At 35.5% G+C, this 72,089-nt stretch overlaps 2 protein-coding genes across 4 annotated transcripts; one reads left to right on the forward strand and one right to left on the reverse strand.

Moving 5' to 3' along the window:
- The first annotated feature begins 24,524 nt into the window (after positions 1 to 24,524).
- Positions 24,525 to 45,275, forward strand: LOC147396548 (uncharacterized). The gene is made up of 9 exons (XM_086451346.1): positions 24,525 to 24,838; positions 25,257 to 25,338; positions 28,576 to 28,655; positions 29,864 to 29,966; positions 30,086 to 30,242; positions 42,640 to 42,768; positions 43,132 to 43,218; positions 44,474 to 44,518; positions 44,761 to 45,275. Exons 1-9 carry the CDS (start codon positions 24,751 to 24,753, stop codon positions 44,899 to 44,901), a joined length of 912 nt encoding a protein of 303 aa, XP_086307472.1. The 5' UTR covers positions 24,525 to 24,750; the 3' UTR covers positions 44,902 to 45,275.
- Positions 45,276 to 46,007: 732 nt separating this feature from the next.
- LOC147396549 (uncharacterized) lies at positions 46,008 to 56,358 on the reverse strand. Of its 3 annotated transcripts, XM_086451349.1 has the most exons (7): positions 56,223 to 56,358; positions 55,986 to 56,078; positions 55,785 to 55,877; positions 54,396 to 54,633; positions 53,693 to 53,784; positions 47,102 to 47,212; positions 46,025 to 46,588 (listed from the first exon to the last, which is right to left on the reverse strand). In XM_086451349.1, exons 2-7 carry the CDS (start codon positions 56,046 to 56,048, stop codon positions 46,427 to 46,429), a joined length of 759 nt encoding a protein of 252 aa, XP_086307475.1. In that variant the 5' UTR covers positions 56,049 to 56,078; positions 56,223 to 56,358; the 3' UTR covers positions 46,025 to 46,426. The 3 variants fall into 3 exon arrangements, with proteins under 3 accessions (XP_086307476.1, XP_086307475.1, XP_086307474.1); XM_086451348.1 differs by having other exon boundaries at positions 46,026 to 46,588; positions 55,986 to 56,280; XM_086451350.1 differs by lacking the exon at positions 47,102 to 47,212 and having other exon boundaries at positions 46,008 to 46,588; positions 55,986 to 56,286.
- Between the last annotated feature and the right edge of the window lie 15,731 nt (positions 56,359 to 72,089).

Raw genomic sequence — 72,089 nt, forward strand, 5'->3', positions numbered from 1 at the left:
ATTGATACACATTGATTTATTCTAAACATTAATACTGTTATCCAAACTCTGTTAGAAACAAGCAATTTTTGTTAGAAATTGCATCTATTTGGAAAAATAACTTGGTTTTACTTATTTTAATTCTGGCGATGAGAGTTATATAAATTTTTTATTTTTCAAAACTAATCTAAAGGGGGTTAAGAGATCATTTTCAAACTATGGCCACTAGTTATACCCAAAAATAAGCTTACTTTCTGGATTGAAGAGCAAGAAGCTTTACTAGTGTAATCAGCAAAATCCTAATATGGATTGAGAATTTCTCAAGTATATATCTTTCTCCTTCAATATGTTAAAAAATAAAAATTATGATTGATTGTACATGTTTAATTTGAGTGCGAGTTGTTCTAAGTTCTCCTTCTTTAAATTTTAGATTTTCTTACATTTATTGTATGTATCGTTCATGCACTAGTAGAGCTAGACCAATTCCCTGTGTATTGGATCCAAACCACAAGTGGGTTTTCCTTATAATATATATGTCTTCTCTAGAGTCCAACGTTGTTGGATAATGTTGAAGTATCTTTTACACTTCATATCATGTATGTTTTGTTATTACAGATCTTGAATCGTGAGGTATTTCTAATATGTTCCCTCAAGTTTGACTCCCCAGTACTGACAATGTTGAGCTTGTCATGCAAAGGAATCAAACAGAAGTCCATACTGAGAACTTGGTTGAATCCTTTTATAATAAGGTTGGTTTTGTTATAGAAGGATGAGCTTTTCCAACCCCCAAAGGATAAGGCATAGATGATGTATGAACTCTTCTAACCCCTTGGGATAAGGCTTTGAATCTGTTATTTGAATCTTGTATTGATACACATTGATTTGTTCTTTGGAATATGAATCTGTTATATGAACATAGAAGTGGTGCCACTTCTAACAAGAACTCGGGGTTTATTCTTGTAAATGATCATGAATCTGGGATGTAGTACAAGGTCATAATAGTACTAAAATTGATATGAACTTCTTATTGGAACTAAATATTATAATGTGTGTAATTGAAATGAGTAGTCCTAGGTCAATGACTACCGTGAGACTGAGAACACACACACACACAACACACATACAACAATTACTGTATTTTGTACAGTCAAAGATTAAGAACACAGGGCTCCCTCACCGTGGGACTGAGAACTGTGCATTCTTCCGGCTATCTATATGATAACCTGACATTGCCTCCTGGTTTCTCTCTTTGATTATACACTGTGCAAAAATTGTAGATTGAGATGGTGTAAGTAATCAAATAATTTACATGATTAATTGAAATAGACCATTTAATATTCTGTTCTACTGTCGTCTCTTGTTATTACCATTGGCAGATGGAAGATAACAATTCAAAGAATGCAAAAGCAGATTGGACACCCAAACAACATGAAGTTTGGGTCGAGATTTGCTATGAATTAGTTAAGAAGGGGAGGAGACCGCATAAAGTGCTTGATAAGACCGGTTATGATTTCTTAGTTAAGGAGTTTAATAAGAGAACTAATGTTTATTACGATAGAGGACAAATAAAGAACAAGTGGGATAGACAAAAAGGCATTTGGGGACGTTAGAATAAGATTTGCACAAATACTGACGTCTCTTATGATGTTGATAATGGCATATTAGATGCAAGTGATGAGTGGTGGGATGGGTGGTTAGAGGTACATTTCTTGTTAATTTTTCATTTTATTTATTTTAAGATTTTTGTCTATCCCACTTGTAAAATAGGGTTTTTTATTTTTTATAGCATCATCCAAAAGATATAATATTTCGAAAGCAACCTCTGAAGTTTGCGAAACAATTGGATTTCATCTTTGGAAGCACATATGCCACTGGTAGCCGGATGTGGTCACCTGCATCTGATTCAATGCCATCTACATCAATACCTCAGGATGAGAATCTTGATGAGGATGATCTAGATGATGTCATGCCGACCCAGCATCCAGAGTCTCAGACACATCTAGACTTTACTCCTGATGATGCTGATGAGTTTGAGGATGATGCTACTCCTATTGTACCCTCACCCACAGCCTACATTCGACGCAGAAGTGGAAATACTCTACCACCTCAAAGTCGTAGGCAGAAGACGACCACTGCTATGCAAATTAGCCAGTCATTGGAGAAGCTCGCAAATGCAGTCCACAGTCAGATATCCGCTTCTACCAATCCCATTGTAATTAAGAAAGGTAGTATTCAAGAGTCGATCGAGCTCTTAGACCAGCTACCAGATGTACCTACCAATAATGATCTCTATCGTTATGCGTTGAAGATGTTTATAAAGAACAAACAATTCAGAGAGGTTTTTTGTGCATCACGATCAGCAGATGTTCGTCTTAAGTGGTTGGAGGGCGAGATGTCTGATTTTATGACTGGAAAAGGCATTTAGACTTATTTTCTATGTTACTAAAATATTTTTGTGGGTTTTATGATGCAATTATAGAATGCAATATACATTGGTTATTTTTGGCTGTTGGATGGATATTGTACATATTATATTTTTTGTTAGATGGATATTTTATTTACTGTTAGATGGATATTGTGATTAATATTTTCTATTAGATGGATATTTTATTTGTTAGATAGATAAATACCACTAATATGGATTTATAAGCAGGTCATGGATTCAGATGTTGATACAATGAATACTATCGATTCAGCTGATAAGGCTGATACTATCGATTCAAATGATGATTCCACCAATACTGTCGACTCAAGTATTTTAAGTATGGCCACTACAGTCCTAGGTTCTTCATTTTATTGCGAGAATTTCTTACATAGGGAGCCACATAATAATAGTCAGTTAAAGGGGATTGATTTTGTGTGGGAAACACTAGATGATAATCGTGCGACGTGTCATTCATTATTTAGAATGGAACGACACGTATTTCTGAATCTGTGTAGTCTTTTGGAAGTTCGAGTTCTATTGAAGATGGAACGCTACATTACTATTCAAGAACAACTAGCAATGTTTTTATTGATAGTAGGACATAATCAAGGACAAAGATTAGTTGCAAATAGTTTTGATCACTCAGATCATTCAGTTAGTAAGTATTTCAACAAAGTTCATTTGGCTATGGTGAACTTACCAATGTCCTTAATTGTACCTCCCGACCTCAATGAAGTCTCTTCGCACATCCGTAACAATCCTCGTTTTTTTCCATATTTTAAGATAATATATATATATATTTGGAAAATACTTATTTCACTAATGTTTATATATTAATATACCTTAAAAATATGTAGGATTGTATTGGAGCGATAGACGGGACGCATGTTAGTGCATTTGTACCAATAGCAGAACAAATACGATATCGAGGACATAAGGGACTCACACAAAATGTAATGGCAACATGTTCGTTTGACATTTTGTTCACTCATGTGGTGGTTGATTGAGAAGGGTTAGTTAATGATTCATGTGTCTTCCTTGAAACATTGAATACTCCCAGTTTAAATTTTTCATATCCTCCACCAGGTCTATATTTAAAAGTTTTTCAATTATATATGTTTATATTCAATCTTAGAAATTAATATATATTTTGGATAATATGTAAATATTATTTAGTAGATGTTGGGTACCCACTCATGGATGGTTATCTCGCACCTTATCGAGGTGTTCGATATCATCTACAAGACTATAGGAGATCACGGGCAAATGATTGAAATGAATTATTCAATCATTTACATTCTTCACTTCGGAACGTAATTGAACGAACCTTTGGGGTTTTGAAAGTAAAATGGCCAATCTTGAAGTTGATGCGTTCATATAATTTGGACAAACAACGAAACATTGTTATTACATGCATAACATTGCACAATTTTATCAGAAAACATGCTATCATCGATGAAGAATTTGCTCGATTCGAAGAAGAAGGATCAACGGGAGTAGAAGAAGAGGGCATCACTAATCAAGAGTATCCAGTTCCCCCATTAGTAGATCGTCAGAGTCAACAAACAATGAAAATACATAGGGATTTAATAGGTGATGCCATTTTTACTAGCAATCATTGATGTATTTTCATATTCTATTTTTTAATTTTGTATTGTAATTATAAATACTGTTAAACAATGTTGGAATAAAGATTATAATGTTTTTAAGTATATTTCGAAGATTTTATACTTATTTATTGTCTTTGTGTATGATGAATATCATTGATGGAAAATTATACGTATCCACCATGTTGTTCATGTGGTCGAGTGATGACATTAGTCACAGCTAAAACAAAAGAAAATTATGGGAGGATATTTTATAGGTGTCCATCTTAGCAGGTAATATAGTATTGATATTAATGTTGGGTGCGTATTTATATTTGGTGACATTGATATTAATTCATGTGTTATTTTACTTTATAGAGACATGCAGGGTCTTTTCTGTGGGTAGATGAAGTTGACATTATCAATGATAATGTTCCTCGAGATAAAGTAACATAGTCAAATAAGAAGAATGAAAAATATATTTTGTATGCATTTGTTGGATGTATATTTTTTATGTTTTTATTTATTTCAGTTTTACTTATTATATTAACTATGATTATTATGTTTAAATAATGTCAGAATCTAAATGTGGTGGTTGTGGATGTGTTATGTATATACGATGTAATGTGGATGTGTTATGTAAAATGTGAAATTTGGATTGAATATTATGCAGGTATTTTGTTTATCAGGAAAATTTCATATGTTCAATTTCAAGAGGAGATGATGTCGAAATTTTTATAGAATTTTATTATATTTATCTATATTTAGTGTAATTATATATTTATAGGGGTATTTTAGTAATTTTTGATGCATTCTGCGTACATTATGTTGGATTGTGTATTATGCAGGTATTTTGTTTATTAAAAAAATTTTATATGTCTATTTTTAAGAGGAGATGCTGCCGAAATTTCTATAGAATTATAAATTTTTCTATAATTTTTTATAGATTTATAAACATTTTAAAATTAAAATAATTATTTTTTTAATTTTTTATATAATTTTATTATATTTATATATATTTAGTGTAATTATATATGTATAGGGGTATTCTGGTAATTTTTATGCATTCTGGTTGCATTATCAACCTTAAGGGCATTCTGGTCATTTTACCCTACTACAGCAGATTTTAGAAGCTGTATCAAACAGTCCACAGTCAGATTCTAGTCAACAGCACAGCAGTTTTAAAAAGCTCTATCAAACATGTTTTTCAACTTTTCAGATTCTGACAGCAGATTCAGACAGCAGTTTTAAGAAGCTGAATCAATCAGCACCTTATTTATTCCATCACCACAAACTTAGTGTTAAAAAAAATATCTTTTATAATTTAGAATTGACAAATTTTAAGAAAATCAATATATTTTATCAAATAAATTCGTGGGGTCGGATGGAGGGGCATAATTACATGTGATGGTGTGGACCAAAAAGACGTCTCCATGTGGCCACTAAGGCAAGGCAAAGTTGAATCCAAAGGGACATATATCTCATCCTTAAAGTAAGTGAGACCTTTCGACTGGATAGTAATTCAACCAAGATATCCATTCCTCACCTTGATGACTCCTTGAGGTGACTCAATCAAAGTAACATGTGTAGGAATTCATAACACTCGACTTAACATGGCTGAGGGAATAAGAATGGACCCTAAACAAAAGGTTTCCTAGGACCTACGGGTTACTACTTAAAATGGGATTGTTACACCAATTTAGAAAGAGGTTGATAGAGAAAATAATTATGATTCATCACAAAATCAATAGGATAATGATGGAAATAACATAATCTAAGGAGGATTGAGAGACACGCGTAAGATTTTCAAAGAGCGAAGTTACCCATGTGAGAAGAACTCCAATTTGCACGAGCCCACCCAAAATAGTTCAAACTTTCAAAAGCCTTTAGTTTAGTTGCAAATAAAAGTCTAAATGCCTTTAATGAACCGTGAGCGCCACTTGGCAATTTTCTCATGCATGCATGCGTACATCATTCACTTATTTGCTCATTTTCACTAAGTCCTAGCCCACTTCCCTAAGTCCAATCTTATCCAAGTCCATTGTTAATATAAATCCATACATTCAACATAAATCCAAAACCTAGCTCATTATAAACCTATAACCTAAATTCATTTTCTAAACCTATAACTTAAATTCATTTTCTAAACCTATAACCTTAATTCAAACCCCTAAGGCCATTCTAAACCCATAACCTAAATCCAAACCTTAAGTCTAAACTCATTTTTATTTTAAACCCATAACTTAAGTCTCAAATACCTAGCCCATTATAGACCCATTATTCATGTTCAACTATAAAAGTCCATGGTCTTACACACCTCCCCAAAAGAAGACACACAGTGGTCACTCATAAACCCCAATACCCAATAAGGTTTTTTATTAGTGGGCCTATCCTCCAAGCCCATTGGAGAATCAACTCTCTTGAGAAATATCAAGAATGACCCCTTCAAAAAATCAAGGTTAACTCAAAGTGCCTATGAATTTTGATAAATATCTCTAAAGTTGTGAGAAGTTCCAACCCTACCCTTAAAAGGTAAAAACTTTAAAATGCATACGTAGAACTCTCCCATAGATTCATTTTAAAAATATATATTTAGCATCACTTTAGTAGATATTTCCAAAATGCCCAACCCAACCACCTTTACACATGACACTGCCTCATTTATCCTCTAAAAGTATTTATATTTTCTACCTTTGTTCCAACTCTTTGAGATATTTACATGACACCCAACCTACCACCTTTCCTAGTACTTTCCATCATGCATCCTCCAAATTTCACTTTACATCTATTATTTAATTACGACAAAAATTATGCAACATAACCTAGAACACATGGCTTAGCCAAATGGCTTGATTTTGAAGGTTTCATGTTAAATTTCATCACTTGCCTTCCAGAAAATTGAAAATCAAATGGGTTTCCCAGACAATTCTCAAAATCCATAGGGCTAGAACATTTTACCCATAAAACTTTCTCAAAATCTCTATAAATAACCTCATTTTCCATGAGAAAGGCATGCTCTCAAGCCCCCTCTCTCAACCATAAACTTTACAAAAACCTCCAACATTTTCTCAACCCAAATCTCTACTCAAAAAAATCTTAACTTTTTTTCAACCTCAAACTCTTTACAAACCTTCAACCATCTTCAAATCGTAAACCACATACTAAAACCCTCAACCTATTATCCCTTTCATTCAAAACTCAAGTTCATTCAAGAACTCAAGAAAAAACTTCAAGCATTTGCATTCACTTCCCATTTCTATCTCTACCCATCTTTTTACTATATGTTTTAGAAAGTTTTTAAGATGTAATGGATACCCTCTTACACAACTGATAAGTTGGGCTTTGACTCAGTTGAAAGGGTGTGAGTTGAAGCCTTATTAACCCACTAGTATCTACCATGCATCATAATGTACATAATACATACACTACCACCCATACATGACAATGATGAAGAGTTGTGTCCTCCATTTTAGGGGTTGAAACACTAAGTTCTAGTCATAACATGCATGCATTAAGGTTATGGCTCTAAGAAAATTTCAGTGTAGAATCTCCCTAAAATCCTAAAGCAACATTTCAAATCATGGAATCGGGGTCCTTTTCCATAGGATATCCCTTCGTGTCACACATTAATATCATGTTCCCTCCTTAAGGGTACATTTTAACTTATTGCACACACAACTCCTAATATGTATTTCACCCATGCATTTTTGTCTTACACTTAAAAGTATTTTCAAAAGTGTCCAAGTTCCAAAAGTAACCACTTTAGGGTGGAGAGAATGAGGTGCCTAAGACCTTCCCCATTCTCTAATCAGATCTCCTTACCTAGATTTAGGTGGACTACTCATTTTTCATAAATGAGAGTTGCTACAATGAAATCCATTTTTCTAAAAATTATTTTGGATGCCCATTCACACGCATTTCTAAAAAGAATGGTGACGACTCCAAACCATCCTAGTATTGAGGTTATTATGACAAAAATCTCATGTCTAGAAACACACAGGTAATAGACTTTTGTCTTGTGATCTAATTTAACCCTTATTATTTTTTATGATAACTTGATTGTCGGATGCTTTTAATTAGTGAAACCTTACATATTAGAGATTTTTGGCAAGGAACGGAAAGGAGATTGTCCTCGATATATGGGTCTGGGGGTGAGGTAATTTCTTTTTTACTTATAATTTTGTATTGAAAAATACAATCATAGATCCAGTGTTGTCCCTAGCTATTATGTTAATGGATTGATTGTATTTATGTATACTATTTATATAGGGTCCCATTCCCCACCCTAAGCTTTACCCTACACTTTAACAAATGTGTTTTGTCCTACATGGGTTAGAAGTTTTGGAATGGGCTGATTTTTTGTGAGGACGATCTCTATGGCGAGGAGATCATCCTCACCAAAAATCAACTCATTCCAAAACTTCTAACCCCATCAAAAATGGTTTACAAAAAATGGATGGTCCACGATTTTTCAACTTGTAAACATGGGGCTAAAAATTTCAGAATGAGCTGATTTTTGGTGATGATGATCTTCTAATCATAGAGATTATCCTCACCAAAAATCAGCTCATTCCAAAACTTTAACCCATGTAGGACAAAACACGTTTGTTAAAGTGTAGGGTAAAGCTTAGGGTGTTGAACATTTCCCATTTATATAACTTGACTAGTATCACCAATGTTATTTGTTATTCCCCAATTAGTTATTGTAAAAAAATTTCCGACCACCACCTTGAGATTCATGGACAATGCCACAAAAAGAAACCTATAAGAAGAATCTTCAAAAGTATCTATGTGGTACCTAACAAAGAGCCTACAATGCTTAAGTCAGAATCACAATAGTCAATTAGCTAAAATTCAATTCATCCTAATAAACATATTTACCTTATATTTACACCTTTAGGGTTTCGTTTTTGTTTGGGACTTATTCTCTTTTTTGGTATTTGTTTCCAATTTAACTTTTTATTATTATAATAAGATCACATCTAATCCCTATATCTTTTCTGAGATCCTAGGGATTTAAGCTCAATTGACAATCTTACTACAATTTTTTAGCGTACAAAAGGAAGGGGAATGGCATCCCAACCATTGGGTCCTTCAATCGAAACCATAGCATTGACATGGGGTCTTCCCTTTGGTATCATTTCCTAGCATATCCCCCAAGTGTTGTTTTCCTTCACTTTGATGCGAATATCCCGAGCGCTCCTATCCGGATATTCTTAATTCCTTCCATCCTAAGTGATTTGCGCATATCTAGGATGACCTTATGGTCTCATGCGAATGTCAAATAATGCCTACACAATTATAACAATAAAAAATTGATTAATGTTATTTTTTTAGTGATTCAATAATTAATGTATGTTAATATTTTTCCATATTTTTTAAGGTTATCTTGATTTTTTAAAAAGGGGGTCCTTCATCGTATGGTTGTGTTTTGTGGGAGTATTTTTTGGTTGCTCGGATCAATAAATCTTCAAATATTTCAAATTTTTGAACAAGTAAAGAGATAAATTCTCTAAATTGATGAAGTTTTGAAGTTACTGTGATAAGATCTCATTATAATTTGAATGTAGACACCCCAATTTGAAAGGGCCCCACTTAAAAAGACTCAAAAGAATCATTTTTCTAATAAAAATCCATCAACGAGACTAAGGGGCCAAATAGTCGAAATTTAATATTTTGATTAAATCAAAAGATCCTAAGACCTTTAAAAGTCTCATGAACTCACAATAAGGCTTCTAAACCCACCACCTTCTCAAACCCTCACAACTCTAACCCCAAACTTGCCGCCAAATCTCGAATCCATTTTTAAGCCCACCAATCCTCAACCACCCTAAGTCCCACTTTAGCCCTTGTAGACACCCCAATTTGCACGAACCCGTTAGGAAAATTTAAATTTTCTCGAATTGATTTCAATTTAGAACTCAAGATTTTCGACGGACCCGCATTGCTATTTGGCATCATTTTCATGCATACATGCGTACATGCATCATGTCATATAATTTTGTATGCTCAACCTTGTCCCTAATCCACTCTAATTTCCTACCTCCTATCATGAATCAACCCGGATCCATATCCCTTCCTCATTAACCAATCCATCACCCATACCCTAACCATAGTTCACTTCTTAACCAAATTCATTTCCTAGCCCAATACCAAGCCCATTATCTAAGTCCCATACCAAGCCATTCTTTCACACTCCCTCAAAAGATGACACATGTTGATCTCCCATAAGCCCTCAATACCCAATGCATTATCTAATTGGAGGGTAAATTCCCCTTTGTGAAAATCCAAGAAAGCCCTTCCCAAAAAGGTTGTACAAATCAAAAAGGTTCTTGGGTATTTGGTAATAATCCATAAAGGTGAGGAAACTTCCCATTATGCCCTCAAAAGATGAGAATCTTCAAGTACATATATGGAGTCCTTCCATTAGTCCATTTCAAAATTATACTTTCACCCATTGTTTTATACATTATTTACAAATGAACCAAGGTCTACTTTTCACCTACCACTCCACCTTTACACATGTCACTCCCTTATTCATTCTCCCAAAAGTACTTTTTGTTCTCTCACCTCTATTTACCAAAAAACTAAAGATTAAAGAATGTTTTTAGGGTTTCTTCACAAATGTCATCTTTTCCCCGAGAAAAATGAAAAATCCAAAAAGAAATAGCCTAAATTTCATGTCCATTTTCTTTATTTTTATGTTGGACCGCTTTATCCCCAAAAGTTCTTCAAAAACTCTATAAATACCCTAATTTTCTAAGAATAATTCATGTTCTGAAGCCCCCATCTTTCAACCTAAAACTCTACCAAAATTTCTACTCATCTCTCATCTCTCAACCTTCAACTCTCTTAACCCCTAACTACATCCTTCAACTCTCAAGTTCATCTCTTAAGTTCAAGTTCATTCAAGACTTCCAAGGAGACAAGGTGGGATAATACTTTTTTTTTTCTAACTAGCATCTTCTTCTTCTATCCCTCTCTTTTTTCTTTTTAGAAACCTTTAGGATGTAATGGAGAACCTTTCTTCATGCCGAATAGATTGAACGTCAACCTTGGGCATGGAATGCTTGAGGTAGTTTGGTTGAAAGGATGGAGGTTGAAGCCCGTTTTAACTCATTCTCATATCATGCATCATAATGTACACCATGCACACACATCACACATGTTTTACTATGATGAAGAAATGTGTAACTCTCTTGATGGGACTAAAACACTAAGTTTCTAGCTAAGCATGCATACATTAAGGCTATAGATCTAAGAGAACTCCATTCATAGAAATTCTCTAAAATCATAAACCAACATCTCAACTCATGTGAAGGTGTGTTGACTCCATAGAATATCTTCTCCCATAAGATATTTCTTATGTCAACACCAACATCAAATCATCTTTCAAAGGGGTACATACACACTATGTGCACCCACCCACTTCATGCATCTCATGCATTTTACTTGTTATGTTAATCTTTTTCAAAAAATGGTCAAATCTAAAGGTAACCACCTTAGGTGGAGAGAATGGGGTGCTTAACACCTTCCCCATTCTCTAACCGAATCCCCTTACCTAGATCTAGGTAGACCTTGCCCTTTCCAATACATGAGAGTCACTACAATGCCATGAAAAAATGGTTTTCAAAAGAATTAATTCGGGTGTCCATTCACACCCATTTCCAAAAAAGAATGGTAGCGACTCCAAACAATGTAGCATTGAGGTTCAAAGATGAACATTTTCATGTTTACAACCCCATCTTAAAACAAACCCAACCCTAGACTTAAACTAATTCTAAAATCTAAGCCCTCACCAAGTCCTAAGCCCAACATCTAAAATCCCACTCTAATCAAATCTACTCAAGCCCAAACCCAAATCCATGTCCATATCCCTATCCATATCCATCATCATGGCCAATCAAGATCTATGCAACCCTTGATCATTAAGGGGATACTTGTCACCACCACCACTCACCTCCTAAATCCATATACCCAACCTCATCATCATTCTCAAAAAGTTAACCAACCACTACCCATGTCATAATCTATCCCCATCATTCTCTCTAAAACAAGTCAACCCACACTCATTTTCCTTAATCAATTCACCTAACACATACCCCCATATTCCCTTTGGACATTTGTCACCATCTCCTCTACCCTCCCAAAATATCTACAACTACCCTTCTTACAGAATCATTCTTCTAACCAACACTTACACCCCTTAACCCCACCCAACACTCAACCCATATGGGTTGAAAGATCCAACCCACTTGGCTAAAAACTAACTCATTTACACCATTTTTCACATATACCCTCTCCAACATCAAAATAACAAATCCCCATGCCTACATCTCATGCCATTATCCTTTAACTATCTACTTTTGACATTTCTAACCCTAAAAGCAATCCAAAAAACTTATAAAAAAAACCCTTTCCCCAACAAAATCTCATGTTCTCAAGCCCTTAAGAAAATTTTAAATTTTCTCAATTTCACTATACTTAACTTTCCATCTCTGTCTTATTAACTTTTTCTTCTCTAAAAAAACTCATAACAACTCCATTAAGGACTTAAGAAGAAGAAAAAAGAATAAAAAGAATAAGGAAAGTTCAAGAATCAAGGTGGGTTAGAAACAAAAATATTGCATTCCCTCTCTCCCCTCTCCATCGTCTTCTTCTAGCTTCTTCCTTTTCACTTATTTAATTTTGATTTAGAAGACCTCTAAGATATAATGTTCACCCTCCTCTACTTCCGACAGATCAAACTTTGGTTCGGTCGAAAGTGCAGAGGTTGTAATCATTTTCTAAAGAAAATTATTTTAAACCCTCAAAAATAATTTGCACACATCACTCAACGTGTTTTGAGGCTATTGGTAGTTGGGCCCTTCTCAACCCATAAGAGTGGGCCCATAGTCATAAGCCAACACTTTTCGAAACAATGTCCCCAAGGTGACACTTTTCGAAATAATATCCCTAAGGTGAGACTTGTATGAGGATCATCTCTTTCAATGAAATGATCCTTTCGATCTAAGTCAATACTAAACCCCTTACGTTTAAGGGTACAAATTGTTGTGTATTTGATTTTTTCTTTTTTTCTTTTCTATTCTAAAATAGTCATTTTTTAAAATTACCACCTTTTAGTGAAGAGAAATGAGTGCCTAACACATTTTTTTTTCTCTAACTGAATCCTTACCTATATCTTAGGTGGATTGGTGTCCTAATCCGTATGAAAGTCACTACGATGCCAAAACTATGACTTTTTTCTAAAAAATACCTTTCGGGTGACCATTCACACCCTTTTATAAAAACAATGGTGACGACTCCAAATCCATGTAAAAGTCATCTTCAGATTCAAAAATTACGTATCTATAGTTGGCGACTCCATTGGAGAAGCTAGGTTCAACCTTTTTGTCAACATGGCCATTTTTTAAAAATGAATATTTCACTTGCTTTCCAACCTTGTGTGTTGTGTTATGTTTCTTATTTATTCTTTTTGTGCAAATGTTATAATATTTTTTTTTGTTAATCAAACACTTGTAAGGAGGTCAATAAAAAATGAATGAAATATACATATGCATAAGTACTTACGGTTCATAACCCATTGCACAAACCACCCCACCCTACAAAATATCAAACCCCGATGCTTAGTAGTTTTACGACTTGAGATTGATTATTTTAAGTGTCAAGGATGAACACATCAAATCTAATCACCAACTCATGACATGTGTACTCCGATATGCATTGAGGTTTGAAGATTGGGTAATAGTAATCTAAGTATTAGTCACATGCATATGCTCGACTAGATGTTCTAGGACACAAGTTCCAAAGGAATATATCAACCCCCGATATCAAGTTGAATTTTTTTATTTTTAAGGCCTTGAAGCCCAAGAGAGCACACTTGTATAAAACGTAGGTTTTCATTTTTGTTTTCCCCCCTTAGGTAAAAGGGGAAAAACCCTTTTTTTAATTACATCATGTTCACAAAAAAAAATTAAATAGAGAATGACATGGAAACTAGTGACTAATAGGAAAATATCCAAAATAGGGTAAAGAAACCAATTTCTACCGATTATAGAAATCTGGATTTCTTACTGATCCGTGTTCATAACATGATTAAGCCAAAAAAGTGTAAATCCATGTTCATAACACTGATAAAACAGTATGTGTTTTATCCGTGTTTCAAGTACGATTGAAATAATGTTTGTTTCATCCTTGCTTCCAAAATAGATCAGCATTGATCCCAGAATATAAATGTGGCACAGATCAGATTCCTTAACCTCTTAGCCATTATTTTGAAGCCCGATACCATTTTGGGAAGCCCAATAACACAACCCTCGAAGACTTCAAGAAAATCCTTAGTTTTAAAAATTAAACAAAATGGTATCTTGGCCCATGATTTCTAAAAGAATCAACATTCTTCCAATTAGCCAAATCGAGATCGACTAAGACGTTACTCGCCATTGGGCCTCAAGCGGGCCCATTGCAACTTACGAGACCAAAATAAATTCCTCAACCAACCAAACCCCACTACCCGAGTATAAATGGGGTTTATCCTACTTAAGTCTTGACTCCCAAACGGAGGTCCACCAACCATGCTCAAAATTTTATTTTATCAATCTTGAAGCAAATCGTGTCAATTCCCCAACTTAACTCGAATTTGGGGTCTAGGTGTTTCTACACAATTTGTATCAACCCCTTTGCGAACCCCAATTGGATCTACTACCTATGTAGACCCCTTAGGAACTCAACTTCGTTTCATGGACCCCAAAGGAATTTCAATCGGATATACTACCTTCCCCGAACCAAACAAGGTCAACAAGCTACAATGAACCCCAATCAAGTCCATAACCTTTCATCAAAACGATAAAAAGTCATCATCTTTTTTACCAAATCGGGCCCCATGCCCCATTCTTATACAAAGTTTTTTTCCAAAATTACATTGATCATATCTCAACCCTTTTAAAACCAATTAAGGGACACGAGCGCCCGAATGCAAAGAATCACATTCAATCCCAGGTGGACAAAATCCCTTTTTACAAAATGTTTTTCAAAAGTCTTTTTTCAACTTTGTACTAATGAAGCCTTTAACAAAAATGAAAAGTTTTTTTTTGGCTCTGTGTTGATGCCAGCCCTATGTTGATAAAGTCTTTTACCAAACCTCTAAGAGAACTTTTTTGACTCTATGTCGATGCCATCTCCGTGCTGATGAAATATTTCAAATCTTAAGAAGTAGCATTCTAGTCCCGTGTTGATGTCAGTCTCACGCCAATGAAATATATCGTAGGAAAATATCCAACTCCACCTAATATAACGCCTTATTACAACCCAACCCCATGTTGATGCCAACTCCGTGCTGATGTACCTAACCTAGTTCCATGCTGATGCCAACTCCATGTTGATGTACCTATCCTAGTCCCATGGTGATGCCGGCCTTGTGCCAAATAACATTTTCTTTAAAATTCACTTACTTAAAAAAGTAGATAACTTAACTCGGTCTAATAAAGCATCATGGGTCTTACCTTTTTGTAAACGGTACACCGACCCTTGATCTTTTATATCCACAGATGACCAAACGAAAGAAGTACAAACATCTCAAAAAGCCTCCGTATTTCCTCATATCTTCAGCTACAATAAGTACTTTTGAGGTACTATAACCAGCAGTAATAGAGATAGCAAACACTGATGCAAAAATAATTGCATTGTTAAAAACCACTGAGAAGCATAAGAATATGTTAAGTACCATGTTGACTAATGCCAGCTTTATAAAAGTCCAAGCCGTGCAACATGAAGCATCAAGATCAAACCTCGACCCCTTAAAACAACAACAGACTACTCTGCTCCCTACGATCCTAGGGTACAAAAGACCTCCCCTCTATATGCCACAAAATACCACCTTCTCTAATCATCCCTGATGAAAAATGCAATTTCAAGGCAACAAAAGTCAAAATCACAACGGATGAAAAAATCACTTAACGGATTGAGTCACTGCAAGAGAAGATAATGAGGAAATGGGACAAACACACTAGGAGGGACGAAGTTCAAATATCTGTGTTTCTACCCCAGCGTGCAATTGTTGGCCAAGTTCAAGTGTCTGAAATTCAAAAAATACAATGGTGTGGGATGTCCTCTATCCCATCTGAAATTATATTACAGGTCGATGTGCCAATTTGGTGTAAACGACAGGTTATTGGTGTAGATATTCCAAAGAAGTTTAATCGGGCCAGTCCTTAAGCGGTTTTTAAGACTAAATCTTTCTCTCATCAAATGATGGCAAGAGTTGGTTAAGATGTTTTGGCACAACTATAGGTTCAACACGAATGTTGTACTGGATCGAAATGACACAGAAACCAAGGGAAATGGTGAAGGAGTACGCAAGATATTAATTTTTGAAAATTTGTTGAAAACGTCAAAATTTACATTTTGTTCTTGAAACAAAAATTCAAATTTTGATTCTTTGAGATTTGGATCTTGAAACCATTTCCATTATTCCAAAATGGGGGGTAAAACCTTAATTTTATTAAAGAACTTAATTTCATTAAAGACATTTACTTAAATATTTTTAATGAAATAAAGGGTGAGAAATAATGTATAAGCTGTGGGGAAACTAAAGTAAAAATCAGAAATCTAGTTGGGCAAGTTTTTGGGTCTGACGGCGACGCCGTCAGCAAGTTTCAGCTTGCTCGAACTTTTGCTCTTTCGATCATTTTTTTTGGATTTTTCTTTCGTTCTTCAAATCCTTTGACCCGCCCACAAATTTGTTGTTAAAACTTGATAAAAACATATCAAATCTCTAATTCTAACATGAATTTAAAATCAAACAAAAGACTTTTACGATTTATAACTACAACTCATTTTCGATAAAAATTCTTAAATACATATTTCGAAAACTACGGTTACCAATAGCAAGTGAGAGTCTCCTATCAAAGTTTGTGGACACCAAAAGTGATGAGCTAGCACGAAACTCAAGGTTAAATGGTACGAGAGTCGAGATTGGACTGAGTTGGATGCAAAATGAGCTAGGATTTGCAAAGCATTTGACAATGACGCTCTCTTTCTCTTTTACAATGAAAGATAGATCTAACTCCTAACTCGATGAAGCCTTCGGATGGAGTGTGTTGAGGTTCACTCAAAGTACACGACTGATTTTTTATGGAGGATGGGAAAGACGAATGCGAATGGACAAACAAAGATGGTGAGGTTGTAGCTCTTGTCGTAGTCGACAACTTTACCTTCTTCGTCGAGGTTCAACTCAGTCTCGTTCTCAACGGTTCTTGAAGATAATGAGTCGAAACCCTTGGGTTGGAAAGAATTGGTTCTTTAGAGAATAAGCGAATGACTTAAAAAAGAAAGTCAGCTTTCTTTTATAACAAGGCTGAGGGTATCCTTGTAATTCTTTATTTATTTTGATGGTCGATGATATCTTGACTTTCCGGACTCGGAATTCGACGAATGAATGCTTTATTTTGAATAATTTTTCATTATGAACCTAATGGTGTAGTCGAATTATTTTGGTTCTCACTCTAACAAAAATTTCTTCTTTTTGATCCCACTCAACATGAAATTCGAGAATTTCATAACTCTTTTATCCAAACTCAAATTTGAGCTTGCTTACATGCTAAAGTATATATTTCGACCATTTTTTAATCCAATGGCAAAGTCGATTTTCCTTAAAAGTGAACATAACAAAATCCAAATATTTTACTCTAAGTTTTTCTTTTAGAATTATTCCAAAATTTTTCTTATCAGATCCCCTCGAGATACGAGTTAAAAACTCAAGGTATTACATTCTCCCCTCTTAATAAAAATTTTGTCCTCGAAATTGAAATTATACCTTATCAAACGTTGTTGTCATTCCACTAATATGACATATATAACCAACAACACCTATATGCGATTATCATTTATTCTTGGTCTCAAGCCAATTTCATTTATGACTCATAAACTTCATGTAATTTATTTTTCATTAACCCTATATATCCATCTATTGATCACTCCAATTCAAGCTCATACTCCAACTAATCCATTATTTGTATAACCTTAAGACAACAATCAACTCATACTATACCAATTCCCCACCAATCTCTATCAATAATCCTTTCACATCTTCTCTATCCTTTATCTTTGTTTTCCTTACCCACTACATTGCCTATTATGCGTACTTGTACTTACAATGAAAATTACTCCTTAATACGCAGTCTTACTACAAACACACCACTCCTATAATGGAAGTATTTACTAATACTAACTTCACAAATCGCATCAAAACCTTTATTCCCCATATATTGATATCTCCTCAGCATGGGTATGTGGGACGTGTCGTGAATCTGTTCGAGTTGCAGTGATAGAATCAATCTGTAAGTGAATAGGCCTATCCGTTCAACTACCGCAAACAGTTCCATAAGCTACAAGCCACACGCTTTCTTACTCTACTCCTAAAATCACATCATTGATTAAATTACTGCTTCAATATCATTGTAACATCAATTAATCCCTATTCATGTAATTTTATTTTGCCTAAATCATACATATTTTTACTTATCATCCAATATTGATATTACTACAATTAACTTTAAAAATCTCACAACTATCTCTCATGAATTTCAATTCATAAGCAATATTGTTATCTTACATTCTTCATCTATTTTCTCACAATTCTATTAAGTCACCACTAATGCAATCTTGTAACAAAATTATTCTTTCTTGCATCTTACATTGACCCACCTTGCTTTCAAAACTACCTTTTCTATCTAACTCTTCCCTACTGTAATTTTAATTTTTTAACAATATTTTTAACTTATACAATCTCAAATCCAACATGCTCTACTATTCATAAATTTATTTCTTACCTCTCTTAATGAAATGTCTCTTTCACATGTCGAGTTTACTTTCAAGTACTCTTTCATTTTTGTCACATACAAAATTTCAAATTTTGATTGCACACCTTTATTTTGCAGGTGCCCACTTAATCTTTCAAACCTCATTATTTCCTCACAAGGCATCACAAGAAAATAAAATCTTTTCTCCCAATCTTTCCTAACCAAAAGGTCTAAGTTATCCTCATTCAAAACGTTACTATCATTACCCTTTTCATATTGCCTATACCCCCTAATATTTACCATCACCATGCACTGCCTTATTTTCATCACTAGACACCATATCATTCTAAACATCACTTACCGACAAATACTTTTAGCCTTTACTCACACCACTCAACACCATATCATTATCATGTTAGAAATACACTCATCCCCACCACACACATTTCCACTCACAATATTCCTTTCTACCTTACCTTATTGTGCCTATCTCACCAACATTCTTTGCCCCACAATATTACAACTATTTCACAATCATAATCTATCAGTGGTGTAGATTGTTTTATTACTCGACCCGTCTCGAAAATTTATAGCTCTAGCAAGTGTGCAAAATCTTAACAGAAGTATATGATCTAAAGGAGTCAGTATTTAATAAAATTCAAATTTCTAACATTATAATTAGAAACCGTACCTTCCAAAACTTCGTAGGAGACATGTGCTTTATCTTGGGTCACAACCCCAGCTTGCGATTGTGATAGATGACACTCTCTACATGGGAGTTGTAGGAGATTTTTTTTAATATAATTTAACTTATCTTATTAGTTTTTGAATAATTTTTGGAGTTTAATTTATTGAATTATGAACAATTCTATGAGTTGTATGAGACTTTTAGTTGAATGATTTAATTTATCTTTCAATTTATTTTAAAATGATATAGAACCATGTGTTAATTATTATTTAACTTAAATTTTTTTTTTAAGAATTATTTATTTATTTATTTTTATTTTTTTGTGTTTGCAGAATAATCAAGCAAATGTAAAATTTTACATTAGACACAACCAAACACCATAATCGTAAAATTACATAAAATTCAGTAAACGTAAGTCTCTACAAATACAAAATTTTGTATTTGCAACGGTTTGCGGTGTAAACAAGCAGGGCCATTGATAAAATCTTATACGTTGGACCAAGTTTTTTTTTTGTCCTCAAAATTTGAATTGAGAAGCCAACCTACAGTTACATCTTCTGATGATGATTCTTCATTGAAGAATCAAAGAAACTAGAGAGGGAGAAAGAAAAGATATAAAAAATAAGATAACTTATAGTGAGAAACTGTACAATTTCTTGGTGGGGAAGAGTTTCAAAAGGTATAAGTTTCAAATTCGATTCACTTTTTTATTTTATTTTTGTGTGTGTGTTTATGTGTGTTTTTAATATTTCGTGTGTTGGCAAATCATTTTTTAAGAGAGTGTAAGGAAAAGGATTTTCCATTAAACGTGATAAATCTCGAGTACAAGTAAATTATTTTTCATGCAAATTTCCTTGATTTAATGCTTCAAACACATGCACATAGCAATTTTCCACCTAATTTTCCTCACAATCAAATGTACCCTAATTCTTTTTCTTATTCCCATGCACTGTATATATATATATATATATATATATATATATATAATTTGTGTCATGTGTTTTTTTAAATGCAATCAAATGGTGGAATCACTTTTAAGGATTTTTATTTTTCATGGATTTTTTTTTACATGCAATCAAATTGACCTTAACAACATCTTTGTAACTTGGAATTGTAGCGAACTATGAAATTATTGGTAGAAAAACAATAGTCCCTCTAAATTCTAAATTTGGTTAGATTTCACATTTTTCTATGTTAAAACAGACACTTTGAAGGATTTGTTTGATAACCCATGGAAAATTAGAGGGAAATTGATTTTTTCATGGAAAATCACAATTTCCTTTGTTTGATTCAATTTTTTCCATGGAAAATGATTTTTCACCCTCATAAAAAATTCAACAAATACTGAATCTCATTTTTCCACCTATACCTATAGAAAATTAGCATCATCACCATTCTCAGCTTTCATTGTCGTTCTCAATAGTCGCCATCACTACTTTACTTTTTTTTCTTCTTCTTCACTTCTGTGGCATCTCGAGAACACTAACACAAAATCCCATGTCAAATTTCGAGGTACTAGATAGCGTCTCAAGGCTTCAACATGATTTCCTCTGTTTCTGTTAGCATTCTAAGGCACACGACAACCTAATAAATTATATATAACATATATATATATATACCTATACGCTAAAAATACACAAGTAGTAAAATACTGTAAGTATTGAACAATGTAAAGATAGATCAAAGTGTGGAAGGAGTAAAAATATATAGAATTACAAAAATGTCCTATCGCTTAAAAAAGTCCTAACTTTCGACTCCAAAATCTATATACAACCTGTAGGGACTGATGCGACTAGATAAAGCCCCAATACTCACTAGGTAGCAGACTCTGGTCGTCTATATGACTAACCAGATTCTCCTCACTCACCGGTTTTACGCCCGCCTCGACAATAGGAGGCTCTGAAACTAAAAAAAATAGGAAGGAAAATGTGAGTAACAATGGTTACTTAGTAGGTGAACAAATAATTCCTACTAATAACCTCTCCTAACATGAACGAGTAAGTATTCTCAATCATTTCAATACATGCATAGTTTTTCAAGACAAACTATGATTAATTGGTACATATAGATAGAGATGAACAACTAAACAGTTAAAATTCACATTACAATGAGCAATAGTACTTATAATATAACATTTTCTTTTTATACCATTCTAATTGATAATATTGAAATAGTAAATATGCTTTTCAGTTTATAATTCAGACTAGAATAACATATACATAATACATAGTGGTGGAGTAGTGGAATTAGGGAGTTGGGATTCTATGACTAGATCACTTTAAGTCGGGACATGATGTTCCAATCATTTACTAATTTTAGTTCTTGATTTTCTAGCTGGTAGCTGCATTACCACAGTTGGTTGATCATTTATTCGGCTCAAACTGGCTGTTTGACGTGACCATAAGTAATGGGTCTCTTTTTGACGTGTCAAGATGTTTGACTATTATAGACTGTTAGTAATCATTAACCAATCATTTTCGTTTATGACTATCAAGCGTACATGATATTCCCATTATACATTCTCATTCATGTACGACCACCTTTACATTGCAAGTTCATTAGTAAAGATATAAAAGAATAAACCTGAATTCCAGTTGTGACTTTACTTTCATATGCGTCTCATACCACGTATGAGCTTGGTTTTCCCTATCGTACATCCTAAGATAACACGTCACTTCAAACGATATGACGGACTATTCTTTTAGGTATTCACAAGCTTTTTAACAATTCACAAAATAGCTATATATATATATGTCATTTTTCTTTGAAAACAAATGAGAAATTAACATTACAGAGTTGAAAATGGATATTCAATTCCCTACCATGCAATTGTGGTCCCCCAATCTAAATTAAATAATAATGCAAAAATTAAATTAGTGCCTTGCGCTAATAGAAAGTAAATAAACATGTATTAGAAAGTAAATTACCTTGGATATTCGTTCATCAATCCACACATAACATAACATTATAAAATGCCGACATCACCACTCGGGTGTGATTCAGACATTTTACCGTTTAATCCATTTTCCTTTCTTTCTGGTGTGTAAACTTTTTGGTTTTTCGAATACCATTTTCTTTTTCTAAAATCCATCAAACAACATAAATTCCTTTAATACTAATCATTTTCAAAATTTAAAATTCATTTTTGACAATTTAACTTAAAACTATAGTAAAGTTAGTCAAAACGGGATTCTAGAAATGTGCAAAAATCGAATTGTCAAAATCAGTTATGATGACAATTGGCGGTGGTAGAAATATGTTTTTGGTGGTGGCATCGCCAGTCCTCCAGACAGAATTGGCAGATTGTGCGAAAATTGGAATTTCGACCAATTTTTTGGGTTTTTTCATTGTTTCTTTGTTTCATTATCACACCCACATATCAATTATTAAAATACAATTAAAACGCATCAAATATGTAGGTCTTGTATGAATTTGAAATAACAATAAATAATTTTACGATTTAAAACATATTACAATTTTTGTTAAAAACCTAAATGCAATCTTCGAAATCTACGATTACTAATAGGAATTGAGAGTCCCCTACCAAAGATTGTGGTTGTTAGAAATGATGAGCTAGCATGGAAGTCGAAGTTGGATGTGCAAAAATCGAGGTTGGGTGGACTTTGGTGCAAAACAATCGGGTAACTGCGAAGTTCTAAATGACGGCACCCCCTTCCCTTCTACGATGGAGAACGAGTCTTCATCTAAGTAGATGAAACCCCGAGTGGGATGTGTCGAAACCTACTCACTGATTTTTTATGAGAGCTAGAGAGGAATAATAAAAAATGAAAATCAACGATGGTGAGATTGTAAAACTTGTTGACGTTGATAACTTTTCCTTCTTCGTCGAGACTCAACTATGTTTCATTCGCGACGGATCTTGATGGGAAGAGGGTTGAAACCTTGATTGTTTTAGTTAGCTGGGTTTTGGGTTCGTTGGAGAGAAGATAATGAAATAAAAGAACTTTAAGTTCTTTTATTTATAAGGGTTTGAAGGCAAAATGAGTATTTTCTTATTTATTTTTATTGTTGGTGGTATCTTGACTTTTCGAACTAGGAAATTGGTGAATGAGTACTCCATTCTTTATAATTTTTTGTTGCGGACATAATGGTACGATTGAATTTTACTAATTCTCGCTCTAACGAAAATTTATCTTTTTAGATCCCGTCCGACACAAAAATCGAGGATTTTGTAACTTCTCCGTCCGAACTTGAATTTGAGCGAGCTTATAGGCTAAAGTATGTTTTTTTGATCATTTTGAATCCAATGGAAAAGTCAGATTTTGTTAAAAATGAACAGAACAAAATTTGAGTGCTTTACCCTAAGTCTTTTTTTTTAAATTTTATCAAAATTTTACTATTTTGATTTTCTTGATATACAAGTTTAAAACTCAGGGTATTACAACTTTTACCTCCACTCCTTTCTTTCATCTCCCCCTCCTCCTCTTGCCTTCACCCTACTCTTTTGCCACTGCCCATTCTCACCTTTGCTCCGCCACCTCACTTCCACATACACACACACACACACTCTCTCTCTCTCCCCTCCTCCCTTTTTTGATTTTTTTTCCACTTTATCTTTGAGATGAAAATTTTGGTTTTCCATCTTATATGTTTTTCATGGATTTCAAATTTCTATGCAAGCAAACCATGGTTTCAAAACTCATCTCAGACGTATCGCTTGAGTCATCTCGATATTAGGCATGGACGAGACTGACGGGTGAGGTTTTTTGATTTTGCGAGATCTTGTGAGACGAACAATATATTTCAGACGAGATATAAAAATATATTGTCCAAAATAACTAAGACCAACGAGTTTTACCTATCATTTTTACCCCCAAATCGATTTTTGCTCATTTTCTCAATCAAGTAAACCAAAGAACAAAGGGTGAGAACTTTATCTTCTTCACCAGATTTTTTAAATGGTTAAAAATCATTGTCTCAATGCCTAACGAGACATATGTTCGAGTCAACTCGGTGTCGGACATGGACGAGACATGGACCTATATTTTAGTTCGCTCCTTTTGTATGCCCAATCAAACTGGCCTAGGGTGGATTAAAACACTATAATGGTCCTCGAGATTAAGCTGGTTCAAATCGAGGAATATCTAAGAGCACTGACCTTGGGCTGACATTCCTCCATGTCCCCATGGCCGATGCTATCCAGTTGAAATTTGAGACAAACCTCTCTCCATAAAACAGTTGAGTTTATTGGACTTAGCATAGAGAGAGAGAGAGAGAGAATCGGAGTGAGTTATTTAAGTGGAAAGAGAAGAAATGTCTCAGGTGCTACTAAAGCTTCCGGTCTCACGTTCTTCCGCAACCTTCTTTTTCTTCTCCAAAAATTCAAAACCAAGACTACCCGGTACTTGTTCTTGTTTCTTTTCACCTCGCTCATACGCATCTCTCGCACATTTCTTTGTTCTTGTTCTCTTTATTTTCAAATAAAATTTCCGTTTGTTCACATACCCACCGTTCAAATTTCTATGGTTTTCTTTGTGACTACATTTACTTGGTGTACACAAACCCATGTCCCTCATTTTCTCTGTTTGTGTTTCTGTTGAAATAATACAAAGGATGTGTTTGGTTTCTGTAGTTGCCTTGATGGAATTATTTTCTACAATTTCTGAAATATCCATTGGCTTCCCTATTTCTTTTCTGTATACCAATAATAATAATCCCTTATAATTTGACGAGGCATGGATTGGTGAGGCAAATTTTGATTCATTTTTTATGTCATTTGGTGAGGCATTCTGAATTGCTGTTATGTTTTTCTTTTTCAGTGACATGGACCCATTCCCCTATGCATTTTGTAGTTAGAACCTATGCAGTTTCAAAATCTGGAAAGATCCAACCACATAAAAAGTAAGCCTTCTGCGATTTCGTTTGCTTCTCATTTTTCTGTTCCATTTTTTTTTAGTGGGTTGTCAAAGCTATTTCACGATCTCATGATATATAATTATAGGTATCTATGCTTGTTTATCTGTGTTGGATGCTGAAATATAGCTGTAGATATGTGGTGAGAGTGTAAAGGATTACAATGATGTCGCCACCATTCAAGATTTAAGGTGTGAATGGACACCATGTAAAAGGATTTTGAAATCTGATTTTTAGGCTTTTATAGTGACTCTCATCAATGGAAAAGGTAAGGTCCACCGAAGAACTAGGTAGGGAGATTCGGTTGTGAGACAAGGAAGGTGTTAGGCACCTTGTCTCACCCACCTACGTGGTGATTACTAAAGAATGATCTAATATGAAGTTGAAAACTCATTTTTTTGGGGTCCTTTTTATAGTTTAAAAGTAAAGCAAAGAGCCAAGAAGCAAACGGAGTATAGTTCGGCCTCTAAATAGGGCAAATAGACTCAATGAGCAAGTCATGTATGAAAATACATGTTTGTTGGAATTTTTTGTGGGCTTGAGGTTTGGGAATCATCATAGATTGAACTTTTCTGGCCTCCAAGCACTTGTCCTACACTTATACACTCATTAAGGAGTGTGTTTTGTTGGTTGGGTCCTAAGGACATGCTCATGGGTAAAACACATCCTTGAGAGAACCCTCACCTTATGCATGAAGTATATATCCATATGGGACTGCAAATTACTAGTGAAAACATTGACTCAAGAAAGAGGGAGAAGAGATCGAGGTTGGTTCGTGAAATTGTCTAGAGGGTATATGTGATCATGTGCATCACAATGGAGCTTTTTAGACTACTTAACAAGTAGAATGGGACTAGGGCTCAATGGAGACAATAGATTGTGGAATGTGTTTCCTCTCTCACGATCTTCTGAAAGCTTATTTAGGAGTTCAAGGGTTTGATGTAGGGCAACCCATTGTCTGGCTTTTAGTCTATCATAATGGTCGAATTTCTTAGCATTTTTTTTTATAGGTGTAAACAAGTGAGGCGGGGTTTTGATCCTAGGTCATTGGTATTGCCACTCATAGACTTCACCACCTCATCAAGGTGGCACCTTCAAATCTCTTTGCAAATTATTTTACAAATCTGAATTTGCAGGCCTAATATCAATCTTTTTAAGTAGGGTTGTATGGGTCAATTATTTCTCCCCTTTCGATTCATAAATGATATTGTTATCTTTTGGGGTGCATCTTGAGAAGAGGCTCATAACTTGAAGGGAATTAAACAATGCTTTGATGGAATTTTAGGGTTGATAGTATCTTGAAGAAATATTTTTTACTTATAGCTTGGAGAAAATGGATGAAATTATTAAAGATAATGCTATACATCTTTAGTTGCAAGTGTGGGTCTCCCTTTTCTTGTAGTTTCTTGACAATTTCCTCGAAGATTTGGGATCTTGTGCTAGACAATTTGGAAAGAAGATTGCCTTTTTGAAGAATAGTTTCTCATCCTTCAGGTGGAGAATTACATTGATTGAGAGTACAATAGCAAGCATATCTATATGTTGTATTTCTTCATTCAAAATTTCGATCCCAGTGGCGAATAACTTGGGAAAATTCAAGGAGAACTCTTATGGAATGAGAGAGGATCCCAAATTAAATTTCATGTGGTTAGATGGAAATTGATGTGTTTGTGCAAGAAGTTTAGATGGTTAGGATAAACAGATTGAAAATAATGGACAAAGCCTGCGTGCTAGGCGAATGGTTATGGAGATTCAGTACAAAGCACCTATCTCTATGGAAAACTATAATCAGTTTAGCATTAATCTAGAGGTTGGGATGATAAGGATGCCAAGACTTACTATGGAATAGGAACAAGAAAAGGGCTCCTGAGGTGTCATGAAGTCTTCCTCAATTGTGTTGATCTTAAAGTGAGGAAACGCGTTAAATTGTGGGATGATGATCAGTGTGGGTGGCATGTAGTGCTATGTTGTCCTCGGTGTTATTTTAGCCTCGATCAAAGAGATTTTGGTGTATGTATGCTTTGATAGAAGAGGTGAAGAAACTGTTGTGTCTTCTATCTTACAAAAATATTTTGGATAGGGAAGTGAAGACCACATGGATTTTGAAGACTCAAAGAAACCCACATTCAGCCTAAGGTGGAGGATAACCCTATATGGAATGACTCAAAAGAGTATATTTTCAGTTTTATCTTTTAATGATGGTTTAGCTCATTTTCTGAAGATCCCTTCAAGTATGTCTGGTTTATAGGATTCAAGTGCCCCTCCAAAGGAAGAGAGGCCTTTATTTGGACTTTGGCTATGGACAGAATCTTGGCCTTGGATCACCTTAATCACAGGAAGATGATGATTCCAAACAGATGCATCGTGTGTAAAAGGGCAAGAGAGAATGTTAGCCACCTAACTATTCATTGTAGATCAACTAGGGTGGTCTGGAGCTTTTTCTTATCTCTTTTTGAGTTCTTGTGGGTGTTTCTCTCAAGAGAGATGCTTGGCCTCATGTTTGTTGGAAGGTAGGCTTTCTCAATTCAATGGGGAAGTGTTTGGGAGCGTATGGAAAGAATGAAGTGCAAGGGTTTTTGGTAATAATGTAATATAAGTACAAATCTTCTTAATGTAAGCTAAGTCGTGGGACTTTATACTTGTGGACTGTCCACCATTATGAAGGCTTTCCATGGTAGTAACATTGCTGATTGTGGCTATTGGCGGAAAGGGGTGAGGGGTGATTCATCTCTAGGAAGTGTTTGTGTTTCAATATCCTAATATTGTATTTCAAGTTAGCTTCCCGTCATGCTGTCATATATTTGAATTGTTTTACTCTAGTCTTACCCTTTTATGCTTGCCTAAGCGATGGTGATATGTGCCTATTACTCCATTTTCACAAAAAGGCATGTATGGAATCCTAGGTCCACACTACCAAATTAATGCAATTTATCTTGTTTATGACCATGTTGAAGAACTCTGTACATTCTCTAAAAGAAAGCAAAAGTTGCCTTTTCATGATCTTCATTCAATGTATCACTAACAATGCCTTTTCATAAAATTGAGAAGAAAGTAAGTGTAAATCCCTTTTAGGCCAGAAGTCAAAAGTGTTTTGAACTTCAATGGTTGGAACTTGGAAGGAAACAATAAAAAGATGATGATGTAATGTCAGTATAGGTTTTCTAAGTGAATTACTTCATAAAGAAACTATCAGCTACTATCCTCATCCACCATTGACATTTTCAGGAAAAGGAGACTCGATGAAATTTGTCTTGAAAGGTTTCAGCAATATAGTCGAACCTTTATACAGTCCTGGATCCTACAAGGTGAGTTGCATTATTGAGCTGCAAGCTGTCTTTTATGTTCTTTTTATGTGCTTTGTTGAGGATAATGCCAAGCAATTGAAATGGAGATGCTTTCAAAATGTCGCATTTTGTACTGAATGAGTATCTTCTATTATATATATATATATAGGTGAAATTTGCAAACACTATCTTAGTAAAAGAACGGGTCTACTTAGACCTATTCTTGTTTCAATACTTTGCAATACAATGCTAAACTAGACCAATGTTTTCAAACACAGAGGCATGGAGTTAGGAGTTCTAATGGCCTAAAAGTGTGTGGTGTAAGCCTTGAGGTTATAGAGCATAAGCCTTACAAGCAAAATAAATGAATGCTGAAAATGAAAATAAGTATAATAGAATAAATTTAAAAAGGGGGGGGGGGGAATCCAAGGGAACTTGTGCAAAAGTGGTTGATCTATTTTTATGGGGTGTGCTCTTTTTTTTTTTTCTGCTGTTATTTAACCAAGACTAGCTTATTATATAGGGGATAGAAAGAGAAAAAGCTGAATGAAAATTTCATTTTTAAGATTTTACAAAATTAAATATATGAACGTGAGATGTGCAGCCCTGACATCTGATAATAAAAAGATGTAACAAGCCTGAATATTTTGCTTTTTCTTTCTTTAAAACCTTAGTATTTTGTGTCATGAGCCTTCAAGCACTTCCGCATTTCAATAAGCCTCTGGGAATTTTGGTGTAGTCTTGACTTGGTGGTGAGCCTCAAAGCATAAATGTCAAATGCCATTTTGAGTCACTGAACTAGACAATGCAAGTTGGTTCACACATGACTGTTATTAATAATTTGTTTATTTCTGTTTAGATTGAATTCAGGAAGGAAAAAAAAAACTATTCTGATTCGAAAGAATCTGGTTGGAGTACCAAAGTGAAGGGCATGTCCATGTTATATTCTTTATTTTTTAAAAGCCTCAATATTCTTTAGTTTAGGATCTACAAGGAAAATACACTGACAAGTAAATATCTTGGGCTACAACCAGTAACATTGATTTTTTTACTCCTTTTCGGCACAACAATGTTCACTTGTTTGTGTACTTGCGACAAAATCAAATGTAATTTTCTTTCAAAAGCTAGAATTTTACGGAGATGTCACCTTTGAAATGGATGTTTTTATGTATACATGTGTATTTCTTTTGGTCTCTTATCATTCTTATCCAACCCATACCCAATTTCAGGCAAAGTATTTGTGGATGGAAGAGTTGTCAACAAGGCCGGAACACCAGTTTCCGATAAAGCCATTGTAGAGATAATGGCTGAGGTTCCAAAATATGTATGTAGGTGATGACTCGTCAGAAACATCCTTTCTATGTGTTTAACATGTAGATTTCGCTTTCTAAGATGACCCGGTAAAATCATAAGAAGATTTCTTTATTTTATTATTTGTGCTTTTAATACAGAGGAGGATACAAGTTAGAGGCTGCTATTGAACAACTAAGCGTTGACGTTGCTGGAAAAGTAGCTCTAGATTCAGGGTTGTCTACTGGAGGATTTACTGATTGCTTGCTTCAGTATGGTGCATCATTTGTTTATGGAGTTGATGTAGGATATGGACAGGTTTTGTTACTTCCTTTGCTCATTAAATTAATTTTAGAATTCTAACTACTTAAAATGTGTTAGATGTTGAAAAAGAATTTATCTCTAGCTTTTTTTTTTAAGACCAGCAAAAAATATCTCTGGCTTTTTCTTTAATTCCCAATAAAAGTGAAGGAGAACCCCCCCCCCCCCTCTCAATCTCTTTAATTCCCAACAAAATTTTATTAAAGAAAAGATGGTCGAGGTGACTACAAGCACGTAGAAACAGCAAAAGAAGAACACCTAGCAATCGATTATACAACAAACCTTTGTCTCATCTACGCATGAAATTCTTCAAGGAATTCCCTCTTAAGTTCTTTGAAGATCTTACACCAGAAAAACAGAAAACCCATAATTGACGTGATCAACTGATCCACCAACTCACTTTTTCCTTCAAAGACATGGCTGTTACGTTCCTTCCAAATTCCCTAGCAAATCGCAAAGGGAGCACTACTCCAAAGCAATCTCTTGGACCTCTGAACGAGAAGCCCCACCCTCTCATGGCTGGAAAAGCGACTGAATCGAATGGGGAAAGCAACCTCTAGAACAAGCAAGCCCAAAGAATAATTCAGACACAATGGACCGTCATGTAGTGCATGATCACATGGTCGGCCGTCTACTCACCATTCATGCACATAAGATGGATGTTCGGACCTCTAATACCTCTTTTGATTACTTGGTCCTCTTGCAAGAATTCTCCCCAGCAATGCTGCCCAAATGAAAAAAAGAAAAAGAAAAAACCTTTGAGGGGATTTTAGAGCCCCAAATGGCTATAGCATCACCATCAAAGAGTAGAAGGTGCTAACCGAGAAGACTCTACTGCGATTACAACTCGCCAGCGCCCATCGTCCCTACCTGCTCCCCTCAAAACACCATCAAGGCAATCCATCAAAGAGGCCATCTTGTCCACTTCCCAATCATTGAATCTTCTCATGAAGCCTAAATCCCCATCGACTCTGACCTTGAAAGATCCTAACAAGATGCCATAGGGAGACCTTGTTAACAGTAATTAGATTAGTTATAGTTGAATTGAGAGGATTAAAATTGATGATTAATTAATTAGCCCTAATTAGGCTTTAAAGGGATTACATAGTGGAAAAGACTAAAAATGGTAAAAAGACTAAAAAACCTAATAAGAACATAATTATTCAACACTCCCCCTCAAGTTGGTGTGTGGATATCAACAACGCCCAACTTGGACATGACACCTTCAAAGGTGGTTTTGCTAACACCTTTAATAAGAATATCAACGAGTTGTTGAGATGTAGGAACAAAGGGAGTACAAATCTATCCAGAAACAATATTTTCTCTAATGAAATGTAGAACAACTTTGATATGCTTTGTTCTGTCATGCTGAACCGGATTTGCTGCTATGTTAATAGCTGATTTATTATCACAATATAGTGAAAAAAAGGACTGTCACGGGAAGACACAAATCAACTAGTAAGGTCTTGGGCCACAACAACTCACACACTTCAAGTGCCATAACTCTGTATTCTGATTCAACACTGGACCGAGAAACCACATCCTGCTTCTTACTGTGCCAAGTTACCAAGTTGCCACCAATTTTAGTACAGTACTCAGAAGTGACCGTCTATCAATCATTGAACCAGTATAATTTGCATCTGTTCATGCCTCAACGCGAAGATGACCATGATTACTGAACAAAATACCTCGACCAGGACATCCCTTAAGATCTCTAAGAATACGATAGACAGTAATAAGATGAAATGTTCGAGGCGAGTGCATAAACTGACTTACAACACTAACAACATAGGCAATATTAGGGCGAATTATAGACAAGTAGATCAATTTCTTCACAAGACGTTGATACTGGCCAATATCCGACAAACATTCCCCCTCAGAATCAGCCAACCTATAATTATGCTCAATAGGAGTATTAGCGGGAAGAGAACCAAATTGACTGGAGTTACTGACTAAATCAAGGACATACTTATGCTGAGAGATAAATATACCGGAATGGGATCGCGCAACCTCAATACCCAAAAAATAGCGAAGATGCCCAAGGTCCTTAATCTTAAATTGACGTCCTAAGTAAGATTTTTCTCTGAGAGTAATGCAAGATAAGGGTTTGATCAGCAGAACTCTGATGGAAACCAAATTGATGCATGGCCTTGATAAATCGCTTAGATCATGCGCGAGGAGATTGCTTTAGTCCATAGAGAGAATGGCGAAGACGACAGATATGTGCAGGAGAAACAAATGTGAGAAAACTAGGAGGTTGCACCATATAGACTTCTTTCTGAAGATCACCATTGAGAAATGCATTTTTGACATCTAACTGAAAGAGAGGCCACCCTTGAATAGTGGCAATAGAAAAGAGAATTCGAATGGTGGTCATCTTGGCAATAAGAGCAAATGTCTCCTGATAATCAATCCCATAAGTCTGAGTATAATCCTTTGCCACCAGACGTGCTTTATAATGAGCAATAAAACCATCAGGATTATGCTTAAGGGTGAAAACGCAATATCCTGCAGCTATCCTCCCAGGTGGAAGAGGAACAAGTTCCCAAGTCTGAGTCTTTTCCAGAGCACTCATAGCTGCTCGCCATTCAGGATGGGTAATAGCATCTACAATAGTATTAGGAAGAGAAACAACGGAAACAAAAACAAGAAAACTCCGATAAGAAGGTGAGAGGGCAAAATCAGACATATAATTATAAATGGGATAAGTACAAGTGCGTTTACCCTTATGAGTGGCAATAGGACAATCATCATAAGGGACAGAAGGAGGCGGAGTTGGAGGTGAGGAAGTGAGTTGGTCTGACATAGGAGTGATGGTAGTATTGCGTGGCCGCCTAGTGAAAATCAGTAGTAGAGGAGGTAACGAACTGACAGAGGATGGAGAAGGAGGAATAAACATGGGAAGAGGAAATAAAGAAGGGAAGGGATCATCATCAAGGGAATCTAGGGGAAATCACTCAGTTTGAATGCCAACAGACCCATTGTAGTATGGAGTATGCTCAAAAAAGGAAACATCCTGAGAAATGAAACGCCATCGAGAAGGAGGATGGTAACAACGGTATCCTTTCTGGGTAGAGGAATAACCCAAAAAGATACATTTTACGGCCTTAGGGTCAAGTTTAGTACGAGTTTGGTAAAAAATTTGAACAAAGTAGACGCATCCAAATACACGCGGAGGAAGTGGAAATAAGGGACGATCTGGATAGAGCTGAGAGAGGGACGTGACAAACTGAAGAACCTAGGAGGGGGTCCGATTAATAAGGTAAACAACAGTAAGAATTGCATCGGTCCAATAGGATTGTGGCACGTTCATGCCAATAGAGAGGGCATGGGATAACTCTAAAATATGACGTCTGATCGACTATTTTGTTGAGGGGTCTTAACATGGGACATTAGATGCTCAATGTCAGACTCTAAACAAAATTTCAATACTTCACTATAGGTGTACTCAGTATCATGATTAAAACGGAAAGTCTTGACGGTACGACCAAACTGGGTATGAATTATGGCGAGAAATTGCTTGAAGATCTCATATACTTCACTCGTGGTTCATAAGATAGACCCAAGTGGTATGACTATGGTCATTGATGAACAAGACAAAATAGTGAAAATCAAGAGTGGATGTGACAGGGGAAGGACCTCACACATCAAAGTGAATTAGGTCAAACATAGCAGGTGCAGTAGTATTCATACTAATAGGATAAGAAAAATGCACAAATTTAGCTGATTGGCAAGTTTCACAAGAAAAATCAAGCAAATTGTTATTATTAAATAAAGCAGGGAACATGTGTTTCAAATACCCAAAGGAAATATGGCCTAAACGTAAGTGCCAGTGCATTACAAGTGCCTTATTAGATTGACCATTACTACTACTAAGCTGAGAAGTAGAATAGGTGCTAGGTGAAACGAGTATGTCCAAGAGATACAAGCCACTCACTTCGTGTCCAGTGTCAATCGTCCTCTTCGACCTCAGATCCTGAAAGACAAATAATATGGATAAAAAGTTACATTGCAATTCAAATTTTTGATAATGCTACTAACAGATATGAGGTTAGTAGCAAGTTGAGGAACATGCAGTGTGTTAAGGATAAAGATGTAACACGAAAATGATCTTGACCAGTTATAGAAGACAGAATCATCGGCCAGGTGAACCTTGCGATGATCAGAACAAATACTATAGGTTTTGAACAGAAAGGATGTACCGATCATGTTATCTGAGGCACCAGAATCAATGATCCATAGTGAGGAAGTGGTGGAAACACTGTGTGCAAATGCAAAGGTACCTGAGTGAGCGAAAGTAGAGACCAGCTGAGATGAAATCTCCATTTGATTGAAGAATTTCTTGAACTTGTCAAGCTCAGCCTGGGATAGAGATATCGAATCCGAGGAGGAAGTAATAACTGAAGGAGGTGTTGGATTAGTAGTTGGGTGAGAGACTACATGAGCTGAAGATCGTTGAGATTGTTGACGTTGCTGATTAGGACGACTACAAAGTGTATAACAACAAGCCTTCACATGACCCAACTTTCCACAATGATCGCACTTATGTCACTGACGGGTAGGCAGAGACCCACTGAGAGGCTGTGGAGAAGGTAGACGAGCAAGCATAGCGTGTCTCCTGAAGAATGAGGTAGGACAGCTACGCGACGACTCTCATCGGCCAAGACATAAGAATATGTAGTCTGTAGGAACGGAATAGGATTCATACCCAATAAATGAACTTTCGCATACTCAAACTCATCCCAAGACCGGTTAGAAACTAAAAAACTCGATTCTTATCTAGAATCGACGCATATGATGCCTCATCAAGAGGGTTCTTCCAGGTGTAGGATGAGGAATAGAAGGTCAACTCTTCCCACCGAGCACGTAGCTGTGATATAGGTGGTGACTGAAGAGTCACCTTGCGAAAGACAATCTCACGCTTTAAGTTAAAGATCCGGACGTTGTTTTGATGTTACAAATAAATGCTCTTTGCTAAATCCCATATCTGTTTTGTTGTTGAGAACATAAAACCAACTGCAATGTGTGGTTGCATAATGTAACCAACCAAGAACGGACCATAGAATCATTAGCAAATCAGTAGGAGTAAGAAGTATCAGTTTGAGCGGTTGTTTGTTTGCCCCTGTAAGGTAACTGATCTTTCCTTTTCCACTAATTAACATTTCAACTGATCGTGCTCAAAGAAGATAATTAGGACCATCTAATTTCACGGTGGTAATTTGAATGCCTGGAAATTGGTTGAATGAGAAGGAAGACTACTCGATCCATCACTATTACTGGTGATCGAAGAAGAGGGTGTCTCGGAGGCCATCAAAGTGTTGGTGTACTTTGATTTGAAGAGAGTTCAAATAAGATGAGGGGACGGCTCTCAAGGAGCGCAACACCCTAAAGGTGAAAATGCATGATTGTAAGAGGCGTGAAAGGTGATTAAACAAAGTTGTGGGTGACCCGAGTAGTCATTAGCGCAATCGTTGGCACCAAGAAGCAACATTGCTGTGAGAATAGCCTCAAACAACTGTCGCCACCCTCAAATAGCAGACCTGCTGTGATTGTAGGCTTTAGAACAACATGTTGTGTTGCGAGCTTCAGAACAACAACCTGCTGTAATCGCAGGCTTCAGAACGGCAACCTGCTATGTCGTGAGCTTCAAAATAGCAACCTGCTGTGATTGTAGGCTTCAGAACAGCAACATGCTGTGTTGCGAGCCTTTGTGGAGGTTAAAAAACAAGTCGACTGCTTCAAAATAACAACTTGCTATGTTGCAAGCCACTGTGGAGGTCAAATAGGTGTCGCCTGACCTATTCTGACTAAAACCAACCACCTGTTGTTGTTACGATCTTCAACAACCGGCTGCGACAGTGCATGCCTCTGTTGGTTACCAAACAATAACCCTATTGTTGCTGCAACCTCACCATACAACAACTCTGTTGTTGCTTACAACCCTTCACAGAGATCTGAAGAAAGAGAACCTTATTGCATGGTGCGATTAAGGAGTGGGAAGAACCTCGGTAAGGGTGAGATGGTTATCGAGCATAAGAAGTGTAGTGGAAGTAGTTTTAATGGAGTCGAGGATTGATGGAGGTTGTCGCAAGGAGGAGGATGATAGAGGCTCTGATACCAAGTTGAATTGAGAGGATTAAAATTGATGATTAATTAAGTAGTCCTAATTAGGCTTTAAAGGGATTACATAGTAGAAAAGACTAAAAAACCTAATAGAAACAAAATTATTCAACAATTATTTTAGTTTATGTTATTTTAGTCATTTCATGTCTGTCTATTTTAGTCTTTTCATGTCTACGTCTATTTTAGTCTTTTCATGTTTATGTCATTTTTGTCTTTTTCTATTTATTTGTGTAAGTATACAAACAATACACATGGAGAAATAAGCAATTTGATTTTTTTCCAGAATTTCTTCTCATCTCTTTCTCTCTATTTTCTCTAAAACCTTAGATCAATTTCTACATGGTATCAGAGCGTTGATGACGACCAAGAAAATGGAAGAGAGCCCCGAACACTCCCCCTAGGTGCTGCCACAGGTCCCCACAACCACTTAGGTGCTGACGCAGGTCCCTACAGACGCCCTAAGGGCTGCCACAGGTTCTTAGGGTTATCTTAGGTGTTGTAGCAGGTTTCCTAAGGTTACCTCTAGCCATCTAGTCCCTTGCTTTCATCTGGAATGCAATAATAGGGCTCCTCTTAGGTTCTAAGTAGTTTGGTAGTGTTTTCGAGTAATTTTTTAGTGTAATCTGGACTCTCCGAAGTCATGTCAGAAGTAACTTTAAGACAGTCTACCAATAACGGATTTGGATCCTTGCAAGTCAGAGATGAAATTCCAAACCTCTAGATCACCACAATCAAACTTGATGGCACGAATTAACTGGAGAAGGCTCAGTTTACGAAGCTAGCCATCCATGGAAGACAGAAGGTAGGCTATTTGAATGGGAAGGAGAAACAACCTAATATCTCATATCTTAATTACGACCAATGAGACGTTGAGAATGCCTTGGTTATGTCATGATTGCTGCACTCAATGCAACCCCATATTAGTTGAGGATATCTCTTCTTGAAGACCGTACAACAGATTTGGGATTTGATGACTCAAACTTATTCTCAGGCTCAAAATAATGCAAGAATCTATTAGTTGGAACAAAATATATCGCATCTCAAACAAAGGGAGAAGACATTGTTAGGCTACTTCTCTGAATTGCGCAACATGTGGGAAGAGCTTGATCACTACTTACCCTTCAATTGGGAAGCTCTAAAGATTGTGCTTAGTTCAACAAGCATGTTGAGACCCGTCACACCTTTCAGTTTTTTGCCAGTCTGAATCTTGAGTTTGAGATGGTTAGAGTTCAGATTTCGAATAGGGATCCCCTACCTCTTTTGAACACCGTGTACTCTTATTTTCAAAGTGAGGAGAGTCGAAGTGTGGCTATTGGACATCTGGATATTTCTGTGACCGATAGATCAATCATGACAACTAGTAGACAGGGAGACAGACAAGCTTCAAGAGTGAAGAAGTTTGATAAACCCACCCGGGCACCCAATAGCAGAGAGAGGCCGAAGTGTGACCACTAAAATTTGGACATATTTGTGCAAAGTGCTGGGGCTTAATAGGTTGTCCTTAGTCATTTCAATTTAAGGGCCGATCTTCTTCTGCTCATCATGCTTCTGAGACACCTTTTCCAGTAGTATGTGCACCATTTTTTGCGGAAGATATTACTTGCTTGACAACTTTATTGGATGGTTCCATTGCCACCTCTTCCTTTGCACATAGGTACTCCAGCCATTGTTCATCATGGTTCCTCATCTCACTCCAACTCTTGGATTCTTGATTTGGAGCTTCAGATAACATGACAGGTATGTCGTTTTTCTTTCAGTCCTATAGCCCATGTTCAAGAAAAAACAAGGTCCATTTAGCTGATGGTTCCTTATCATTCATAGTTGGTAAAGGAACCATCATAGTCCCTCATAGCTTTCCTTTGTCCAATGTTTTACATGTTCCTAGTCTCTACTAATTATGTGTCTGTTAGTAGTATTACAAAAATTTGAATTGTAGTGTTACCTTTTTTTTTTCTTCTCATTATATCTTTTAGGATTTGGCAACGAAGAGGGTGATTGACAATGGTCGTGAAGCAAATGACTTGTACCTTCTCAACGTTGCAACGTCTCAACACATTCCACATGCTCATACTTCTTAAAGTGATAGTATTAGGGTAGTCAATAAAGCTTAAATAATGTGGTGGCATATTTTTTGGATCTTGTTTCTTTTCAGTATTACATTGTCTATTTCTTTCTTTGTTTCAGTCTATGTCGTCAAAATTACAATGTGAAGTTTGTCAATTGTCAAAGCATTGCCATTCTTCTTATCAACAAGTTTAAATAAAAATTCTTTATTTTCTCTTGTGCATTCTAATGTTTGGGAGTCCATCCCCCATTACTTCTTTGTTGGGTTTCCGCTATTTTGTTACATTTGTCGATGACTATAGTAGATGTACGTGGGTACTTAATGAAAACAAAAGATGATGTCTATTCCATATTCCAAGAGTTTCATGCGATGGTTTTAATGTAATTTGGAGTAAAGATCAAAATTCTTCGCTCAGATAAGGGAGGAGAGTATAGCTATGGGGGGTTAAAATCTTTTTTGTGTTACTCAAGGTATAGAGCAACAAATTTCTTGTGCTTCTACACCCCAACAAAATGGTACTGTCGAAAGGAAAAATCGTCATTTGTTTGAGTTAGTAAGAGCTTTGTTGATTGTGATGAATGTTGCTAAGCATTTCTGGTTTGAAGTAGTTCTTATTGCATGTTACATTATCAATCGTATTCCCTCCAACGTCTTGAACTTCCAACCTCCTCTGTTGTCCTTTTCTCCTGATTGTTCATTGTTCCCTGTAGTTCCATTAGTCTTTGGGTGTGTATGCTTTGCTTATATTTTTAGTTTTCTCGCACTGAACTTAACCTTAAGGCATTGTAGTGTGTGTTTCTTGGTTACTCTAATTCTCAGAAGGGTTATAAATACTATCATCCACCTACTCGTCGTCGTTTTATTACAATGGACATCACATTCTTTAAAGATCAATGTTACTTTCCTCGTCCTGATCGACAATCTCTTCAAGGGGAATGGTTTGTTCAATCCACTAATGATGAGTCACTTCCGGAATCCTCTTTCCCAGTTTAGCTGCCTTTGCCAATTATTCCCGACTTTACTGGAGAAGTTGAACCACCTATATTAGTGCCTAACCCTGATCTATTTGGACACGTTTACACTAAAAAGGGAAAACAAGTCATTGCGGATCCATCATGCCACACCACTAAGGAGTCAAATCCAGTTTCTTCAGATTCCAATGTTCCCATTACTCTTCAGAAAGGTAAACATACTTGTACTTCTCCCCCTCTTTCTCAGTTTGTTTTTTATCATGATGTGTCTCCATCATATCGCTCCTTTGTTGCTACTATGTCTTATGTTTCCATCCCATCCAATGTGAAAGAAGCTCTCCCTAATCCCAAGTGGAAACAGGTTATGGATGAAGAAATGCGAGTTTTAGAAAAGAATGATACCTGGGAGTTGGTGTCCTTACCACAAGGGAAGAAGTCAGTTGGGTGCAAGTGGGTGTTTACAGTGAAGTACAAGTTTGACGGATTGATTGACAAGTACAAGACTAACTTGGTGCCAAGGCTATGCTCAAACTTACGGCATTGACTATCAAGAAACTTTTGCCTCGGTAGCTCCGTAGCAAAAATGAATTTTATTCGTGTTCTTCTATCCTTGGCAGCCAACTTTTTGTGGGAGCTTCACCAACTAGATGTGAAGAATGCCTTCTTGCATGGTGATTTGCAGGAAGAAGTATGCATGGATACTCCTTCAGGAGTTCTTTTTCCTAGTGTTGATGGGAAAATTTGCCGGCTCAAGAAGTCATTATATGGTCTCAAACAATCCCTGCGTGCGTGGTTTGAACGGTTCCGTTCTGTTATGCAGGATGTGAGTTACAATCAATGTCAAGCAGATCACACATTGTTTGTCAAGCATAGTTGTATTGTGATAACAAGGCGTCCAATAACATCGCTCATAATCCAGTTCAACATGATCGCATCAAACACATTGAAGTCGACCGTCATTTCATTCGGGAGAAAGTCACTTCTGGTGACATCTGCACCATCTTTGTTCCTACCACACAACAGTTAGCTGACATACTCACTAAAGCCTTGGGTCACGGAAATTTTGATTGTCTTATGGGCAAGTTGGGCGTGTATGATATCTTTGCCCTAGTTTGAGGGGGAGTGTTAACAATAGTTAGGTTAGTTTAGTTTAGTTTAGTTATTTTAGTCTTTTCATGTCTATGTCTATTTTAGTCTTTTCATATTTATGTCATTTTCTGTCTTTTCCTATTTATTTGTGTAAGTACATAAACAATACATAAGGAGAAATAATCAATCTGATTTTTTTCAGAATTTCTTCTCTTTCTCTCTATCTTCTCTAAAACCTTAGATCAGTTTCTATAGACCCTTCTTTGTCGAGAGAGCGAACAAATTAGGGAACCTTTCCTTAAAGGAGAACTCTCCACGCCACACATCCTCCCAAAACTGCACTCTCCATCCAGACCAATCTTGAACCGAGCTCTTTTTTGAAACGAAGGCAACACTTTGAGAATACCCCCATACGAAGGCAGCCTAGACTCTTACTTGTTTGTGACCACCCCCTTGACTTTTTCCACCTTTTAATTTTTTGGGTGATTTAGACACCCCTCTACATTTTGGTGAATATTTGAGATACCCCCTGTTTTTTCAAATTGATAACATGCCCTCTTTGATCATTTGCCCCCTTGCCCTCAACTTTTTGGTTGATTTGGACACCCCTCTACGTTTTGGTGAATATTCGAGATACCCTCGTGTTTTCAATTTGATTACATGGCCCTTTTGACCTTGATTCCCCTCTCCCCCCTTTTCAATTTTTTGTGTGATATAGACATCCTTCTACATTTTGGTGAATATATAAGATCCCTCCTATGTTTTCAAACTGATGACATGCCCCTTCGACCTTGTTTTTATTTTCTAGACACAAAAACTATCGTAAATACCCTCATAGTCAACCTGTAACCAAAACCCCTTAATTTTTCTTCCTAAAACCAGTCATCTTCCTGCTCTTCAATGTTCCCCTTGTGCTCGCCTAGGGGCCATGCAAAATCAAATTACATGTTCTCGTGTAGTCTCCCCTTCCATTGTACACAAAGAAAGTAGGGGTGGTGTAACTGGAAAGATAGAGATTGTGCTATGGGTCTACGAAGCATTGTAGCCTGTGCTCGTGTACACACTCTTTTCCTTATGGACACACTCATGTTTGAGGAAGCACACGAGTTAACCAATTCCATAACCTTCTGTGTTACCTCTTGGACGGATTGCCAGGTGTAGTTGTAGACACCACTTTTGGTGTTTCAGCACAGTGGCGCAACGTCATCAGATTTCTGCTCCTCCATCGACTTAGATGTCCCTCAGCATTATTTCTCGACTATTACTAGTGGGTGGGGAGGGGGGACTTGGTACTGCCCCATCCTTGCCTGCTGCAGGATTACATGAATTTTTCTGTTGGCTTTGGGGGGGTGCAGTCCTGGTGTCTGTGAGGTTCTATGCTGATTCTTGTTGATTGTTGTTGACGCTGGGCTCGACGTGACTTCTTAACATCTTGCTACGACTCGTGTAACTCATGCTTCGTTATAAGCTATCAAGGACACCAATATAAGTGATGGGTAAGGTCTTGAGCACACATGATGGCAAGTAGCTACATGTAGCTCTTGTTCTCGCCTAAAACACGAAGATGGCTGTTCAGTTCTGTTGTCTAGAGGGACAAGGAAATGAGACTAAACTACTTTTCTTCCCCTTTTGTTAAAGAGGAGATCTTCTCTGCCTTCTGTTCTGCCTCTCCTGTGCTCATGGATTGGGTATTTATAGAGTGTCTGACGAGGAAATGATGCTGACATGGCATCCCATCCAAGTGGCTCCCTTGACATGCCATCTGGCAAGCCATGTATCTGCATTACACGTGCCTAGTTAGGCACTGTCCTCACCGTCCTCACCGTTGATCCTGGTGATCTAGTTACTAAATTAGATTTTTTTACCTCTGCATTCATTTTACTGATCATCAAAATCAACTAATTGGATGCTTGGGATCATCATCTGATCTTTGTGAGTTTCTGGTTGTGGTCAATTTAAAATGTGGTTCATCACTTAGTCTGGATCAAAGGGTAGTAGTTGTGGTTGCTAGAATCTGATGTATGATTCAACCATGCCTATAAGACACCAAATCTTACGTTCCCATTATCTGTAAAAAAAAAAAAATCATTTTCAGGTAAAAACAATGAAATTCACTACTGACTGTAAAGGATATTGACTTCATCAGGTGGCGGATAAAATTCGTCGAGACGAGCGTGTTTGCGTTATAGAAAGGACAAATTTAAGATACCTTCCTGGACTCCCACAAAAAGTGGATTTGGTCACGTTGGACCTTTCATTCATCTCTATACTCCTGGTATGCTTTGCAAAAGTATTAAATTGCTTGATTACTTGTTCGTGTATATTATAAGATTCGACACTTGTTTATCCTTCTTTGGTTTTCACTGTAAAAAAAAATGTACTCATGATCTCCTTGAATAATGCATTTGGAACTTGAAAGTGAAATAGAAATACAAAGTTCAACCATTGTAAGTGATGGGAATGACACATGTTATATTATTCGCATAAAGATTACACTGACATTTTAAAGGGGAAGAATGGTATATTATGATTTTATTGTACCGCACTCGTAACCGTGTTTCCCTTCATTCATGATCAATTTTTCTTATTTAGTTCATCAACCTTACGCACGTTATGAATTTCTCTTTTATACATAAAGGTGATCCCTACCGTAGTCAATGTCATGAAGGATGAAGCGACATTGGTTACACTGGTTAAGCCTCAATTCGAGGCTCGCAGATCCCAGGTATGTAATTTCTTTTATTTCCTTGGCTTAGAAAGACTGTAAGAATTTGTTTAAAAAAAATAAAAAAAAACAGAAAAGAGAGTTTATCTCAAACAATGGTTCATCATACAACACCAATCAACCGATCTCTCTTCTACACTAATAACTATTCAAACTTATTTATCAAAACAATGAATTTTTTTCTCCTTTTATTTCCCCATGTTGTACTTGCTTGGTCTTCTCTTGAGGTTCCTATTGTGCGTTGATGTAACTACAAAAGACAGTACTATGTCGAGCTTTTCATTTTGACTTCACTAAATTGAATTAGTTTGAGGAAAAGAATATTGTAGGAACAAAGAAGTATAGCTAAGAAAGTTCTTTGTTGTTTATAGAACGAGGCCTAAAAGTTGTAAGTCCTGTACGTGTCCAAAGGTAGAAGTCCTGTATGACTTACCTGACTTAACACATGTTTATGATATTTATGTTTCCGTGATTCTTCTTCTCATTTGTTTGGAGGGATTTCTGTGATCTTGATTTCATTTGTTTTTCAAGTCTCAAGACTTTAAAAGGACTTAATGTAAGACATCAGCATCTCCGCTCCTGGGTGTCACGTGCTCACGTATCGTGCCCCAATTCGACCTGTGATCCTCTTATATTCATAATTGCGCCTTCCCCATCAGATCGGTCTTTTGGGGTAAATGGTTGTCAACAGTGTCTAGGTTACACATACAGTTGTGTGCATTTCCATGTGGTTTCTCACACACCTAGTGATGAAAGATTTTAATAATCTTATCCTTCATTGTTATGGTAAATGGAAGTTTATTTGACTTGTCTACAAGCTTGATCTTCTTATCCAGAGATAAGACTCAAGGAAAGGAGGGTATTCATGAGCATAACTTTTTAGAGCTGCTATTGGCACCCCAACTTTTACTTATTACAGCCCAATTAAAAATAAGAAAATAAGTAAAAGTTGGGGTGCCAATAGAAGGCTCTCTCGTTTTTTTTTTTTTCACTAGATTTTTATTTTTAGGATTTTATATGAGCCTAATCATAATTGTAAACAACTGCTGAAATTGTTTGAATGGGTGTTATAATGTTTTGTAATGTTGAGATTATAATTTTAACATAACCTGGATAATGTTTGAAGAGTGTGTTTTAATCTTAATTGGGGTGTGATAAATAATTAAAGAAATTGGGGTGTAACAAGTAAAAAGTCAGGGTGCCAATAGCAGCTTTCAAACATTTTCTGAACTCAGAATATCTTTTGTCTATGCAGGTGGGAGGAGGTGGTATTGTTAGAGATCCCTTGGTCCATCAGGAAGTATGCATCACTCCATTTTCATCAGTATTTAGCATTCATGAAGTTAATGACAAGCCCATTGTTAAACAAACTTTTTATGAGGATTAATCTAATTGGTTTTTCAAAACCAATGCAATCTTTGATGGGGAGGCATCAGATGCTTTTGCTTGCTTTTCTTAAGTTAAACTTGAGCTGTAGTTTACATGGAAAATAAAAATGAAGTCACCTCAGTTTCTCACATAATGCAATGTTCCATCATGTAGGTCCTTGAAAGGATCATTAAGGGTGTGGAAAATTTCGGGTTCTGCAACAAAGGGTGGATCGAATCTCCTCTAAAGGGTGCAGAGGGTAACACAGAATTTCTCGTTTGCTTTCACAAAACTGCCACAAAGACGGCGGATTAGCTGCTTTTATTGCAATGTGAAGACAATCAAAATACTTGCATTTGAGCACAAATATGGTTGGGGATGCCAAATTAAAATGTGGAAGAACGATATGCGTGCAGGACACTTGTGTCTCAAGAAGAGAAAACCCGAGTTTGCTTTTGTAATAGTCCCTGCAATCTACTTACAACTTTTATGAGAAGTGGATTGTGGCCGAATGAGCATATTTAAAGCATTCAGGACCATGGCACCTAATATGAATCCTCACAAAATTTGGGATATGTTTTGATAACCAAGATATTCTTTTTGTAGCATTCCTTCAAGGGTAGCAAATGCCTGTAACCAGTACTTAAGAAATGGTAGCATTTTTGTCCAAACTCTGTTTTCTTATTTTATTGTCAGTTTTTTTTTTTTAAGGACATGTGAAATTTGTAGTTGGTTTGGTTGTGGTTTTGGAGGAAATGGTGAGGGTTCAGCTTCGACTTTCATGTCCATTAGATTGCTTAGCATAGAGAGATGATGACCAAGTTAAAGTTGGCCTGTTTAGAAGCTGTGAATGAGTTGGAGAGGAAAGTCGATAACTTTTTATTTTATTTTTATTTTTTGAGTTACATCTCTCAACTTATGATGTGAGAGTGCATTAATGAGTTGATAACTCATCCTACAGCCTGATATATGAAAACAAATGTTTTCAAATAATAAAATGAGAAATCAAGTTAATGGCTATGAATCTGTCCTGCTCGAACTTGGTGAGCTACCAAGCCTCTTGAAGGATCTACACCATCCAGCCCTAGCATAGTTTATACTGAAAGAATTGGAGTTGGAGTTCTCTTGCAACTCTTGGGTGAACTCGCACATGCAACCTATCACTAGAATTATGGTAAACTCACTGCCAACTTATATTAGATCACATCCTTGCAAATATTCAATCATGTCAATATTTTTCACACATGTACTAGATGCAACTTGCCATGCATGCCCCCCACCCACCCCTCAACAAATAAATAAATGAGACCAACTAGTTGCATATCACCTAGTACTCATTGCACTCCAACTTAGGGAAAAAAAATCTTACTTTTGGCTTCATTTTTTTTTTTTTTAAATTTAAATTTCCCACCTATCCCTACTTGTTATGTCCCATGAAAGAATTTTACACTAATATTGCAGGAGATCCTGCAAAATTTACACCAAACCTAATGTCATTACTAGGAGCTCCTACAAATTTTTACCATACTTGTAGATCATGAAGAGTGTTGTGGTCTGGTTCCTCTCCAATTTTCAACAACAAGAAGAGTACTGCAACCTTTTTGTTTTTAGAGTGCAATCCTAATAATGGTGGTTTTTCTAAAGTGATAAGAGTGCAACGACTACTGGGTGGTGTGCAACTAGTCAATCCCATAAATAAAAGCAGCAAATGTTCATTGCTTAGCATCAAATGAGTTGTTTTGACTTTAAATTGGCATACTCACAAAGATGCACCAACCCTGATAAAATGTACGCTACAAACATAGGATAGTAGTCTCCTTAAAATTTCTTGATCAGCTACTTATAATACAATCTCAAATGTATTGCAAGTCTCACACTTAATGTACAGTGCAGTAAGATTGAATCTGGTTTCCATGCAGAACTTGGGCGTCAATCTGCATCCTCTATCAAGATGTTCTGAGTGCACATTTCCTAATCGGTCCCGCATCAACTCCAAATTAACCTGAGATACACGGACATTTGTGGCATTTCAAATAGCAAATTCATCGTTAGTACAGATAACCTGTATTACTAGTTATTGCAATAGCATTTTTTTGGCTCCACTTTAGGTCTTTTGTCACACCAAATGTAAACTATCTCAGGGAACAACATTCCATTAATGCATTTTTTTTTTTTTTTTTGTGGCAATTCAATGTTGAAGTGTACTCTCTGAGAAAGGTTTACAGTTCCAACCCTGACTTAATTCGAATGGAGAGTCATCTTTGCAACTAAACACTCCCCATTCACCATCACATTTTTCTGTAATTTAATAAAAATAGAGAGATTCTATTGCCACACCAACTTTTTCTAATGCCACCCCAATTCATATGTAAATCACCAAAGAATTAGCAAACATCTTGGGGTGGCATTAGCAAAATTTGGGGTGGCCATATACACTCTCTAAAAATATCATTGGACTACATACTTAATCATGCAAGGAAAGGGGTATTTTCATAGAATTGAGTGGAGATTGCACCTCATCGCCTCTATCAAGTTGCAGCTTGCAACGAGTGCAATAAATAAGACGATGATTCTCTTGTAACTCTCCTCGCTTGCAGATGGGACACCAAACCTCGTTCTTGCAGTCCTACCACATAATTATACTCTTTATCATTTGATCACGATGATATAGTGGGAAAAAAAGTATTTATAAAACAGTCTCTTCCGTATGGAGCATTGTATAAAACAACTTGGGGTGTTAGTGGCAGCAATAACTCTATTTGAAGGAATCGACCCTAAAGCAGCCAGAACCATACAAAAGACAATCTTCCCAATGGGGAGCTAGAACTGCCTACTCCCAGCATCAAAGAATCCCACCAAATACAAAGTCCTCAAAAAGCCTCAATAAATAGGGTCGGTAGCACAATTTATTAACGAAAAACCTCACATTTTTCCAAAAGATTTTATTTATTTATTTATTAATTATTTTTTGCTAAGTAAAAGAGTAGGATGCTGTAAGATTTTCCAAAAGAGAATTGGTTTAGTCAAACTCGTGTGACACATGCTTCCTCAGAGGAACTCTTAATGTATCACATATATTGTGTTCAGGTCTTGTTTATAAACTTGCTCACAAATGTTACATGTTTGTCAGCTTATCTATATAAAAATACTTCTATATTGTATGCATATGTGCACAAATGTATCTTTAAATAAAATGTATGTATGTGTTGACACATTGGGTTTGCTGGGGTCAGCTTGTTATACTCCATATTTGTGATTGTGAGTGATACCACAAGGTGGAAGACTGCAGCCATATCCCTATGGATTTTACTTCACGCAATAAGTGCTAGAAAGTGTTTCAAGTTGACGTGGTTATAATCAAGACCTGAAAAACTCACATTTGAAGTAATAGATTGGCCCAAGTGAACATTTATATTCTCTGTTTTACATTTTTAAGCCAGAAAATTATCAAATCAACAACAAAATATGGAATATAAGTGTAGGATGCATATGCTTCCCAAAGAGCTGAGTCTTGTGCAGATCCAACCAATGTTTTAAAAGGCTTAAGCCTCGAGGTGCATGCCTCAAGGCTTAAGCCTGTTAAAAAATTTGTGAGGCTTAAGCCTTAGGTGTATGAGGCTATGTGAGGCGTAAGCCTCAAGTTGTGCAGCAAAACCCAAAACCATGGGTTTATTTTTGACTCTTTTTTCTTTTTTCTTTTTTTTTTTTTTGTTTTATTTTACGTAAATAACCCCCCCCCCCCCCAATGTCTTTTATTTAATAAACCCTATCAACTAAAAGTGCTCTTGTTTTAGAAACATAAGTTTTCAAGAGATCTTAAAATCTCTCTTTCAAACCCTAATTTTTCCCTACACAAAAATTTCTTCATAGAACTTTCAATATTCATCTGATTTAAATTCCGTCGCTTCCTACAATTTTCTTATGAAGATTGTGGTCAAATAAAAGCAAAAAATAAATGATCTACTAGGTTTTTGAGGTATGTGGTTATTATGTGTATTTTCTTGAAATTTTTGCTTTTTTTCTTCTTCTTCTTCAAAATCTCAAATTTTTCTCCTTTTTTTGTGTTTGATTTTTGTTTTTTGTTTTATTCTTCCTATATATGATGGTAGTTGATGAAAATGCCTAGATTTTAGAATTCTTATTTAATGTCGTGTGGGCCCAATACTTAAGCCCACACTACCAACCACATGTTTTTAATATAAAAGAGAGGTCGAATCCTACTGGGGTTGGCTGACTCATTCTCATCTCTATTTTCCTCCTCCTCTCCTTAACCCTAATTTTCTAACATGATATTAGAACACTTCTACCATTAGATCTGTTTGATTTCTCTTCTTTTCTTCCCTTTTCTTAATCACTTTCTTTTCACTCTTCAATCGGATACTTCCAAACCCTAAGGCCTTGGTTCCAAAGAGGGATTAGGTGTTTGAGGTTTGTTTGTTTGCACCAAATGTTTATCTAGGATTTCGTTTGTGTTTGTTTAAGGTGTTTATTAATGATTAGGGAATTGGTGGACACTTTGAAGCCACAAAATTCAGTTTAAAAAAAAATGTGAATAGTGTTGTGTGAATAGTACTTGTGAAAAGTGTTTTATGCATGAACAATACTCCGTGAATAGTGTTTTTTGCGTGACCAGTGTTAAAAAAAAATGACTTCATCTGCAATAGTTTGAAAATTTTCCCGAATCTCAATTTTTTCTTCTAGGTTTTTTTGGATTTTGCGATTTTATTCCGATCGTTGTTTTGTTACCCTCTCAACCCTAACCGCATATCATAGAATATCCCAAGGGACTCTATTTTTTTGAGATTTTTTTAATCTCTGTGCAAGTTTTCAATTTACTTCTTTGATAGAAAATTTGGGGATTTCTGATGGTGTTGGTAGAGGAAGTCGTGGTGGCCGTGGAGGTGGTTGTGGTGGTGATTTGAAGTGTACCTATTGTGGCTATACTGGCCACACTGAGCAATTTTGTTGAGATAAATGAGGTAAACCTACGTGGGCTAATTAGGCTCAATAGGAATCTTCTCAAAGTTTCACTAATTCCACTTCTCAAATTACATCTAGAGCTGCATTTTCCGATCTTAACAAAACAGTTGGGAGAGATTCTTCAGAAATTGACTACCTTGACTATAGGACCTATTCCACCAACAACTACTTTAGATAATCCCATATTTATGGCTCCTAAGTCTCCATCATCTTGAGTCATCGATTCAGGAGCGGAGCTAGTGCCCACATGTCTGGTATATCTCATCTCTTTTCTAATTTCCATTATCTTAATTCTCATATTGTACTAGCCAATGAATCTACTCGTAATGTAGTTGGGAAAGGTGATGTTTTTCTAAACTCATCTTTTCCCTTATCTTCTACTCTTTAAGTTATTTAATTTCCTTCGAATCTATTTTCTATTAGTCAGCTTACAAAACCATTGCACTTATTTGTAACCTTCTTCCCTTCTTATTGTGTATTTCAAGATTTCAAGATGAGGAAGATGATTGTTTTGGGGCATGAGAAAGATGGATTATACGCCTGCTTCTGTCTTGAGTACTTCAGTTTCACCCCTTCAGTGGCGCTATCAGTCGAGTCACGTGTCTTTGTCTAATTTATGTCGTATTATTCCTAAGTTGAGTCCAGTGTCAGTTTTAGACTGTGAAGCTTGCCAATTGGGTAAGTATCATCGTAGTTCTTTTCCTAATCATACTAAGAGTCGTCAATCTAGTCTTTTTGAACTAATTCATATGAATATTTGAGGTCTATAAGAATAAAAAGTTTATCTGATTTTCATTATTTTATAGTGTTTGTGAATGATTATTCTCGTATGGCATGACTCTTCTTATTAAAAGATCGCACTAAATTACCTCGTTTTAATTACTTTTTATAAAAAAAGTTCAGTCCAATTTCGCAAACTTGTGAAAATTATCCGTTTTGATAATGCCTTAGAATACATGCAATCTTCTATTTAGTCCTTTTGTTCAAATAATGACATTATTGAGTGTTAATAATTCTCAACAAAATGGTGTTGCTGAGCGAAAACATCGTCATTTACTTGATGTTGCTCACACCATTATGTTCCAGATGCATGTACCTAAGCCTTATTGGGGTGATGCTTTCGTCATAACTTATCATCTTATTAATAGCATGTCATCATCAATTTTAAATGGTCAATCACCTTTCTCTCTGGTTTATCCTCAAGTTCATCCTTTTGTTGTTACTCCTAAAGTCTTTGGTTTTGTTGCTTTGTTCACTCATTTGAGCCTAGGTTGGATAAACTTTCCCAAAGATCCATCAAATTTATCTTTCTGGGTTACTCTTGTACACAAAAAGGGTATATGTGTTATTGTTGTGTTACTCAACGCTACTAAGTAAGTGCTGATGTGACATTCTTTGAGTCTACACCTTATTTTTCTTTTATTGTTGACTCATTTGATTTGGATTTTGTGTCTTTCGTCATGGGGAGTTGTCTCTTACAATTTTCTTCTCTCCTGTGCTTCCAATTCTTCCGACAGGTGACCTTTCTACTATGTCTCTTCAAATATATCAACGCACTCGTTTCCGAGTATCTTCATCTTCTCTGCCAACCTCAGATCCTTTATCAGCTTCACTTAGGTTCATCCACATCCACCAGTATCTACTTCTACCTCTAGTGATCTTCCTATTGCTTTAAGGAAAGGTACTAGAACTTGCATTAATGACCTAATTGCTGATTTTGTGTATTTTCATCAGATCTCACATTCCTTTCGCCAGTTTGCACTCTCTTTGTCTATTATTTATGTTCCTACTTTCTATACGCAGGCATTATGCTCCTCTGAGTGGAAACTAGCTATGGATGAGGAGATTGCATCCCTTCATCATAATCATACTTGGGACCTATCTCTGCTTCCACCTGGGAAACAGGCTATGGGGTGTAGATGGATGTATACAGTCAAATATCTTCCTGATGGATCTATTGAGAAGTTGAAGGCTAGTCTTGTAGCCAAGGATTACACACAGACTTATGGGATTGATTATAGTGAGATTTTTTTTCTAGTGGTTCGCCTAAAATCTATTAGAGTTCTTATTTCTGTTGTAGTGTGTTATGCTTAGCCCCTATATCAATTGGGTATTAAAAATGCCTTTCTAAATGAAGATTTGTAGGAGGAGGTAGGCATGGAGTAGCCACCTGGATATGTTGACTTTGATAAGACTGGATTAGTATGTCGCCTACGGAAGGCAATTAAACAGTCGCCTAGAGCTTGGTTTGATAAATTTAGCTCAATTGTTCTCGCTTATGGATTTGTTAGGTTTACTTTTGATCATTCAATGTTTGTGAGGCACTCTTCTGGGAAATTATTGTGTTGATAGTTTATGTGGATGATATCATCATGACTATAAGTAATCGTAGTGGTATCTCAGATTTGAAGACTCATCTAACCAAACAGTTTCACACTAAAGACTTGGATCTTCTTCACTACTTCTTGGATATTGAAGTAGCTCATTCCAAATAAGGTATTAGTTTGTCAAAGATGAAGTATGTTCTAGATTTGTTATCTGAGACTAGTACTTTGAGTTCTAAATCAGGTGATACTTTTATGGATCCTATTACTAAGCTTGATGCTGTACAGGGGGAGATTTATTATGATGCAGGGCATTACCACAGTTTAGTTAGCAAACTAATCTACTTGATTGTCACTCGCCCAGATATTACATTTGTTGTGAGAGAGTAGTTAGCCAATTTATGCATGCTCCACATCAGATTTATTGGGGTGCTGTGTTTAGGATACTGAGATATCTAAAGGAGTCACCAAGCAAAAGATTATTATACAGACCTTTACCACTTATATCCATTACTGGCTTCTCAAATGTTGATTGGACAAGGAGCAGAACTGATCGTAGATCTACTTTTGGGTATTGTACCTTCGTGGGAAGTAATTTGATGACTTGGCGCGGTAAAAAATAGCAAGTTGTAACCCGTTCTAGTGTTGAAGCAGCATACAAGGTGATGCCACATACTGCATGTGAGATGCTTTGAGTTCAAAGTCTTCTAAAAGAGAAGGGGATTGAAGTTCTTACTCCTCTGCCTCTATATTGTGATAACTAGGCTACTAACTTTATAACTAGTAATTCAGTATTCCACAAGAGAACCAAACACATTGAGGTTGATTGCTACTTTATTCGTGATATGGTGATGGTTAAGAAGATATCTACTCTCGATATCAAGTCAGAAAATTAGTTAGGAGATGTTCTCACAAAACCATTGTCTAGAGTTCCTTTATTACTTTTTGTTGTAAGCTTAGCATGCCAAATTTGTATGCTCCAACTTGAGGAAGAGAGTTCTTATTTAATATCGTGTGGGTCCAATACTTAAGCCCATACGACCAACCACAAGTTTTTAATATAAAAGAGAGGCCGAACCCTATTGGGGGTGACCGACTTGTGCTCTTCTCTATTTTCCTCTTTCTCTCCTTAACTCTAATCTTCTAACACTAGAGATAATGGTTAAAAAGTGAATAAAGGTGGGGTTAATACAAAAGACCTTGCTTGGAAGCATGGGCTTGAAGTTGATGAACCAAATTCGGGATAGAGGAATCTGATATCATGATGACTTTTTGGAGGATCCTACTAGTAAAGATGATGAAGATGATTTTTTTAGTAGTTTTAATTCTTCTCTAGTTTATACTATGGTCTACAACTTCATTCCTAGACCTAGACTAGTTGTTTATTTGATGTTTGATACTATGAGTGATGATACATTGCTACTTCCCTACATTTTTATTGTTTAATATTTATTTGATGCTTAATGGTTGTTTACTTTCTTTTATATCTTTTATGAATTTATTATAACTGTTATATATTTTTTAGGATTTTAAAAAAAAAATTAATTGAGGCTTACACCTAGCCTCAAGTACACCTTAGGTACTTTAAAACACTGATCACTAGAGCTATGACATCAGTTCTCCTTTTAGAAATACACCTAAAAAACTAAAACCACAAAGATAAATAATGTAGAAAAAAGCTTTAAAAATTAATATTGATAGAAAATCTAAAATATCAACGAAATACAAGGAAGTGAGAACCAACATTGTCATAAGACCTTGGAACATATGTGTGCAGGAAACCCTTATTCATGAATTCATACCTGGTTATTGTTAAGTTGCAAATGCTCAAAAGTTGCACGAGCTAAGTAATCATCTTCTTCCTCTTCACATATTCTCTCATATTCCTCTTGTTCTGCAAGGGCTTCCCCAATCAATTTAGTTCACAAAACGAATAGTCTGAAGATATGTAAGTTGGAGACAGCTAACCTTTTTATTTAATATTTTTATGGTAAGCTAGGGCTGAATAACACAACCATGGTTGTGGTGCAGAACATAAATCAAAATAAAAAATCAGAACTGTTTATTGATTTTTATCTATTGCTATTAAAAACTTTCAATCATAAGTGGACAACCAACACAACGCAACCCCCCCCCCCCCCCCCCCCCCCCACAACAACAAAAAAAAAAGAAAAAAGAAAAAGAAAATAAAGGCAACTATTTGGGTGCAAACAGAAGAAGGAACTGAAACAAAAAAAATTTGCCAAAAGTATGAATATAAACTAGATAAAGAAAGATCTGGAAAACCACCTAACAGACGCAAAGTAAAATTCAAACTACCAATGAGTTAAATAAAAAAAATGCTTTATGCATGTAGGACAAGGTTGAAGTCTATTCTATCCCTTTATTCCTAGTTCTAGTATGCTTCAGTACCAAAGCCCCATTGAATGAAAGATGAACTAATTGAAAAAGATTAAGTGAAGAACTAATTCCACTCATTCGTGTGGAATGTCCACCACACTTTACCTCTTCTAGTTTGCTCTGCCCCAATATCTTCATAAAATATCCTTTGCATTTCTATCATTAGCTCTTCACATTCGCTTTCAGTTGATTGAGAAGTCATGTGAAGATCATTGTATTCCCATAAAGCATCATCAACTTGGTCGGCAGAAGTTGAGATTACTGGAAAGTTATTCAAAGATGAGTCCTTAATCTTTTTCAGTTCATCAGAGACTATGTCCCTGAAAGTAGATTGCATAATTTCCTGTAAAAAAAAAAAAAAAAAGAGGGGGGGGGGATAATGAGATCAAACTGATAAAAGAGGAATTCCATCCAGATAGAAAAGGTGAAGTACATGTTATGCACAAATAAGATATGGGGAGTTCGGCTGAGAATTAACCTCATAAACCTACAGTCGAGATTCTATGAAATATAAATAGAAAGTCCCTGGGGCCAATAAAATGACAAAAACATGATGGAAAAATGAGAAAAGTAAGAGAGGAGGGTTATCATCTATTATAGAGAGGATTTCTCTTTAGAGTTCGTGTTCTCTCTTCTTCAAGCTCTATTATTTTTCCTATTGCCAAGTACATAGAAGCCAAGGTAGTTAGGGTCATAGTGAAAATCTAAATTAAAAAAAAAAAAAAACCATTTTAATAGTTATCGATTAAATCACAATTTTTTCAAAAAAAAATCACGAAGTTCTTGAAAATTTTTTGGTTTTTCAGAAAATCACGATTAATTGTGTGATTTAATCAATATTTTTTGAAAATCAAAATCACATTATTTTGGTTTTAGCATTTTTTAAGTATTATTTTTCATTTAGGTATATATTTTTACATTTTTATAATTATTTTTACTTTTTAATTTATTTGATGTTTTCCCGACTTCGTACGAAGTTTTCTTTTGCTGAATTATTCCCGAAGCCCAACTTAGTCACTATGGACTATGGTTAGGGTGCTATCATGGTTCTAAGGTTGCGACAATGATGGTAATGGAAAGGATGTGGTGTAACAACACTGATGTCTTCTTGTAGAGATGGAAACGGAGGATTGGGACCTTTCTACATGTTTAGAGGGGTAAGCTTGCATCCCCAATCTCCTTGTACTCTCCATTGAATAATGGATTTCACGGACGTGACCCCATTTGTGGGTGAATCATTTATATAAATCAATTTACAGTGGGTTACCAAGATCAATTTATGTGTAGTTTTGGGGGGGTTTTTTTTAGTGGTGCACATTGCCCAAGTTGCAACACCATGTCACCATTCAACTAAGAAGAATAATCATCCAACTCAACCTTAGAATGTATAAACAGAAAGACCCAAAACTATAATTCACTCAAAACAAAACAAGTGGAAACTCACTATAATTTGAATTATTGGAAAAAAAAAAATGGAAATAAAAGAAAGAGAACCTTTTGATTGAGAGATGGGTCTGAAGGCAACCTCATTTTCCAAAGCAACCGGGTTCGATCCTCTTGGATCCTTTTCAAGCAGTTTTCTCTAAGCTGCATTCAACACAACAAAACCTCATCAACTGTATGTAATAACATTTTTGGATTAAAATTTAGAATAAAAATTGAAATAAATAGAGTGGAAAAAAATGGGATTGATACCTTTTCTTTCCAATTGGGTTGATGGCTTTTCACCGAAATTCTTCTGGGTCGATGATCTTCCATTGTTTCTCGTTTTCCGAGCTTTGAATTTTACTGTGTTTTAATAATATTTGAATCCATAAAAATTTGATGTCTTATTTACAACTTACAAGACGAAATAAATGCAAACAAGTAAAATGGATTTCTTAATTTGGTTCGTTTCAAGTTTCAACTCGAATTTTGGAAGATAGAACTAACCAGAAGAACAAGAAGTGCCCTGAGCAGCACTGCGCGGTGCTTTTCTTAATTCTAACCCTTATGTGATAGTAATGTGTGGTTGTAATTTTGGGAAAATGACTTAATAGACCCTGCCACTAAGTTTTCTTTTAATTTAATCCTTGATTTTTGCCGGTTATCAAAATAGTAAATCCCTCTTTTTAAAAATCTCACTCTAGACATTTCTCACTATTGAAATTTCAAAATTTTCCTAATCATTTTTTGTCAAAAAAAATTTGGATTTATGGCATCCTAATAGAATTTTGGAAACTCCATTTCGAAGAAAAGGATTCGAGAATGAAGAAAAAATCATTTTCAAGCACTTTTTAAATGTATGTAAACAATTAGGATTTTTTTTAATTGTCTTATTTCTTTTTGGATGAAAATCAATCAATGATGGTTCTTTTGGTCTGAAATCATTTACACAATTCGTTATGTCAAGTTTTAAGTCAATTTTTACATTTATTTTAGTTGAAAAAACTCAAAAAAAATAAAAATATGTGGGTTTTACAGCATGGAGGTCAACAATTTTTATTTTTGAGTTCAATATTTTTATTGTCGAGGTCATCAATATTTGTATTTCGAGGTGAATAACTTAAAAAAAAAATTATTGGTGAGGTTGACAATAATTTTTAAATAATTGTTAAGTTTGAAAAGTAATCAACATTATTATAAGACTGTGGGATTGCAATTTTATTGATTTCTTACCAAAATGACTCTGATTATATTATTAAGTTTAAATGTAGAAAAAGAGGGTATTTTTGAAATCCAAATTTTGGTGTCAAACCACTTTTATCCGTTTTCTCTCATTATAATAGTAAAGATACAAAGATTTACATAACATGCCTAATTTGCGGTGTTGCAACCAAGCGTCTTAAACAATAAACCCCAAATTCTTTTTTGCAATTACACCATTTTACAATACTAAGTATAGCCTACAAGAAATTTGACTTGAAGTGATCTGAATAACCAAGATTTTCAACTTCAATCCATTAAATCCTGTAAATTATTGAGTTGCTTGATTACAACTCAACTTTTATTGCATTTCGTGTTTCCCATATAAATATATTAATTCACTTCTAAGATTTTACTATAAGTGATTTGTCCATTTTTCTTCTATTAACATTATAATCAACTTGAAAGTTTTAAAATACTAAAATTGAATCTTAACCACAAATAAAACTTCAAGTCATAGATTAGTCCAAAATAAGAATCCTCACATGTAATTCATATAAAAGAAAATAAGAACCTTAACATGAAACTCTTTGAAACACAGCGCCATTTTCTGATAAGGGAGATGAAAAAGAGATTGAGAAGATTAGGGTTTGAGAGAGATAAAGGAGAAAGAAAAAAACTAATTTTGATTCCTCTGAGAGTAAATTCAGGATTGAAAGTGATGAAAAAGGTAAGGGAGAGAAGACAGATACAATTTTTTACTTTCTAGCTATTTTTTATGTGAAAAATACTAACACAATTCGGTGGGCTAAGGCGGTCTAATTTTATCCTTGGCCTAAAGTGGGTTTTGGGCCGACGAAAATAGATGAAGGGCCAGGGCCACCAACTTTAGTGCTATAGTGACACCGAATTTAATCATTTTTGAGGTAGTGTAAGGATGACGCCCACCACACCAAGTACAAGTATTTAGCCATGCTTCCTATACTTAGTGATCATGTTGTAAGATTATTACTACCCAAGAACTGTGTAGAAAAAAAGGTATATGTTATAAATATGGAAAAATAAATCACCGATCTTTCCCACTTTAACTCACTCCTTCCACTATATCTCGGGTAGTAACCATGGTTGATTCAACTCAAGTTTTATGTTTTTAGTTTCACAATATACATGTTTGTTAACTCAAAGGAGAACAAATAATGTAAAACCTCAAGTTTTTTATTTGTATCTCGAGGAAATAAATAGTGAAAATTTGAGAAAATTCTAAAAGTGAGACTTAGGGTAAAACTTTAGGATTTTATTCTGGTTATTTTTAATGAAATATGATCTCACAATTGGATTCAAAATATTTGAAAAATATATTTTAGCCTATAAGCACGTTCAAATGCGAGTCCGAACAGAAAAGTTGCAAAATCCTCAATTTTCAAGTCGGACAAGCGTAAAATAATGACTTTTTGCTAAAGTAATAATTTTTAAAATTTGATCACATCGTTGGATTTGTAACAAAAAATTATAGAAAATGGACTATTTACTTGTCATTTTTGGAGCTCAAAAAGTCAAATTATCATAAAAAAATGAAAACAACGTCAATTTTAAGATCCCATCGGGCCGAAAATGTAAATTTTTGTTAGAAACATAATTTGTAGAATTTTACTATATCATTAGATCCAGAACGAAAAATTAGATAAAATAGAGTATTCATTCATCACTTTTGGAATCTGAACGATCAAATTATCGTCAAATAAAATAATAGGTAAAATATCGAGTTCGTCCCACTAATATATAAAAATAATTTTTAAATAGATTTCACTATTTATCATCATCCAAATTCGTCCAAAAACCAGCCGCAATTTAAAAAAAATGTGATTTCTTTCTCGACTTTCAATAGTAGATTTGCTGCGAACGAGTTACCATTGACTCTCGACGAAGAAGGGAAAAATGTCCGCAGCCTCATCCTCTATAAAACCCTCCTAGTTTCCTTTCGTTTTCTCTCATTTTTCACTCCGTATCATCAAAAATCAGTCGTATATGATACGGGCGTTTTGAAACTTCAACCCTATATTTCATCTGTTTTGAGACCAAACCATTATCCGTCGCAGAAAGGAGAAATGACGACGACATCGAGATCTTCGAAACCACCAGGTTAGATTAAAAAAATCAGTCGCCTCGAAATTCAATCCACCTCGATTTTCGTGTTGATCATCTCAATTTTCGTGCACGTGCTTCAATTCTGTCGCCTAGAGATTGTAAGAACTCTCAATTTCTATTGGTAACCATATATTTATAAAAATTGTATTTAGAGTTTTTATCAAAAATTTGTATTGGATTTAAAAAATGTAGAATTCTTTTCTTTATTTCAAATGCATGCCCGAACCTTCATATTTGATTTGTTTAATTGTATTTTATAATAAATTATACGTGGGTAGGATATTTCATTAGGTTATTTTCGTCAGTTGGGTCCTGTGCACCGCTTGGACCCTGTTTTGATCTAAGTTTTGTAATTTTTTAATGTTATTGATAAAAATGAATTTCATAGTTGAAAAAATAATTTAATATTCTATGAATTCATATTGAGTTAATGAATATCAGAAAATGGATATTTTGTTTAAAAGATTGAAAACTGTAAAAATAAAAAAAAAAGAAAAAGGGTATGAAACGGTAAAATGTCAGTCACACCCGATGGATGATGTTTGCATTTTACATTGTAATGCTTTGTGTGGGTTGATGAACGGATATCCAGGGATAATGATATTAGTTGCATGTTTATTTACTTTCTGTTAGTACGAGACGTTGGTTACTTTTCTGTTCTGTTATTTCTTTTAGACCGCGTGGCCACAATTGCATGGTAAGAAACTGGATATCCATTCTCAACTCTGTATTGTTAATTTCTTATTTATTTTCAAAATAAAAATGATATATATATATATATATATATATGGGTCCCGTTCAACAACAAACATTTTGGCAAAACATTTTTCAAAACATGGGTTAGAGGTCTTGGAATGGGCTGATTTTTGATGAGGATGATCTCTACGGTGAGGAGATCATCCTCACCAAAAATCAGCCCATGCCAAAACTTCTAGCCCCAGTTTACAAGTTGAAAAATCGTGGACCGTCCATTTTTTGTAAACTATTTTTGATGGGGTTAGAAGTTTTGGAACGGGCTGATTTTTTTGTGATGATGATCTCCTCACCGTAGAGATCATCCTCACCAAAAATCAACCCATTCCAAAACTTCTAACTCATGTTTTGAAAAATATTTTGCCAAAAAGTTAGCCAATGAACAGGACCATATATATATATATATATATATAACTTCTAACCCCATCAAAAATAGTTTACAAAAAATGGACGGTCCACGATTTTTCAACTTGTAATGGAATGGGCTGATTTTTTGTGAGGATGATCTCCTCACCGTAGAGATCATCCTCACCAAAAATCAGCCCATTCCAAAACTTCTAACTCATGTTTTGAAAAATGTTTTGCCAAAAAGTTAGCCATTGAACGCTACCCATATATATATATATATATATATATATATATATGGGTCCCGTTCAGCACCCTAAGTTTTACCACACACTTTAACAAACGTGTTTTGTCTTACATGGGTTAGAAGTTTTGGAATGGGCTGATTTTTGGTGAGGATGATCTCTATGGTGAGGAGATCATCCTCACCAAAAATCAGCCCATTCCAAAACTTCTAACCCCATCAAAAATGATTTATAAAAAATGGACGGTCCACGATTTTTCAACGTGTAAACATGGGGCTAAACATTTTGGAATGGGCTGATTTTTGGGGAGGATGATCTTCTAATCATAGAGATCATCTTCACCAAAAATCAGCCCATTCCAAAACTTCTAACTCATGTAGGACAAAAAACGTTTGTTAAAGTGTGTGGTAAAACTTAGGGTGCTGAACATTTCCCTATATATATATATATATATATATGGGTCCCGTTCGGCACCCTAAGTTTTACCACACACTTTAACAAACGCGTTTTGTCTTACATGGGTTAGAAGTTTCGGAATGAGCTGATTTTTGGTGAGGATGATCTCTATGGTGAGGAGATCATCCTCACCAAAAATCAGCTCATTCCAAAACTTCTAACCCCATTAAAATTGATTTACAAAAAATGGACGGTCCACAATTTTTCAACGTGTAAACATGGGGCTAAACATTTCGGAATGGGCTGATTTTTGGGGAGGATGATCTTCTAATCATAGAGATCATCCTCACCAAAAATCAGCTCATTCCAAAACTTTTAACCCATGTAGGACAAAAAACGTTTGTTAAAGTGTGTGGTAAAACTTAGGGTGCTGAACATTTCCCTATATATATATATATATATATATATATATGGGTCCCGTTCGGCACCCTAAGTTTTACCACACACTTTAACAAACGCGTTTTGTCCTACATGGGTTAGAAGTTTCGGAATGGGCTGATTTTTGGTGAGGATGATCTCTATGGTGAGGAGATCATCCTCACCAAAAATCAGCTCATTCCAAAACTTCTAATCCCATCAAAAATGATTTACAAAAAATGGACGGTCCACGATTTTTCAACTTGTAAACATGGGGTTAAACATTTCGGAATGGGCTGATTTTTGGGGAGGATGATCTTCTAATCATAGAGATCATCCTCACCAAAAATCAGCCCATTCCAAAACTTCTAACCCATGTAGGACAAAACGCGTTTGTTAAAGTGTGTGGTAAAACTTAGGGTGCCGAACGGGACCCATATATATATATATATATATATATATATATATATATATATATATGGGTCTTGTTTAGTACCAAACATTTTAGCCAACCATTTTTGTCCTACATGGGTTAGAAGTTTTGGAATGGGCTGATTTTTAGTGAGGATGATTTCTACGGTGAGGAGATCATCCTCACCAAAAATCAGCCCATTCCAAAACTTCTAGCCCCATTTTTACAAGTTGAAAAATCGTGGATCATTCATTTTTGTAAACCATTTTTGATGGGGTTAGAAGTTTTGGAATGGGCTGATTTTTGGTGATGATGATCTCCTCACTGTAGAGATCATCCTCACCAAAAATCAGCCAATTCCAAAACTTCTAACCCATGTTTTGAAAAATGTTTGGTGCTGAACATTTCCATTATATATATATATATATCTATTTTGTGAATTGTTAATGAGCCAGTGAATACCTGAAAGGATAGTCTGTCATATCATCCTGAGTAATATACTATCCTGATATGTACGGTGGGGACAACCAAACTCATACATGGTTTTGGACGTGTATGAGAGTGGAGTTATTACTGAAATCCGAATTTATTCCTTTCTATCTTTACCAGTGAACTTGTAATGTAAAGGTGGTCGTATACGAATGGATTGTATATTTGAAAATCACATGCACGCCTGATAGGCATAAACAAAGATGATTAATCAATGATCACTAACAATCTATAGTAGTCGAACGTTCTGAATATCGAAAAGAGGTTTATTGCTTATGGTCACGTCAAACAACCAGCCTAGACCCGATAAATGGTTAACCAAATGTACCAACCACAAAATCAGAAACTAAAAATAAAAAAAGTATTGTAACATCATGTCCCGATTGAGAGCGATCTAGTCGTGAATCCCAACTCTCTAATTCCACTACTCCACCATTGTGTATTATGTATCTATTGCCTTATTTTAATATATAAAATGAAATGCATATTTAATGTTTTCATTTGATCAATTAGATTTATATAAAAAGAAAATGTTATAGTGAGTATTGCTGATAGATGTAATATGAGTTTTAAAATATTTAGTTACTCATCCCTGGCTATATGTATCAGTTAATCATAGTTTCTTCTGTAAAACTTTTTATATTTTAAAATGATTCAATATGTTTATTCGTTAATGTTAGGAGAATGTTATTGGCAAAAATTGTTTATTTTCCTACTAGGTAACCATTGTTACTCATCCTTCCTTCCTTTATTTTTTTTAGTTTCAAAGCTTGCAGTTGGCGAGGCAAGCGTAGAACCAACAAGTGGGGACCATCTAGTGGGTCAGATAGACGACCAGAGTCCATTACCTAGTGAGTATTGGATTTATACCCCCTAATGGTGTCGGTTAAACCAGGAATATTATAGATTTTTTATTGAGCATTAGAATTTTTGTTAGAGTGAGAATTTTTAGAGTAATCTTGTATATTATTTATCCTTTCGCACTCTGATCTATCTTACATGGCTAGATGTATATAGATTTTTCGTTGTTATTATGTTCTTGTATGTATATACAAGATATTGTAGATTTTGTTTATCAGGTGAAATATGTTGAACGCTTTGGAATGCTAACATAAACAGAGGAGATCATATTAAAATTTCGAAGTGCCACCTAGTGCCTCGATATGTGATATGGGACTTTATGTTAACGTTTGGTAGGACGTCACAAATAATAAGATAACTAAGAAAGTAAAGTAATAAACAAAATCTTCCTTAAGTTATGAACTTAATAAAATTGAGGCCTGACCTTGTGAAGCCATATAAAAGTTGATTACTTTAAAAGACACGTAGCTACTTTATTATGGGAATTTGGATGGGTCATACATTGACCTTAGCAATCAAGTCACTATAACTGATGTTTGTGTCATATATGCTTAGTTGTAGTTCTAACCCTGTAGTCATTGAATATGATAATGAAGTTGAAACCAATCAGTTACCACTAGTGTCAGAACATAGTAAGATGACTTAAAATAAGAAAATATGTCCAAAACATACTTAGTAGTCATTTACCATCTTCTAAACAATAACAACATCTTAAAAGTAGACATGAACCACAGTGGGACTTTGAAAATAACAATAGGTCATCAAATCTTGAAAATCATTTAAGTTAAAATTACCTTCAAAACTATTAGAGATTGGATAACTATCTTCAACCCAATGTCATTGATAGCTAAATTATAGAGTTTCAAAAGAGTGGAAGCTCTCAATCAAGAAATTTATTTATCAAATTAATTAAAAGATAAATTATTCTAGAGGAAAATGATCGGAAAAAAAAAAATTACAGAAGGGTCATCAAATCTTGAAAACAGTTTGACTTAAAATTACCTACATAACTATCATAAATTGGATAACTTCCTTCAATCAAATGTAATTTGAATCAAGAACTTAGATCCAAAAGTGAATTAAAAAGCAAAAAAAAAAAAAAAACATGATGGAGTTCAAATTAATGCCAAACAAACAATTAAAAATGTACCCATTTTTTTAAATTTAAATTGAAAAATCAAAGATCACAACAAAAGCAATCAACAACAACAGCTATTCCTCTAATCCTTCTTCTTCATATGAGCATCATCTAATAGTGAGGAGAAGACCTGTAAGAAGAAGAAGAACCATACCATCCACCCGAACTCTGATGATTCCCACTCGAATTTGGCTGATTCATCTTGCCAAGATCCAAGTCACCGTCTCTCTGCATCCTCTCATATCCTCATCCAGATTTTGGACGCCTATCTTCACTGATCCAATTAGGTGAACCCACTTATCCCTACCCCTGTCCGAAATCACAAGATCGGGAACCCTGAGTCTTCTGCCTGTCCTGCCCAAACCTTTCTTCTCGACCAACAAATCCTGGACGTAGATGGGGAGGAACGAACGGCTCTGATTTTGATAATGGTGGAGGTTCTCTGTATTGGATTGTTGTTGTTGTTAAAGATGGGAAAGACGAAGAAATTGATGAACTTTTCGAAGATTTCATTGAAGTTGACACTGGCGTATTTGTTTGTTCTAGTCATCAATCACTACTGTCTCTCTAGAAATGTAGAAGAAATACAGAGAGAGAGAGAGAGAGTTTATGAGGAGAATTAAATCGAACAGTAACTTCAGTTGATCGTGCACATCGGAGAGAACCGTTGCATATCTTACAAGAAACAAGGAGAGAAGAGGAGGTGACGTTAGTTTTTGTGAGAATTACAGTGTAAGGCCTGTGTCATCCGAGCATTATTCAATAATAAATAATGATTTAAATTTTAAAGTGCTTTCTTCAAAATAAAGGACGGTTGGAGTTTGGTTGGATTACCTGGACATTTATGTTTAGAGTTTTAATGAACGGTTGGAGATGCTCTTAATAGAACATGAACATCAAATTTTCTACATATTAAAACATCGAATTTTCTCTCATCACACAGCTGATAAACCCTAATACAGAGGCAGACCCTTGGTATTCGACCTCTGGTAAGATAAGAAAACAGCCATCTCAAATTTCAATCTCTCCTAAGAAGGAAAGATAGTAAGAAACACCCATCATTCATCCATGTCTCCGAAACGTAAATCTCCTCCTCAAGACCCAATCGAAACTTCTTATTCATCTTTACAGGAAGATAAGGAGAGAAAACCCATCAAGGAAGAAGAAACTCCCATTGCCTACCCTCCTCCTAAGAATCCCATAACCATCAAGGAAGAAGAAACTTCTTATTCATCTTTACAGGAAGATAAGAAGATGAAACCCATCAAGGAAGAAGAAATTCCCATTGCCTACCCTCCTCCTAAGAATCCCATAACCAAAAAGGAAGAAGAAACTTCTTATTCATCTTTACAGGAAGATAAGAAGATGAAACCCATCAAGAAAGAAGAAACTCCCATTGCCTACCCTCCTCCTACGAATCCCATAACCATCAAGGTCCCAAAGAGTGAGAAACGACCGCTTGAAGAGATCAAAGAAGAGTTCTCAGACATAAAGATGAAGATAAAGCAAGAAAACCGAAATGAGCTATCTCTGAATAAGAAGAAGAAATCTGAGAGTGTTCAAGGCAAGAAGTTGTTCCAAAGGGTGTGGGATGAGAGTGATGAAATAGTGATTCTGAAGGGAATGATAGATTTCCGGGAGAAGAAGAGATTAATACCTTCCTTCAATATTACTGGATTTCTTGATTTCATCAAGAAATCTCTTCATATTGATCCTACCCAGGATCAATTAAAATATAAAATGAGAAGATTGAAGGAGAGATACCAGAGGAATGCTAAGAGGGTGAGACCCAATTTTACAAAATTACATGATGTCGAATGTTATAAATTATCCCTAAAGATATGGGGTGAAATGAAGAAGGATATTGCGTCCTCGTCCGGTTTCAAAGATCGTTTTGATAGTTTGGCACTATTGTATCCTCAGTCTTACTTACAATGGCTCGAGTTTGAAATTCAGGAGACCGAGACACAGTTGATTTAGGATGAACTTACATGAGATAAGTTATGATTAATGGTTTCTAGTCTAGTCTACTTGATGCACATAAAACTCTGAAGTTTAGGGGCTGTTAGATTGGAGAAGATAGACATTTTGTTTTAGAAAGGGTTTTTTTTTTGGGTTTATGATGGAGAAATATGCCCTTTTGGAAGGATTTTTTTGTTTTTTGAAAGGGGTTTAAGTTGTTCTAAGACATGGGTTTTGTTCATGGAGAAATATGTCCTCTTGTGATGTGAGGATCTATTTTGTTTTTTATCATATGGTTATCGATGTGATGGTACTATATCAGTCCTTATTATCATATCAACATGATGATATATTATGTTTCATTGATTGGTGTTAGCATTGTTGTTATTGTTAACATGTCGAAGTGACTAACCCAAGAAAAGAAAGAGCCACCCAACTAGGGCTTGGATTCTGTATTTTTAATATATTGGATTTCCTAATTATTGACATTTCTTTTTTCATATTAGATGGCCTAGGTTAGGAAATGCAACAAATTGCATTTTTGTATTTGATGTTTTAAATATCTTTGTTAGTCTAAAATGTTTGTACTACTTTCTATTGCATATTCTTGAAGATGGTAATGAATGGCCTCCTTTCATTCTTTGCCTGAGAGATTGATATATGTGTTAGAGAACAAAGAATATAGTACGTCGGAAGTACTATAACTAAACATAAGCATAAATTGGGTGATGCACACACACATTATATATATCAGAATAAATTTTGTGATCTAGTTTTGACTTGCCTAAGGTAAATGGGATTTTCGCCTGATGTTTGGATTGACTTGGATTTGAATTGTATATGGATTGACCTTTATTCTTCTTAACCCTGTCTTTTATGTGTTCATTTCACACTGATTTGGCTCCGGAGCTTTTGGATTGTCCGAGTTGACTTTGTCTTGGCTTCCGACGATCGAGTGTTTGTGTTCTAAAACCATGTTTTCCTCACTGATGTATTATGTTAAATATTGAATTAAGTCTATCTTTGATATGGGTCTTGATGTGTAATAGGAGTGTTTTATATGTTTCGTAACTAGTTAGTTGTAAGGCCCTAGAAGTCAACTTTAGCTTGGTATTAGCAAAAAGAGTATATTATCAGTAAGTTGTTTCTTTTTATTGATCTTTTTTAAGTTTAGTAATGGTTGGAAATGGTACTAGAAGTGTATGAGGAGATGATGCACCCAATCTGGTATCCTTTCTCTTGTGTGTAGAGATTATTAGTTGAGCTATTGTTGATTTCTAATTTATCATACAACTTTTTTACGTTGATGTCTATATTATCCAAATTAGATCTTAATTGTAAATGTTGACGACACTGGTTAATCCTTTGTGCTGGTTTCCATACTTTTTTCTTGTTGTTTGTCATCTTTTATGCATGTGTGGTTCACTAAGTTTCATATATGTTCCTGTATCCTTTAGAACCGATTTTTCCTACCCCTGAAAAACTCTTCTACCAATGTCAAGTTTGATATGCCATTGGTACCTTGCACCTAAGTGCTAGAGTTATTTCATTGAAGGTTTCCTTGAAACACTTTCTAGGCTTGTTGCTTACATGGGTCTAAATGCTGTTGTTGAGACTGGTGTTCTTTCTACAGAGAACCCTTACTCATTTGCTGCCATATACTTGTAGGTACTGTAATTTCATTCAATAGTCCTCATTTTCTAGGTTTTAGTCACACTTGTGACACCATTACTCGATATTTGTTCAACTCTGTAATCAGATAAATGACTGATTGCACCTACCTTTATGTATCCTTCAATGTCCTTACTGTTGGTCAGGTGGTTAGGACTATCTAACTGGTTCAATTCTTGGTGAAGACATGTGGTTCATTGGTACACATGTTGGATGGAAGGATAGGCAATCTTCTTAACTTGCTTGGTTGTCCATTTTACTTCAAGCACTATTGTAATGGAGTGGTTTGCAGGCTTTCTTCCAGTGAGCTGCGATTTTGGTTTAAAGTGACTTCCAAGATAATTTCCCTCTTGAGGTGTATCCATTAGTCTTAGGTCAGTAGATGAAAGTTATATTTTTTATGCATTGGTCTTCAATTTCTAAATTCTAGATTCCTGTTAAAATTGTGAAATTTTGGGGTTGGGTTTGTTTTCTCTGCCCTTTTGTTTGCTTTTTCTGATTATTTTTTGAGGTTTTTAATGGCTTAGTCTATGTCAAAATAGAATTCTAGAATGTAGAAATGCCCTATGACCTGAATGCCTGTACACAATTTATGCTTCCTTTAACAACTCCAAATTGCCCACTACAATTACATTTGATTTTCCAGTTTGGTGGATGGCATTATATATTCATGAGCTTCACTTGATCATTGGATGTAGTGGGTTCTTACCTACTTTGGACTTTGTCATGCAAGGATCATTATGGGTCAGACCCACTTAATTTTTCATTTTTCAATTTTTAGAAAATAGGCATAAAAAGGGAGGGTTTCATGTGACAAAGACATTGATGGGGCTGGAACTTGCCACACTTAGTGTAGTTGAGGTGGTTAAGTTTGTCAAACTGTTTGGTCTCTCACCTTCTTAGCTCCCAATTAAGAATACCTTGCCTATGCCTGTTGTGTCTTTCCAAAGTAGCTCAACGCATAAGCAAGGAGGTCAGCAGCTGTAAAGGAAGTGGTTGTTAAATCAGTCGATCTTGTTGAACCAGAAACAAGGAAGGGTCTATGTAACCGAGTAATCTGTGGTTTCAGTTTCTAATAACTGGTATTGATTGAAAAGACACAAAAACAAACCATAGCTCTAATACTAAATCTACTTATATGAGTGTGAAGAAGTACTCTCTGTCCACATGCAGATTTAGTTTACACAATTCCTTAATATATCAGTAATTTGGGTTTGCATGAATTCTAATGTTCTGTTCATGGGTGCCTTGACTCCGCTTATAGCGAGTAGGTTTGGTTATTGAATTAAATTTCAAGATAGTTCTCTATTGTGATGTTTGTGGTGGACCTGGGAAGGTTGAAGCTTGAATTAAATGTGTCCTATTGATAAGTTCTGGAATATGAGTTAGTTATACAGCATGCCTGAACTCCTGGGAATTTTGGATATCATAAGAAGTGCACTTACCTAAGTGATAAGACTTGTGGAGGTTGTTTCCAGTATGGGGCAACTTGGTTCTGTTTGAGGTCAAATTGGAACCGAACCGACATAGGTCGATTCCACGAAATAAGAACCAAAACCGAACCAAATTCCATCGGAACCAAACCGAATTAAAGTCGGTTTGGTTCTACGAATTGCCAATATTCTATAAATCGTAAGTAATATTTTTAATAAAAAAAACAAATATAAAATTCATACGATAAATAATAAATCTATCCATAAAAAGTCATTAGTTTATCCATAAAAAATCACTAATCTATGTCCAAACTCCTAAAATAATGCATATATATTATTATATAGGGGTTCAGTTCTCGGCTTGGTTCGATTCTATACAAGCTTGATCTAAGAACTGAATCAAATTGATTGGTTCTCCATTTTCGTAATCTGGAATTGAACTGCAACTTGTTTCAAACTGAACCAAACCACCCGAAAGTTATCGTTTTGATTCGGTTCTCGGTTTGAACTGGATCAAGTTGCACTCCTAGTTTCATGTCCTAGGTTCAAACTCCTTGAACCCATACTTTTTATGCTAATTCTTAACAATTAACAATATTCGTATACTAATCAAGCATTTACTTATTAAATTTTTTTTTCCAGATATCATGATTGGTAGTCTCAGAAATGCTTGAAGATTTTATCTTTATTTGAAGTTTCGATTGATAGTCTCCGAAATGTTTCTTTTAGGTAACAATGATATATTTATGTAAATGCAGCCACCTGATTGTATACATTTTAAGAGTTGTTTGAATCCTCCCTGGCCCTGTCCTGTCCATCCTAGGTTCTAGTTATTGAGTATACCTTACTTCTCTAGAAATTATTAACTTTGCAAAATAAGGGAAATTGATATACTACATGTCACTACAACAAATAACGGTTATAAGGATGGCTAAGAATAATCATCTATGATCGACCATTAAAATATAGTAGTTATTTGTTGCAACGATGATTGATATAACACAACGTGTCACTATATGGTTTTTTCCAAAAAAAAAATGGTAGGAAAATGTTCGATCAGCGACAACCACCAGTCAGCACTATAAGCTCTTAAGTTTCTCGCGAGAAATAAAAAGCCTATAGCGATAATCAATGACTGTTGTTATATGCCTCATATTGCGACAACCATCTATGATCGTCGTTGCAGGATTAATTAACATATATGTTTTCCTAAAATAATATTTTTGAAAAATAAATGCACCAATATTGCATAATCAAGGGTAGGCCATGTGCACTGCCAATGTTTGAGGTAAGCAGGTCTCGATTAAAAATCGAAACTTTGATTTCAATACTGTAAATTGGTTCAAGTTTGTTTTAACTAGACAGAGTTAAAGAAATTGATTTCTTTTTTTTTTTTTTTTTTTTGGAAGATAAGCTAGGGGTTAGGCAGACCCCCGACCAGCTAAATTAAATTAACAAAGAACATTACATTCTCAAGAAAGGTTGCCCAGAGGCGTCCCTCTCAATAATTTTACTCAAATCCCTAGACAGAGGGGGGGGGGACCATTGAATTATATCAGAAGACAACATAAATGAAGCTAGGTGATCAGCAGCTCGGTTGGCCTCTCTGTAGGTGTGTTCGTAATTATGCCATTGGAAGTATGCACTATGTCTTTGACCCTCCAAGGGACCTCCCACTTGCCTAATAAGCAATTTATGGTAATGAGAGAGTCGTTAGTAATGATGAGCCTTTGCAGGTTCAAATTGATCGCCATTTGCACCCCTTCTTTAATGGCTTGGAGCTCGTGGTGGAGAACCGATACCCCCTGCCCTCTTCCAGCCATGACTCTGATTACTCTCCCTGTGTGGTCTCTAAGAACAGCTCCCAAACCTCCTATGTTGCCTCGGAAAGAAATTGATTTCATTTTATTCGGAGCTTGTTTGCCTGTTTTAGACCTTGAGTCTGAAATTTCCCACGTTTGAAAACTTATGTGTTGCCTAGAACTAAAATTGAGTTTTGGTTACAAATCAGAACTTCCATACTATCAGTTGCTAAAAGTTTGTTTTAACTAGATGAAGCTATAGAAATTAGTTTCACTTGATTCAGAGCTTATATGCCTGTTTTGAATTTCTAGTCAGAAATTTCCTGAGTTTAGAAGTTTATGTGTTGCATAAACCTAAAATCAGATCCTCATTACACACTGGAACTCCGATTTTGATACTGTTAGTTGCAACAAGTTTGTTTTAACTAGACGAATTTATAGAAATTGGTTTCGTTTGATTTAGAACTTGATTGCCCGTTTTGGACCTGAGTAAATTTTTTTTTTTGAAGTTTGACAGCTTGTGTTGCCTGAACCTAAAATTGGGTCCTAGATACAAATCAGAACTCCGATTTCGATGCCGTTAGTTGTTATAGGTTTTTTTTCCCCACTAAATAAAGCTATAGAAATTGGTTTCGTTCAATTTAGAGTGCCTTTGCCCGTTTTGGACTTCGAGTAAAAAATTTCCTAATTTTGAAAGTTTGTGTTACCTGAACCTAAAACCGGGTCTCAGATATAAATCAAAATTCCAATTTCCATACTATCAGTTACTACAGGTTTGTTTTAATTAGACAAAGCTATAGAAATTGGCTTGGTTTGATTTGGACCTCGTTTGACCATTTTGGACCCCGAGTAGGAAATTTTTTAAATTTGAAACATAAAACCTCAGGTCCTGGTTACAAATCAGAATTTTGATTTTGATCCCGACCATCAATTTCTAAAGGTTAGTTTTAATGATTCGGAGCTTGTTTGCACAACCTGGATCTTGAGTCGGAAATTTCTCGAGTTTGAAAGCTTATGTGTTGCCTAAACTTAAAACCAATTGGATTGTATTTACAAACCGAAACTCTGATTTTTATATTGCCAACATATTCATACAGCCCTATGA

The sequence above is a fragment of the Akebia trifoliata genome, chromosome 8, assembly GCF_017979445.1.
Source record: "Akebia trifoliata isolate Shusen 1 chromosome 8, ASM1797944v1, whole genome shotgun sequence".
NCBI classification, from domain to species: domain Eukaryota; kingdom Viridiplantae; phylum Streptophyta; class Magnoliopsida; order Ranunculales; family Lardizabalaceae; genus Akebia; species Akebia trifoliata.

Excerpts from the sequence above, each read along its gene's own strand:
- LOC147396549 (XM_086451349.1), bottom strand. The coding sequence starts at position 56,048 with ATGGAAGATCATCGACCCAGAAGAATTTCGGTGAAAAGCCATCAACCC. Across the intron at positions 54,634-55,784 it reads ACCCATCTCTCAATCAAAAG|GAAATTATGCAATCTACTTT; the intron begins GTTCTCTTTCTT and ends TTTTTTTTACAG. Across the intron at positions 47,213-53,692 it reads TGCAACTTAACAATAACCAG|GACTGCAAGAACGAGGTTTG; the intron begins GTATGAATTCAT and ends ATTATGTGGTAG.
- LOC147396548 (XM_086451346.1), top strand. The coding sequence starts at position 24,751 with ATGTCTCAGGTGCTACTAAAGCTTCCGGTCTCACGTTCTTCCGCAACC. Across the intron at positions 29,967-30,085 it reads GTTCCAAAATATGTATGTAG|AGGAGGATACAAGTTAGAGG; the intron begins GTGATGACTCGT and ends CTTTTAATACAG. Across the intron at positions 44,519-44,760 it reads ATCCCTTGGTCCATCAGGAA|GTCCTTGAAAGGATCATTAA; the intron begins GTATGCATCACT and ends TCCATCATGTAG.